The sequence below is a fragment of the Capricornis sumatraensis genome, chromosome 1 (assembly GCF_032405125.1).
Source record: "Capricornis sumatraensis isolate serow.1 chromosome 1, serow.2, whole genome shotgun sequence".
NCBI classification, from domain to species: domain Eukaryota; kingdom Metazoa; phylum Chordata; class Mammalia; order Artiodactyla; family Bovidae; genus Capricornis; species Capricornis sumatraensis.
Genome location: NC_091069.1, coordinates 148,629,633 through 148,698,123, shown reverse-complemented (window position 1 = coordinate 148,698,123; position 68,491 = coordinate 148,629,633). Strand labels below are relative to the sequence as shown.

General features: G+C 37.1%; 2 protein-coding genes across 3 annotated transcripts in view; both read right to left on the bottom strand.

Moving 5' to 3' along the window:
• Positions 1–362, bottom strand: part of CRYBG3 (crystallin beta-gamma domain containing 3) — a 124,785-nt gene extending 124,423 nt beyond the window's left edge. Inside the window, exon 1 of the mRNA XM_068983619.1 lies at positions 214–362. Coding sequence (XP_068839720.1) covers positions 214–362 — 149 coding nt within the window. The remainder of the gene's footprint in view (positions 1–213) is intronic.
• Positions 363–23,105: 22,743 nt separating this feature from the next.
• ARL6 (ARF like GTPase 6) lies at positions 23,106–53,524 on the bottom strand. 2 transcript variants are annotated; one of them, XM_068977463.1, is made up of 8 exons: positions 53,455–53,524; positions 52,770–52,919; positions 44,860–44,921; positions 43,576–43,644; positions 39,701–39,795; positions 32,799–32,928; positions 28,844–28,899; positions 23,106–23,533 (listed from the first exon to the last, which is right to left on the bottom strand). In XM_068977463.1, the coding sequence occupies exons 1-8, from the start codon at positions 53,455–53,457 to the stop codon at positions 23,508–23,510; spliced, it is 591 nt and encodes a 196-aa protein (XP_068833564.1). In that variant the 5' UTR covers positions 53,458–53,524; the 3' UTR covers positions 23,106–23,507. The 2 variants fall into 2 exon arrangements, with proteins under 2 accessions (XP_068833564.1, XP_068833571.1); XM_068977470.1 differs by lacking the exon at positions 28,844–28,899 and having other exon boundaries at positions 23,498–23,533.
• Between the last annotated feature and the right edge of the window lie 14,967 nt (positions 53,525–68,491).

Sequence of the window (68,491 nt, the reverse complement as noted above, 5' to 3'; positions counted from 1 at the left end):
GAGCGCCCCGCGGGCTGGCCCGGTCGCTGGCCACGGACTTCACCCGGATTTACAGACCAAGTGATGCGGCGCGGGAACTGAGAGAGAAGGAAAAAACTTGAGCAATGGAAGAAGGAGAACAGAAAGTGGGGAGCGCAGCCTGGCCGACAGCGGGGCCAGGAACCCTCCCGTCCTGAGTCGGCGCGGGGCCCCAGACGACCCAGCGGCTCCCACCTGGCAGCGTCCCGGCCCGGCGCGGGCGGCTGGCTTGTCCCCGGCCTCTCCTCCTCTTCCTCTTCCTTGTCCCGGGAAGGGCTTCGGGGAGCAAAGAATCGGGAAAAGCTATGCCAGGGGGCGCCGCCCCTCCTCCGGCCGCCGGACATCTCCCTGGGGCGGCAGCCGGTCCGAGGCCGTCGGCGGGGAACGCGTGAGGCGGTGTCGGGAGCCCGGCCCGGGGCCGTGGGACCCGGCGAGGGCAAGAGCGACTCGGCGCGGGCCGCCGGCGCGGCTCAGTCCATCCCGGGCGGTAGAAGCGCGGGCGCGACCGGCTTCCCGCACTACTCCTTCTCGTGCTCTGAGGCGGCTCCTCCCTCCACGCCCGGGCCGCCCGCCCCCAGGAGGAGCCAGAGGCCGCGGCTCCGCCCCGAGCCCGGGCCCGGCCGCCGCCGCTGGCCGGTCCTCGCGCTCGGCGTGGGCCTGAGATCCGGGGCGGGGGAGACGCGCCACCCCGCAACGCCGGGCTCCAGGCTTCCCGCCCAAAAGAGCTCAGCCTGCCAGCCCATTTGTCTTTTCTCTCAATTTTTTCTATTATTGATTTGTTTTTCTATCGTCCAGTCAGTGCACGGAACGGTTTTCAGACTTTTGAAACAAGTTCATGAATTAAAGTTTGAAAGAAGCTCATGAACTAAACTGCGGTACCAGAGTGCCCTAGGCTGCATTTCAGCTAACGAACAGTAATTCCTTAAACAGTTTCCCGGGGCTGAAAAAGTTGCGGCTACCCCGTGGCCCAGTCTCAGAAGTTGAGGGCGCCATAAGTGCCTGTTCAGGTCTGTCAACAGGTCCTTTCTGGTTCGGCTGGCTTACTATCTGTGGGGTAACTTACCTTAAGCCAGATGTGCTTTGATATTTCTCACACTCCACGGTGCCGAAGGTGCCGTCCAGGTCTGTCAACGACTCTTTTCTGGCTCGACTGGCTTACTATCTGTGGGTAACTGACCCTAACCCAGATGTGCTTTGATATTTCTCATACTCCGTGTTAGTAATACATACTGCTCCCCGGCGAACCCTCTTGCAAAAATGACTCTGATCAAAAACAAGTACAATTCAAACTATGGGGAAACAAATATTTTGTAGTTATTACACAGATATCACTGAAATCTGGAAACCAAAAGGTCCTTAAGATTTAGTTTGAATTATGTCTAAATACAGTCGTTTGACTTTTCTTAGTTTTATTTTTTTATACAAACAAAAAGGTGTAATAATTTACGTATGCAACTTGATGAGACTGAAAATAAACATACACCATGAAACTGTCATCACAATCTATGCTATAAAACCATCCATGACTTCCAGAACTTTCCTCCCACTCTTATTATAAACAATTATGACATAAGATTTGCCCTCTTAGCAAAGTTTTAAGTATGTAATACAGTACTGTGAACTACAGCACTGTGCTGTAAGTAGAACTCAAAGATTTACTCATCGTGCATAACTTCAGCTTTCCCTTTGAATAATACCGTTTATTAATAATGCCCTGTTTCCCCTCCCCCAACCCCTGGCAACTCCCTTTCCACATTGCTTCTATGGATTTGACTGTTTTAGATTCATCAGTATAAGTGAATCCAAATATAGTGAGTATTTGTCCTTCTGTTTCTGACTTATTTCACTAATATAGTAGCATAGATTCTTTTTGTTTTTTTTAGTTTTGTATATCCTGATGGCTAGTAGAGAAAACATCAAGGGGCCCATTCACCCTAGGTGGTTTGTTTTAAAGCCAGCTGCCCCTGAGAGGGTGTAGAAGTCATAAAAGTGATTATCTTATACCTGTTCGCTAAAAATTCTATACAAGTAAATGAGATAAAATGAAATGGCCAAGGCAGTTCCGACTTGAGGGAGGGGGAAGGAAGGTACCCTGAGGTTGGCCTGCTCTGACTGGAGTCCTGGAGAAGGTTGTTTATGGGTAGACAGGATGTCCATAAGCCCCATTTCAGCATCAGCTGAGGGCTATTGAACTTTCCTGCCACAAGGTAGCTGCCTCCTAGAAGCACTCTAACCCCTACCAACTGCAGCAGAGACCAAGGTTACTCACCTTAATTTGTTCTGGCTCAGTTTAACCTACCAAAGTTAAATCAGTACGGATTCCTTCTGCTGGGTTCACCCCAGACTATCCCTCAAGACTGACCAGCGCTTTCTCTTTTGAAAACCTTCTCCTGTGAGGAAAAAGCTAGAAAAATAAACTAGAATAAGACAAGTAAAGTTCCCAATTAAGTCTTACTGTTTTGGGGAGGAATCTTGTTTTGGCCTGCTTGCCAGAAAGCCCAGAGAATATGAAAGCAAAGAGAGTAGGAAGCCAGTTGTTCCCTCCAGCTAGAAGGCCTGGAGAATTAATCTCCCCAAAGGAATCCTGGATGGCTACCAGATGTGTCCAGCCCTTGTACTATGACCAAAGCAGGTCCTACACCCTACTACCTATCCAGAGGGTAGACTGTTCAGGATGTTTCTCTGGGGATAAAATCTTGTTGGGGCCAGTACAGTTTATCACTACTTATGGGTTTATCTAATAATGCTATTTAAGAAAATCATTTTTCTAAAAAAATAGCCCTCAAGGGGAAAGCTGGGCTAGTCATATTTTTTTCAATAATCACTATCCTCAGTGGGAGAAGGCATCAGAATCATGTCAGGTAAAGTCCTTCATTTATCTAGAAACTATTTATCTATAGTATTGGTGGTGATAGTTGAGGTAGTAGAATGTTCATCCAGCTAGAATCCCTCTATTAATAAATAGCTTGCAAAGGTATAAGATAGTATAAATGTTATTAGAGACCCCTAAAATAAACAGTTGGGCCAATACAAACCTATGATATATATGTATTCATGTGGAAAAAAAAGTGTTAGTCGCTCAATGGGGTCAGACTCTTTGTGATCCTCTGGACTATAGCCCACCAGGCTCCTCTGTTAATGGAATTCTCCAGAGAAGAATACTGAGGTGGGTAGCCATTCCATTTTCCAGGGGAACTTCCCAACCCAGGGGTCAAACCTGGGTGTTCTGCACTGCAGGCAGACTCCTTACCATTTGAGCCATTAGGGAAGCCCCATATACCAAGTGATCACATTCCTGAATTCACATTAAAAATGACTATGCCAATGAAGTGCCTTGAAGCTTTGGCTTCATCAGCTTCACAGTAAATATGCTTCTGCCATAGACACTCTTTAAATGTCTTCAAGAAAAACTGAATGACCAAATGAAGATGACTGTGCTAAATTAGAATCTCTAAGATCATTAAAACTCTAAAATTCAACCTTTTTACAGACTTTCTAATGCAATCTTAGAACTCAGTATTCAGAAACTCATTATTATGAGTTCAGAACCTAAGAGCAGATGACACCTAGGAATGGATCAGTACTTGAAAAGTAAATAAATGAAAATTCGGGGGTCATTGATTTATGGCTTTAAGCTAATTTTTCATAAAGTTTGCCTTAATGGAGGCAGGGCACCAGGTACACTTGCATTCATTCAAATGCTTTGCAAACTCTATGAAAAATTAGCTTAAAGCCATAAATCAATGACTCCTGAATTATCATTTATTTACTTTTCAAGAACTGATCAGTTCCTCATTTAATGAGTATGTTAGAAGCATATATACTGTGAGGCTGATGAAATCAAAGCTTCAAGGCACCTCATTGGCATGGTCTCTTCCAAGGTGAGTTCAGGAATGTGATCACTTGGTGGTGTTTATGAAATTTATAAAAGCAAATGTTTAAACTGCACAATTAAGACCACAATCTCTTTCCACTTGGATTTTCCCTCCATCACCTTATTCCTAGAGTCAGCTGGTATTAGAGTTACTGGAGGCCCTTTAGGGCATGCTGCAAAATGTGTGGTGTGGATTTTAGTTTGGATTTAGTGGAATGTATTTATGTGGTTGTCAGTTTCTCCAAAGAATAGCTGTTACTGCTTTAATTTCAGTTTGTTCATTGGGCAACTCACCAGGCATTACACCTAAGATACAGGACCAGAAGCACTATCGCGACATAAACATATCCTAAGTCCTCTAACACTGAAAATGTGTGGGTAGTAGAGGTGAAACAAGATTCAAAATGTACAACAGCAAAAGGTGAGTTGTGGAAAACTATTTCAAGCAACAGAAGATAAAACTTAAAAGAATCACTTCTGATTGATGTAATTTCTCTCAAAACAGTTATATGTTAATGTAGTACATACAATTTTTATAATTGTAAATGCAGCAAACTTTTAAATGAAAATCATGTAAAATAGAACTTATGATAATATCTGTTTGTAGGGCACAGACCTATAGCAATACCACAATGAGTGTGTATATGGGTATATAATGTTGTATGCTTACCTAGCCTTTCTAGCAATAAGTATGCTCATCCAAATTTAAGGAAAGACTTTATCTTTCCACTATATGTATAGAAAATATTAGAAAATGTCATATGAAAGAATACACTAACAAAAATATAAGAAAAAAAATTATAGAAGTATAATAGGCAGATAATGGAAAAAATGCTGTTTTTCTAGACTGTGACATTTATAATATTAATCAATCATTTAAAATTGGTCATTTGTATGATTTATTTTTTATTCACTTTTATATCTAATTTTTATTTTTAATTTTAAATATTTTTCTTTAAAGAGAAATTGCAAAAATCTTCAGGTACCTTAAAACCTGGATTTGTCCTTGAGTGCTGACTATGGATCAGAAACACACTCATTCTTAGAGATACAGTGATAAGACCAAGAGCTTTCCCTCAAGACGCAAGTCTGATGGGGTGAACAGATGAGCAAAGCAGATAGGAAAAGAGAAAGTCCTTCTATGAGCATACGTAGGATGAACCCCAACTTAGTCTCCAGTGCAGGAGACATATAAGACATGGGTTTGATTCCTGGGTTGGGAAGATCTCCTGGAGGAGGAAATGGCAACCCACACCAGTATTCTTGCCTGGGGAATTCCATGGACAGTGGAGCCTGGTGGGCTACAGTACAGGGGGTATCACAGAGTCAGACACAACTGAGGCAACTTACCATGCACACATGCCAACTTAGTCTAGAAATTTCCATGAAGGCTCACTAGAGGAAATAACTGTCAGTTTGTTCTCTTCCTCTGCTTCCTGTGACCATGACTTCTACAAAAAGAGTACAATTCAATAGCTTATTTGATATGTGAGAAAAGCTCAAGTTCATCACACTGTAACTGAACTACCATTTCCAAAGCATAAGCACATTACTCCTCAAAAGTATGAGAACAAAGTGCTGACCCTGAAGCCTTTCAACAAGGATGCAAGCATGGTTTAGAAATGCTTTTTGTTCTAAAAAGTCCACCAGAGGGATACATTTCTGTGTATGCATTACGGCACAGTATTTGCTATGTGGCAGGTGGCCCAGGAATATTAAGACAGCTGTCAACATCAAGGAAAGCACCAGCCCATGAAAAGCAAGCAGATGGATTGAGGCACTTCACTAGCTGCCTCCTGGAATAATAGCTGTGCGAGGCCAAATGAGGCAATGTCATGCTGCCCAGGGCAGCGAAAAGCTATTACTGGGTATAAGCACTCAATTAGGAGATGGGGCGGGGGACATCCTCCCCTTTTCTTTGTATAGCCCAGGTTTTCATTAAGAACCACAACAGTAAATAAGAAAGGATGTGTGGGGGGAATCCTGTTACTGTTTCTCATTCTGTTACATTCTGATCATCATGGCCAGAAAACGCCTCAATCTTGCTGCTTCAGTAAGAGCAGATGGTGAAATTTTAAGTGATTGGTTATTCAGACTTCTATGGGGATGCATGAAGTTCTATTGTATTGTTTGTCTCATTTTTATTTCCAGAACATGAGGAGACTGACATCTTTCAAACACACATCTTTTAATGCTTAAGATGTGTTGGTCTGACCTAAATTACATATCCTCTTTTCTTCCCTTGATATGATGATGATACTTATAAATGAATGCTTTACTAAATTATGACATTAACAATCAAATATTTTCTTCAAAAACTGCAAAATTTGCTTATACCAAACCATTGATTATAAAATGTATTCCAAAAGTTATTCATACTAATTCAGTTTAATGTGTTTTATGTTTGAGTCAAATGCTACCTATAATATAGTCATATGTAGTAGTCGTATTAACTTTTAGAAATGCAGTTTCATAAACATGACACAGATAATGGCTCAGAAGAATAATTTACCATTATATGAAAAACTCAGTTCCTATATTCTGTTTTTCCAAAATGATTGATGAGTACAGAAGTTATGCACTGTATTGGACATATCTGATACATAATTTTAAATGCTTTTGAATTGTGCTAGAGAAGACTCTTAAGAGCCTTGATGACTGCAAGGACATCAAACCAGTCAATCTTAAAGGAAATCAACCCTGAATATTCATTGGAAAGACTGCTGCCAAAGAAGATCCAATACTTTGGCCACCTGATGTGAAAAACTGACTCATTTGAAAAAACCCTGATGCTGGGAAAGATTCAAAGTAAAAGGAAAAGGGGGGATCAGAGGATGAGATGGTTAGATAGCATCACTGACTTAATGGACATGAATTTGAGCAAACCCAGGGTGAAGGACAGAGGAGCCTGGGGTGCTGCAGTCCATGGGGTTGCAAAGAATTGGACATGACTTAGCGACTGAACAACAAAAACAAATTTTGAAAAGAAAATTGTTTATAAATCTCTGGACTTCAGTATACTAGTGTTGATTGTAAATTTTGCTTGTTAGGGCTCATGAAACAAAGCTTTAGAGGAAAAAGACAACCAGTTTGTGAATTGGCATTTCTTTTTTCTTATTTTGAAATTATAGAAAAGACATGTCCCAGAATCCTGAGTTCTCTTACTGTGGACACGCTGTTCCCAGTTTGACTTGCTGCAAATTGTTAAAAACAAGGCAGAGAGGCAGCTGTTATTGCAAGCAAATGTTTTGATTAGAAAGAGAAAGCAGCTGGATATGCTACATGCTGTCATATAAGATGAACCACAGTTTTCACATGGGAATTCTACCTAATCTAAAATTGAGATTACCATTATTTCCTTCACAGGAACTTTCTTTTAGATGCAGTTGACATCTATCCACTTTGTTTATATTCTGGAGTGATAAAGTGCTAATTCTTACCTATGGAAACCTTCCATAGTCTATTAGAAAACAATAATATCATTAACAAGCTTTCATAAAATTTCCTTACAAAATATTGCTAAATGTAGTAACAAAAAATCCAGGGTGGTGGTGTTTTAGTTGCTAAGTCATGTCTGACTCTTGCGAACCCATGGACTATAGCCTGCCAGGCTGCTCTGCCCATGGGATTCTCCAGGCAAGAATACTGGAGTGGGTGGCCATTTCCTTCTCCAGGGCATCTTTCCAACCCAGGAATCAAACCCGGGACTCCTGTATTGTAGGCAGATTCTTTACCGACTGAGCTATGAAGGAAGCCACCCTCCCCCCGCCGCAAAAAAATCCATCAGTTCAGTTCAGTCACTCAGTCGTGTCCAACTCTTTGTGACCCCATGAACTGCAGCACGCCAGGCCTCCCTGTCCATCACTAACTCCTGGAGCCTACCCAAACTCATGTCCATTGAGTCAGTGACGTGTCCCCTTCTCCTACTGCCCTCAATCTTTCCCAGCATCAGGGTCTTTTCAAATGAGTCAGTTCTTTGCATCAGATAGCCAAAGTACTCGAGTTTCAGCTTCAACATCAGTCCTTCCAATGAACACCCAGGACTGATCTCCTTTAGGATGGACTGGTTGGATCTCCTTGCAGTCCAAGGGACTCTCAAGAGTCTTCTTCAACACCACAGTTCAAAAGCATCAATTCTCTGGCGCTCAGTTTTCTTTATAGTCCAACTCTCAAATCCATACATGACTACTGGAAAAACCACAGCCTTTACTAGACGGACCTTTGTTGACAAAGTAATGTTTCTGCTTTTTAATTTGCTGTCTAGGTTGGTCATAACTTTCCTTCCAAGGAGTAAGCGTCTTTTAATTTCATGGCTGCAATCACCACCTGCAGTGATTTTGGAGCCAAAAAAATAAAGTCAGCCACTGTTTGCCCATCTATTTGGCTCTCTGAATTTGCCTATCACTTAAGTGGACTATAGTCCATAGGGTCACAAAGTTGTACATGAGTGAAGCAACTGAGCATGCATGCATGCATAGGTATATTTAGTCTCTGTGGCTTAAATAAAACACAGTCTAGATTAGAAAGAAAATTTTTAGTAAAATTTGGTAAAATCTTTTAATAAAATTTAAGAAGTAGCTACTGGAAAGTCAGAAACTTTTAAACAATATGTATTTACAGAAAAGTTTATTAATCAGTCTATATTTCAGAAAAACAAAAGACAAGAAAATGGAAAATTCTGAAATAAAGATCTAGATAAAGTCTAAATCAAGATCATTGACCTAGTAGTCATTCTTCTAGTACTAGCTGCCTCAAACTGGATTCGAAAAGTTGGTGGGAGGAATATATATTAAAAAAAATTTTTTTAAGCCCCAAACAATATCCCATCTACAGAAGTATTTTATGGCCTTCTACCTGCTCAAAGAACATTTATTGAATACTTCTAGGTCCTGTGTTTGGTGATTAGAATACACAATGTGATCCACCCTCAAGAAACTCAGTCTCAAAGAAAGAAAGAGAAGTGACAGTTACAAACTACAGGACAGTGTGATAAACATGAAAAGTGGGACATACATGGGAAAAAGGAAGAAGAAAGTGCCTAACTGTATCACTTGGGCAGACCATACTTGAGGTCAGGGACAGATTTCACAAATCAAGCTCCACAAACATGGATCAGAAAGTTCTGCACTCATAACCATTTAAAACACCTGCTGAAACAGATTTATATTACAAATGTCACACTTGTCAGAAAGCCATATCAGAGCTCAGCAGGAGCTCAACATCGGGCTACCAATAGACATATACTTGATATTTGGCATCTGATCTGGTGAGGAGATACTATAGTCAGTGGGTACAACTATATTGTGAATGTACAAATATTGTGTGTAACATAGGTATTCAAGGGCTTTGATATGTTAATATGAAAGTACATTTAAATGAACTATTGGCTTTATCTTTTAAAATAATCACAAAATTAAAAACTAGATGACAAAGTATGAGAAATAGGCAAGTAGAGAAACTGCTGCACTGATACTAACTTGACTTACATAATCTGAGTTTACATCTGCCAATTATTGACTGAGACAGGTTAGACCAGTAAATCAGGCAGGGGAAGTCTTACTATAACCAGATATCTAATTTAGGGCCAAAATACAGAGTATACAAGAATCAAACAGTTTGACATTTGTTTGGCATCTTGTATAAATTGCCTTTTTCATGGCTATTACCTTTAATTCACTCTAACTTACAAGGTTGATGTTATGTCTATTGTGAAATCTAAGAAGTCACCTAGTCCATGTTTACGATTAGCGATTTAAGTGATTTTCACCCCTAAAAATGGCAGTAGTGCTGTATTGTCTAATATTATATCTACAAATTTCATATATAATGGATAAACGAGGTTCTACTCTGTAATACAGGGAACTGTATTCAATACCCTGTGATAAACCATAAAAAGGAAAATAATATTAAAAAATGTATATATATGTATTACTGAGTCACTTTGCTGTATAGCAATAATTAATATGGGCTTCCCTAGTGGCTCAGTCCAGAGAAGGCAATGGCACCCCACTCTAGTACTGTCGCCTGGAAAATCCCATGGATGGAGAAGCCTGGTAGGCTTCAGTCCATGCGGTTGCTAAGATTTGGAAATGACTGAGCGATTTCACTTTCACTTTCATGCATTGGAGAAGGAAATGGCAACCCACTCCAGTGTTCTTGCCTGGAGAATCCCAGGGACGGGGGAGCCTGGTGGGCTGCCGTCTATGGGATTGCAGAGTGGGACATGACTGAAGCGACTTAGCAGCAGCAGTAGCTCAGCTGGTAAAGAAATCTGCCTGCAATGCAGGGAACCTGGGTTTGATCCCTGGGTTGAGAAAATCCCCTGGGGAAGGAAATGACAACCCGCTCCAGTACTCTTGCCTGGAGAATTCCATGGACAGAGGAGCCTGGCAGGCTATAGTCCATGGGATCACAGAGTCGAACACGACTGTACGGCTAACTTTCACTTTCAGTCATTAATACATCACTGCATTTCAACTACTTCAATAAAAGTTAATTTTAAAAAACAAGTAATTTTAGATTGTCTCAGCTATTTGGAATGTTATATGTTGTGGAGATTGTGGATTCTGTTAAATAATTTCAAAAAGTGTTGCAATTTTCATTTTGTAGAAACATTAAATTGGTTAAACTCCAACTTCAAACTTGACTTTGCTCATTGAGGACACCAGATAAAATCTGTTTAGCTGAAAACTCCGGGAGTTGGTGATGGAAAGGTAAGTCTGGCATGCTGTAGCCCATGGGGTTGCAGAGTCAGACATGACTGAGCGACTGAATTGAACTGAACTGAAAGCTGCTTTGAATTTGCCATTTGTTCATGCGTTGAGGACTAGCTGGAGACTTGGGAAAGTTTATGCTCAGAATTTTAGACCCCCATTGTCTGGATCGCTCCTTTACTGAATGTCCCTCCCTTCATTTTGCAGTGGCTTCAGTTGTCTCATGGTCTGTACTCTCTCTCAGGCCAAAAACATGGCCAGTTTTGTCTGTTTAGCCACCCCACGCTGTGACTGTGGCCTGTCCTCAGGCTAAAAGGCTCAAAAAGTGAAATTCACCCCATACCAGTGCCTTGTTCTAAGTTTCAACTCCTCTCTGAAACATGCCTACTTCTGTTCATTCTCTATAACTTTTTTAGTTGGAATTTTTGTTGTTGGCCAGAATTTATAGTTAACTGTAGGAAGGCTGGTCTACTAGGAACCTAAATGATCACTTACTGCTGGCCCAGGACCTCATGGTTAGAAGCTTAAGAATATCTTTAGGAATAGAAGTTGAATGAACTTATGTGTGTGTGCTCACATACCACCTGGGAAGCCTGAATAAACATATAAAAATAGTTAATCACTGAATAATTTAATATTTTATTTAGATTAACATAATTAAAATTAACCTTCATTAACATTCCAAATTTAATATGCCCCCAAAATCTGTGGACCAAGATAAAAATTACATATAATGTTGGCTTACATGGGGCTTCCCAGGTGGCACAGAGGTAAAGAATCCATCTGCCAATGCAGGAGATGCAGGTTTGATCCTTTGGTCAGGAAGATCCCCTGGAGGAGGGCATGGCAACCCATTCCAGTATTCTTGCCTGGAAAATTCCATGGACAGAGAAGTCTGGCAGGCTATAGTTCATGGGGTTGCAAAGAGTCGGATACAACTGAGTGACTGAACACAGCACATTGGCTTACATATCCATCCTTTCAAGAAATGTGGACACAATATATACCATGCAGGGTGTAAATAAATTCCCTGCACTTATTTGCAGAGATGTGGATGGACCTAGAGACTGTCATACAGAGTGCAGTGAACAAGAAAGAGAACAACAAATATCATATAATATTGCTTATATGTGGAATCCTGAAAAATTATACCAATGAACTTTCCTGCAAAGCAGAAATAGAAACATAGATGTAGAGAATGTATGCATGGATACTTGGGGTGTGTGGGATGAATTGGGAGAATGGGATAACATATATACACTACTATGTATAAAACAGATAACTAATGAGAACCTACTGTATAGCACAGGGAATTCTACTCAATGTTCTGTAGTAACCTAAATGGGAAGAATCCAAAAAAGAGGAGATATAGGTATACATATACCTAATTCACTTTGCTGTACAGTAGCAACTAACACATCAATGTAAAGCAATTATACTCCAATAAAAATAAATTTTAAAACTTCATGAGGGCAGAAATAATTTCTGCATCAAAAAGTCTACAAACAATAAATGTTGTAGAAAGTATGGAGAAAAGAGAATTATCTTATCCTGTTGGTGGGAATGTAAATTGGTACAACCACTACGAGAATAGAATGGAGGTCTCTTTAAAAAACTAAAAGTAGAGCTACTATGTGGCTCAGCAATCCCACTCCTGGGCATGTATCTGGAGAAAAACATGGTTTGAAAGGATATGTGCACCCCAATATTAAACTGCAGTGCTGTTTACAATGGCCAAGACTTTGAAAACAACCTACTTGTCCATTGACAAATGACTGGATAAAGATGTAGTCCAATTTAAAATGAAAGCAACAGAAGTAATCAAGTTAAAAATAAAGAAAGACAGATAAAATTTGGGTAAAGTCTGGAGATAAAACTTGGGGAAGGCTGGAAAGATGTCAAAACTAGGCCTATCTCCTTTCAAACGGTTTATTAGGGTGAATGCAGAACAGCAACCGATTTTTAGCACAGAGTGTTGGGGAGAAGGAAACTCATATTTCATATATATCCTAAAGAAACTCGACTAAAAATGATTGGAAGGCTTGTAAATCATTTCCTCTACCATGTACAAGAACCATGTTTAATGTGAAAGTAAAAAAAGACTGAAAAGAGACAGAAAAAAAGATGCGGTCTGTATATATATTGGGATATTACTCAGCCATTAAAAGGAATGAAATAATGCCATCTGCAGCAACATGGATGGAACTGGAGATTGTCATACTAAGTGAAGTCAGTTAGAGAAAAATGAGTATCATGACATTGGTTATATGCAGAATCTAAAAAAAAATGATACAAATGAACTTATTTACAAAACAGAAAAGATTCACAGACTTAAAGAACACACTTATGGTTACCACAGGGGAAGGGAGTGGGGGAGAGATAGATTATGAGTTTGGGACTGACCTGTATACACTGCTATATTTAAAATAGACAACCAACAAGGACCTATCATTACACAGGGAACTCTGCTCAATATTCTGTAATAACCTAAAGGGGAAAGAATTTGAAAAAGAATAGATACTTATACAACTGCATCACTTTGCTTTACACCTGACACTAACACAACATTATTAATCAATTATCTTCCAGTATAAAAGAAAAAAGAAAAAAGTCCTAGAGGAATAATTCTCAAGCTTCAGCATGTATTTTATCATAGGTGACTGATGAAAATTTGAGAACATTGTTGGATATAGCCTGGGTTCCTCAGAAGGCACTGCTGAAGTAAAGAGATTTTACGTTATTTTATTAGGAAGTAGAGTTATGGGAAAGGAGGATTAAGCCAGTTAGGGGAGTGGCAATACAAAGAGTTATTACTGAGCTGGATGCTATTAAATATGATTAATTGTTAGAGTCAGAGGACTCATCCCAGAAGCTATATATAGTGAGACTCAAGACAGTCCAAGATTAAAGGGAAAAACAAAAAAAGGGAAGAATTTATCCACTAGTTCTGTCTCCCACTTGTCAATGGTTCCCCTACTGGGCTATATATGTTTTAGAATGGTAGTGGTGGGGACATGGGAACAAAAATAGGCCCTCTGCACCTACATATAGCTGGTTAGCCCCTATAAGCAGTGGCAGCTAAAATGAGATGGTGAGTCTGAGAGAATCTGAAATGGCTCATAAAATGTGTCTGAAGTGATATATCTTAAAAGGCATCTCTGATTACTGGCTTGGTTTGAGGCATAAAACTATGAAGTACTATGGCTGTATGTTTAACCATAGGTCCCTTTCGGGCCAGGCTAGGTTGTGTCTGCTTTGACACTTAGTAAAGAATTAAGTCACTTAGAAGTTTCCAGGTGACCTTCGGTTAAGGCTAAGCTTTCATTCAGCTGCTCTGGGCCGACAAAATGGCAATGCCATATGGTTCAATAAAATAGAAAATGTTAAGACTTTCCATAGAGAACCCTAGAAACTTCTATACTTGCTCAGAAAACACTTTAGAAAACAGTAGAGAAAAGGATCTTAGATAGTGAGTAGATATTCAAAACAAGAGTGACTAGGAAGTATAAAAAAGGGAAGATGAAATACATCAGCTTCCTCAAAAAAGGATTACAGAATAAAGACTCAAATATTCAAACACAATTTTTGTCTTTGAAATCAAGCTCATGCACACGTTTCTAAAATAAGTACTGAGTCAAATTCTAGAATAATTTTGAGGAAAATGAAACAACTTTTCTAAACATAACAGTCTGATTTACATTATTAGGCAGTTCAGTTCAATTCAGTCGCTCAGTCGTATCCGACTCTTTGTGACGCCATGAATCGCAGCACACCAGGCCTCCCTGTCCATCACCAACTCCCGGAGTTCACTCAGAAGCACGTCCATCGGGTCCGTGATGCCATTCAGCCATCTCATCCTCTCTTGTTCCCTTCTCCTCCTGCCCCCAATCCCTCCCAGCATCACAGTCTTTTCCAATGAGTCAACCCTTCGCATGAGGTGGCCAAAGTACTGGAGTTTCAGCTATAGCATCATTCATTCCAAAGAAATCCCAGGGCTGATCTTCAGAATGGACTGGTTGGATCTCCTTGTAGTCCAAGGGACTCTCAAGAGTCTTCTCCAACACCACAGTTCAAAAGCATCCATTATTTGGCGCTCAGCTTTCTTCACAGTCCAACTCTCACATCCATACACGACCACTGGAAAAACCATAGCCTTGACTAGATGGACCCTATTTGGCAAAATAATGTCTCTGCTCTTCAACATGCTATCTGGGTTGGTCATAACTTTTCTTCCAAGAAGTAAGCGTCTTTTAATTTCATGGCTGCAGTCACCATCTGCAGTGATTTTGGAGCCCCCCAAAATAAAGTCTGACACTGTTTCCACTGTTTCCCCATCTATTTCCCATGAACTGATGGGACCAGATGCCATGATCTTAGTTTTCTGAATGTTGAGCTTTAAGCCAACTTTTTCACTCTCCACTTTCACTTTCATCAAGAGGCTTTTTAGTTCCTTTTCACTTTCTGCCATAAGGGTGGTGTCATCTGCATATCTGAGGTTATTGATATTTCTCCCGGCAATCTTAATTCCAGCTTGTGCTTCTTCCAGCTCAGCGTTTCTCATGATGTACTCTGCATAGAAGTTAAATAAGCAGGGTGACAATATATAGCCTTGACGTACTCCTGTTCCTATTTGGAACCAGTCTGTTAGTCCATGTCCAGTTCTAACTGTTGCTTCCTGACCTGCATATAGGTTTCTCAAGAGGCAGGTCAGATGCTCTGGTATTTCCATCTCTTTTGGAATTTCCCACAGTTTACTGTGATCTACACAGTCAAAGGCTTTGGCATAGTCAAGAAAGCAGAAATAGATGTTTTTCTGGAACTCTCTTGCTTTTTCCATGATCCAGCGGATGTTGGCAATTTGATCTCTGGTTCCTCTGCCTTTTCTAAAACCAGCTTGAACATCTGGAAGTTCACGGTTCACATATTGCTGAAGCCTGGCTTGGAGAATTTTGAGCATTACTTTACTAGCGTGTGAGATGAGTGCAATTGTGCGGTAGTTTGAACATTCCTTGGCATTGCCTTTCTTTGGAATTGGAATGAAAATTGACCTTTTCCAGTCCTGTGGCTACTGCTGAGTTTTCCAAATTTGCTGGCATATTGAGTGCAGTATCATCACAGCATCATCTTTCAGGATTTGAAAGAGCTCAACTGGAATTCCATCACCTCCACTAGTTTTGTTCGTAGTGGTGCTTCCTAAAGCCCACTTGACTTCACATTCCAGGATGTCTGGTTCTAGGTGAGTGATCACACCATCATGATTATCTGGGTCATGAAGATCTTTTTTGTACAGTTCTTCTGTGTATTCTTGCCACCCCTTCTTAATATCTTCTGCTTCTGTTAGGTCCATAGCATTTCTGTCCTTTATTGAGCCCATCTTTGCATGAAATATTCCCTTGGTATCTCTAATTTTCTTGAAGAGATCTCTAGTCTTTCCCATTCTGTTCTTTTCCTCTATTTCTTTGCATTGATTGCTGAAGAAGGCTTTCTTATCTCTTCTTGCTATTCTTTGGAACTCTGCATTCAGATGCTTATATCTTTCCTTTTCTCTTTGGCTTTTCGCTTCTCTTCTTTTCACAACTATTTGTAAGGCCTCCTCAGATAGCCATTTTGCTTTTTTGCATTTCTTTTCCATTGGGATGGTCTTGATCCCTGTCTCCTGTACAATGTCATGAACCTCCGTCCATAATTCATCAGGCACTCTATCAGATCTAGTCCCTTAAATCTATTTCTCACTTCCACTGTATATTCATAAGGGATTTGATTTAGGTCATACCTGAATGGTCGAGTGGCTTTCCCTACTTTCTTCAATTAAGTCTGAATTTGGCAATAAGGAGCTCATGATCTTAGCCACAGTCATCTCCTGGTCTTGTTTTTGTTGACTGTATAGAGCTTCTCCATGTTTGGCTGCAAAGAATATAATCAATCTGATTTCAGTGTTGACCATCTGGTGATGTCCATGTGTAGAGTCTTCTCTTGTGTTGTTGGAAGAGGGTGTTTGCTATGACCAGTGCATTTTCTTGGCAAAAGTCGATTAGTCTTTGCCCTGCTTCATTCCATATTCTAAGGCCAAATTTGCCTGTTACTCCAGGTGTTTCTTGACTTCCTGCTTTTACATTCCAGTCCCCTATAATGAAAAGGATATCTTTTTGGGGTGTGAGTTCTAAAAGGTCTTGTAGGTCTTCATAAAACCATTGAACTTCAGCTTCTTCAGCGTTACTGGTTGGGGCATAGACTTGGATTACCGTGATATTGAATGGTTTGCCTTGGAAATGAACAGAGATCATTCTGTCGTTTTAGAGATTGCATCCAAGTACCACATTTCGGACTCTCTTGTTGACCATGATGGCTACTCCATTTCTTCTAAGGGATTCCTGCCCACAGTAGTAGATATAATGGTCATCTGAGTTAAATTCATCCACTCCGGTCCATTTTAGTTTGCCAATTCCTAGAATGTCGACGTTCACTCTTGTCATTTCCTGTTTGACCACTTCCAATTTGCCTTGATTCATGGACCTGACCTTCCAGGTTCCTATACAATATTGCTCTTTACAGCATCAGACCTTGCTTCTATCACCAGTCACATCCACAGCTGGGTATTGTTTTTGCTTTGGCTCCATCCCTTCATTCTTTCTGGAGTTATTTCTCCACTGATCTCCAGTAGCATACTGGGCACCTACTGACCTGGGTATGTGTGTCTGAAAAGACATTATTAGGCAGAACCATGTCAATCCCTAATGTGTTCACATTCTGGCTTCCAGAGTGTGACCCTGGTTTACTGAAATCAGCAAATGTACTATTAGAGAGCTATCTATTCCATGATAGCTACAAGGACTTTGAAGCAATCTGAAATCATGATTTTCCTGAGAGTTAGCCCAGATCTAAGTTTTAACGAGGGCACCACTGCCACCTCCAATACCATACAATATTCTGTAAGGAGGAAGGACAGGTATGAATTTGGATTCCTCCTTTATAATTAGAGAGTTTACACTTGCAGTTACACTATTTTTTTCTGATTGTAGTTGATTAGAGGATTATCTTAATAAATACATATATATCAATATTAACTTAAGCTTTCTGAAGAACAACTCGAAGCAAAGCTAAAGGAAAAAAGATGGGAAAAAACCTTGAGTTAACTGCATAATTTCAAGGTTTCCTTAGAAAAAGACCTTCTTAGCATTTTGGTTTTTCATTTTCTTATGAAGTGATCATAGGATGTAGAAACTCTTCCTCAGTTTGCTTCTGGAAGGTAGGATACATAAGACAGATATTTAAATAAATCTAATGGATCTATTAAGTTAAATGCAGAGTACTATAAAATGTTTAAATGTAAATAAAGTGTTCTTTGTGGCGCTAGTAATTCTCTTACATTAAAAGGAAATACCAGACTTCCTTGTAGTCCAGTGCTAAGAATCTGCCTGCCAATGCAGGGGACATGGGTTCAATCCCTGGTCCAGGAAGATTCCACATGTCACAGGGCAACTAAGACCATGCAGCACAACTACTGAAGCCCATGCCCTCTAGAGTCCATGCTCCACAACAAGTGAAGCCACTGCAATGCGAAGCCCATGCATTGTAACCAGAGAGTAGCCCCCACTTGCTACAACTAGAGAGAGCCTGCATGCAACACTGAAGACCCAGCACAGCCAATAAATAAATTAATGAATAAATAACTTTAAAAATACACTTGTAGACTTCTTAGACATAGTTGTTCCTTGAATCCTATTCTACTGTAGAGCAAACCCTATTCACAAAATAGACTTAATGCCTGCTTGCTATGGAGGGGATGCCTCAGAACTGTCCTGATTTAAGAAAGAACTGCAGTCTATTTCTTAAGTTTATACCCACTTCCCACACAGACACATTTTGTGATAACTATTGATGGCTCTGCTTGTTATATTTGAAAGTCTGATTGATAGAAAAATATTGCCTCTTACCTTTATAGAGACACACACAGGGTTTTAGTCAGCAAACATAGCATTAATATTAAAAAAAAAATTCTGTGCTAAGATACATTTCAAATAGAAAACCAGATTTTAACATTAACAAGACACCATGCTGACACAGGGTCTTGAAAACTATTTATTCTCTAAAAATTTTGTCCTCCTATGCATAAATGAAATAAAATTATTTACAGTATGAGGGTTTAACAATGTAAAAAGGGATAATCAGAGATATTATGTGAATCTAGAAATTAAACTCACTGAATGAGTGGACAGTATTCGAGATACTTACAATCCAGGAACTAAAAAAATGCAGTAAAAGTTTCCAGAAATGGCAAGAGCTGGTGTATCAAATTTAACAGTATCAAAAAACAACAAAGAAAAAAACACACACACAAACCCACAACACAGAAAGGATAACATATCTGTAAGATGTTAAACCTGCCCCAGAAAGCCTTGGGGAAAAAGTTAATGATCACTACTGTGAGTGAACTGAGAGCTTCCTATGACCTTTAGATATGCATTCTGATACAGACACATGCACACACACTACACTGAGCCTAAGAAAATAGAGCTTAAATGTGAAATTGGCTTTAACTCCAACATTAATGATTACCCTTAATTGGAAACATAACTCTATCTCATTAATATTTTAATACATGGAATGAAAGTTGTTTAGTAGTATCCAACTCTGTGACCCCATGGACTGTAACTTGCCAGGTTCCACTAGTTATCATTTACCTCAAAATGTTGGTAAACTTGAGAAATCTAGAAGTCCAAATCAGATGCTTGGGGATAATCTGTGTTAATAAACTTTGCAACTTTAACATGCCTGATATTTCAGAATTTGCCCCATCTGTTTGACACCCTTTTAAAGAAAAGGAAGGAAAAAAGACTTCAGAGGATCGGGACATCAGTATAACTGGTAGGGGGGCCACGGAGGGGTTTCAAAGAGCATCACTTTCAGAACTTCTCTGGTGGTCCAGTGTAAAGAATCTGCCTGCTAATAAACAACAAATAATTAACTTAAAAATTTAAAAAGGGCATTACTTTTCAGCCATTTGCATCTAATTGTTCACCTTTAGTATAATTATTTAAGAAGGAGGACTTCCCTGATGGTCCAGTGGTTGAGAATATGCCTGCCAAGGCAGAGAACACGTGGGGCAACTAAGCACAAGCCTCACAATCACTGAAGCCAGCAAGGTCTACAGCCCATGCTCGGCAACAAGTAAAGCCACTGTAGTAAGAAGCACACACACCACAACTAGAGAAAGCCCAAGCGCAGCGCCCAGCATACCCAAAAATAATTCTTTTAAAAAAGAAGTAATTTTAAGTTGCTTCATTTCATTTTAGAATGATTTTTAGCTTTCTGAGAAGGCTTGCAGAGATTAAGAACACAAATTATGGGGACAATTTAGTCTAGACTCAAAATCTGGAGCCCTCTGTTTATTTGCACTGGGATCATAGGCAAGCTACTTAACTTCCTCTGCCTCACCTTCGTCATCTACAATCACGGTCGGCAAAGATCTTATGCAAAGCCCCAGACAGTAAATAATTTTATGTTTTGCGGGTCACAAAACATAAAATTTTGCTTCTTAAATAAAAAATATGTTGCTCCTTAAATAAAAAACAACTCTTTAAAAATGTAAGTGTAAAACTTATATTTAAAAAATATTTAAAACCATTATTAGCTCAAGAGCCATACAAAAATAGAACAGTAGTTTGTTCATCTGTGATCAACATAATAGAAGTAAATGCATTTACCTTACAGAGTTGTTACGAGGATTAAATATGAATTAATATGTATATGTAAAGTGCTTAGTGCCTGGCACACATATAAAATATTGAAAGACATATACAATGTTTATTATTACTACTATAGTTCTAACCTGCTGTTCCTCTATGACTTCTAGCATCACATGCTAAATTGAAATTTGGAAAAGAATTTAATTTGTTCTTTGTGGTTTATTCCAAATCATCAGAAAAAAAGCTTAACACTCTGTGTCCATGAAGCAGCCAAGTGTGGCATTAAAATCGAATGACCGCCTGATGCGAGGAGCTTACTCATTAGAAAAGAACCTGATGCTAGGAAAGACTGAGGGCAAGAAAAAAAGGGGGTGGTAGAGGATGAGACAGTTAGATGGCATCTCCGACTCTATGGACATAAGTTTGAGCAAATTCCAGGAGACAGTGAAGGACAGGGAAGCCTGGCATGCTGCAGTCCATGGGGTTGAAAAGAGTCAGGCACCACTTAGTGACTGAACAACAACAAAGAAGGAATAATCAGAAAGCAGAAAATATGCACTGAGTCAGTTAAAATGCACAGTATTTTAATTTACCAGAGTTACGTGCAGGATGTATTTGCCTTAAGTTTTCTCAAGGGTAACTGCATATATTTATAGAAATTACAACATGGTGGGCTGAAAATTTCAAAGGAAAAAAAATAATCAGAACTCATAATTTTTAGCAGACAACCTACAAATGAAAAATATACACAACGCAGCTCTTTTGTGATTTATAAGGCACAGGCTGAATAGGGCCACATTACAAACATTTAAATGCAAAATATACAATAGGCTAACTTTTCAACATTTTATGAGGTGTCATATTGAAATGTAGAGCATAATGAATTAATTTTTGTAACACAATGATGTCTAAACATAAAAAAAACCTTGCTTTAGCCTAAATACATTTTAATTGCATAATATGTTAAATACAAATGCAATACCCTCAGTGTATATACACTTATATGGCATGCTGTGACCACTAAAGCCCAATAGAGTACGAAAGGATGAAAACAGAGTACGAAAGGATGCTTATAAACTAGATTTGGAGATTACGGAAACAAAGGAAACAGTCAGTACCCTCTTCTATGTATTTGTATAGGTATGAACTACTGTAGTTTGTGGAATACTAATTAGCTCAGTATTAACATAGTTTTAAGAATTATTCTTATCATAGTCATTTCTGCCCAGTTTAAAATTTGAAGTGTTAAACAGACTTGAAACAAACAAAAAGCAAAAATAAATAAATAAAGCAGTAGTCCCTTGTCCATGACCTCCTCCACACCCATCCTATTCTCCCACCCCAGCAAAGACTTTCCTATCCTTTGAGCTATTCTTCTGACAGATATCTCTATATTTCTAAAATCAGTGTTACTCTTAGCTCTTGAATCATCTATTTTAAACAGATTGTTTTGTTCTGAATCCCAGAACCACCATTTAGCTCTGTGATCTTAAACAAGTAACATTTTTAGGTCCTTTCCTTGTCTATAAAACAAATACTAGAATCTACTACATAAGGTTATTATCAGGATTATATGACGCAAAATACCATACGTGTAATAATATTTTGCTCAAAATACAATGATAGTTATTATTATTGTTACCTTATGGTAGGTAAGGATTTGAATTCTCTTGCACCACCACTTTTTCCATCCTCCTAAAATAGTTATAGCGTATCAGTTTTTTTGTTGAGTTGCAGTGTTTTCACCTTCACATCTTTTTTATATTTGAAGCAACTCTAGATTAATGAAACTCACCTTGTATCCTCATCAAAACCATTTATGAGAAGTTGGCAAGCTAGCTAAAATGCTGGCTTTCCAAAGGGAATAGTTTGGGTAATTTTCAATTTGCCAAATTTCAAATCACTGGGACTTCTGGACTAAGAGAAACTGGATTATAGAATTTTTACTATAGTTTTAAAATTATTATATTCAAATCTCTGTGAAACATGCCACTACTGTAGTCACTGTAATATACCTTTATTATTCACTTACCTTTTGCCTTCTGTTTCTTTCATTTTCACAGCTAAGGATATTTAAGATGCTACATACTGTATATTACAGTTTTCCTTTATATGGAATATTTTTCAGGATTTACACTACTGCTCTATCCACAGTTCCCCAGTGATTGATTAAAAACAAATGCTTCTATTTAGTGTTTACAATTTCAAGTAGTCTCTAAGTTGTGAGAAGCAACACAATTTGCAAACAGAAGATGGCAGAAGTATGTTTAAAATTCTAAAGAATATTTTTGCAGCAGTTCATGCACAAGAAAATCATAGTTTATGAGTCACAGTCTATTTTAACAAAGTACCATAGTAAACTGGACACAATTTAAAGGAAGAAAGAAAAAAAATCAACTGCAATAATTAATCTTAATAAGCAATATTTTCATTCAGCCAATGAAATAAATTAGACACTATGTATGAAAAGATTCTCAAATTTCCCCTCATTATCTTTTAAGTTCTCTGAGGATAAGCAACATGTTTTATTTACCTTATATCACCATTGCCTAGGACAATGCCAAACTAGTACAGATACAGAGATATTTCACATGTATTCACTGAATAAATGAATTCTGTTTAACTTGGTCTCAGATAATTTGCAAATGTTTGACAGTAAAACACCAAATGCCATATTAACACAGCATTATTCTTTTTGGCATACAAAGCACACTAGTTGATACATTACATTTTAGGTTATGTTGATGGTGACATATAGTAAAGCTTTAATATATATTAATTTACCCAAGGACCCTTATAAATAAAGTTCTTTTTCACAAGCACATCATACTACAAAGTCATATCATAAACTATACTTTGGGACAATTAAAAAATAAAATGCATTAAAGATATCATTAATCATGATGGGGTACTGAGATAACTCTGACTTTATAAACATTCTAATTACAATCAAATGTAGACCTTTACCAAGAAGTTGATAAATCTAGGGAGGGAGCTCTTTGGGGGGAAGATTTAGTTTTGATATAATTAATGGCCAGATTAGCATACCTGAAGTCCTATCTTCTTAAAAACCTCATTAAGAGTCCATAAATGCAAGTAGAAGATTATAAAGTATTCTTAGGTGTAAAGACACCTTTAAAAAACGTAAAGTATTCAGTTTGCCTTAATATATATTTCTTCAATTGAAAACTGTTGAGGTTTCCAAATACTATTTTTTCATGTCTTCACAGCCTGGATCTGATCTGATAACAAAAACCAAACAAAAAATTATTAGTCTCTATAGGGCAAAATCTACTTTCTAAAGTAATCAAAGACAAATCCATAACAATAGGTATAAACCCATGCATACAACTGCTTTTTTTAAAAGCACAATTTGTATTATAGTTTTTGTCACTGTACATGCACCCAATTAGACTCAACTAGTTCTACGAGGCTTGTATTAAAAAATCAGTCCCTTGCCTCTTCCCTTCTTTCTCCCTTCACAGGCAACTACTTCCAACTCCTTTTTAGGTGATTACCTCTGTATCTCTAAATAATATGCTTTTATCATTACTTCTTGAATTCAATGTAACACAGGGCTTCAGCTCTCACACATTTGTACACCATCTTCTGCCACCCTCATGCTTCCAATACTCCCATTTTCCTAAAACAGTAATGTTTTATGTGAATGCTACTCACAGCTGGGACAAGGGATACACTTCAGTTACTTTTCCTTTCTTCTACTATATTTTGTTTTCCCTGCAGTGAATAATTGCTTTTCATCCCCAACTCTGCCTTTTTAAAAATGTAACTAACATTATCTTCAATCCACTACTTTCACACCGTTTCAGGCTTTACTAGTATGAGGCATAAAACTGGTCTATCATCTTCACTTTCTTGAAGAACTCTCCATTATAGTCTTGTGCAGACTCTTTAATCTGACCAGCTGTTCTCCATGCTCGTCCAGGTATTTTCATATGGGATCTTTCATTATAACTCTAGGATCTCTATTATCAACTTAGGGGTTCCTTCCCAACTTTCTTATGCAGACTTCCCTATCTCATGGTACCTTATTTTTCCTGCTTTATTCCTTTGTTTTTGACAAGTATACCTCTGTGGCTACTTTAGAATTAATAAACTGTATAGAAAGTGAACTCTTGGGACTTTACATGGCTGAAGATGTCTTAATTCTCTACAGTTACAATACACTGATACTGCCTGAGAATATTATTTTCTCCTTAGATTTTTCCAGGCACTGCTTCCAAGTGTTGCTGGTGAGAAGTCTGATGCTACTTAGTTTCCTTATCTAAGGAAATCTTCTGATGAAATCCCTTATTTTCCTCTCAGGAAATATGGTGAATTTTCTACCATCTTCAGTGTTGATTTTAATGATGCACTTGGGTGTGGGAATATTTTCATCCACCACCTTGGGCTCTAAAGGGGTCTTATAACTAAAAACTCATCATTCAGTTCTGGAAAATAATGTTTTATGATTTGATGACTTTCCACTATTTTCTCTGTTCTCTTTCAGAAATTCCTACTAGGATTTTGGGCCTCATAAATGACTCCTTACTTTATCTTTTCTCCCCCCATTGTCTTTTTCGTACTTTCTTAGAGAATGTCTCTATTTTATCTTCTTTTGATTGAGTTTTCCATTTCTACTTGTTGTTCAGTCACTCAGTCGTGTTCGACTTTTTGCGACCCCATGGACTGCAGCATGCCAGGTTTCCCTGTCCTTTACCATCTCCTAGAGCTTGCTCAAACTCATGTCCATCGAGTTGGTGATGTCATCCAACCATTTCTACTATTCTATTATTTTCCAAGAACTCATATTCTTTTTCAATTAGTATTCTTGTCATATTCATGAAAGTAATATTCTTTTATCTCTTTGAGGCTACTTGAATAGTGTTTTGAAATGTTCTCCCTAAATAGTCTTTTTGTAAACTTTTTCTTTTGCTCCATAATTTCTAATGTTTTGTCTTCAAATACTTGGCAATACTTTGCTATCTTCTCATATGTATAAGTGAACACTATAAAGTTGACTGGAATTTCATTACATGTGTGAGGCTTGTCAAAAGTAATCTTCATCCTAGTGTACAGCTAGGCCATTTCCTTGAGAATTTCTAATGTTTAACACCTTTAGAACTTTTCTCTTAGCTGGTCTGACTCCTCAAAGCTGGCTTTCTATCTTCTACCTATTGCCAGTGTCTTCTAGGAGAATCAGGAGAAAGCAGAACATGGTTATAATCTTCAATATGAAACTTCCATTTACTCATTTTCAGTTTAGCATTCCAACACACAGTTGTGCTCAGTGTTCTCCACTCCAGACATACTATGCGACTCTCTGCAAAGAATGAACCTTCAATCTTCTTCTGGGGCAAGGAGGTATACCTGTGCATCTCCTTTCAGTCTCACCTCATCCTTATTTCTAATTTCCATCAATTCCTGAGCCTTTGAAGAGATCTGCAGTGTAAATTAGGACGGTTTCCAGCTTTCTCCAGTGCTAGCTTTGGGGAAGGCAATGGCAACCTACTCCAGTACTCTTGCCTGGAAAATCCCATGGACGCAGGAGCCTGGTAGGCTGCAGTCTGTGGGGTCGCTAAGAGTCGGACATGACTGAGCGACTTTCTTTTCACTTTTCACTTTCATGCATTGGAGAAGGAAATGGCAACCCACTCCAGTGTTCTTGTCTGGAGAATCACAGGGATGGGGGAGCCTGGTGGGCTGCTGTCTGTGGGATCGCTCAGAGTCGGACACGATTGAAGTGACTTAGCAGCAGCAGCAGCCAGTGCTGGCTTAGAATTCCACTCTCTCAAGTCTGTTAAGTTATTCAATATTCATCACATATTTGGCTTCAAAATTTGGTTACCATCTTTGTCACTCCCATTCTTTTTGTCCTCAGTCTCTTCACTCTTAGTGAGATTTGAAGAGGGGATGAAACTAAGTGTGTGTCCAATCCTTGGCTTTTCAATGGAAATGTCCCTATACATAGTTTATAAAATTCTTATATAAAAACTGGAAGCATTATAAACTTTTCCCATAAGATAAAGTGACTCAGTGAATAAGTTTCATGAGTCATGTGGAATGATGTTTTGTTTTTTCATAAATATTTAAGTTTCAGAGCTAGAAAACAACTTACACTTCTGCGATAGTTTCTATATATCCTCTGGTGGTTTTTAAAAATACTTAATAGTCTATTTATGGAATCTTGTCTTTGGGCCGTAACTGACAATCCCTCCAAAAGAGAACAGAATCATGGCACAAAATGTGTCATTTAATACTTTATCCTCAGTTTTTCAACCTTAAATTTAAAATAATAAAATTAAATTGGTCCAAAATGAACCAGAGCCTTCTTGTTTATGATGTTAGGAAATTTCAGAATTTTGCAAGGAAAATGAAGAGATTTAAGTTCAGAACATCTTTCAAAGATTTACAGAAAAACTTCTTGATAGTAAGTTAACAAGAAGAGGCACAGACTAGTTTCCTAAATTTACTGCTACTTATTTTGCAAAGTAGATTTTTACCTGTTTTCAAGTCCAAAGACAGGAGCATCAAAAATATAAACTATTTACTATAACATAGAAATTATGAACAAAGGATCTCCTACTCAAAACTAAACTGATATAGTTTTAAATCTGCATTCTAAGTTTCCTCTTCTGTTAAACAGAGAAGTTACATAAAAGGATAAACTGAACATTTTTTGAGTGCTTTCTTAAGCTAGGCACTTTAATACATAGAGCATTTCATTTAATCTGTATGGCAATTTTGGATATTTTATTTTTTAATTTTATAGATGAGGAAAATTATCTGTATAATATAAAGACACTAGTTAATAATTAACAAGTAGTGGCCTATATCTGACAGACTCAGAAGTCCAAGTGTTTTTTACTTCTACATCCTGCTGCCCACATAAAATGGGGCTACTACTACTTACCTTGCAGAGAATTGTAAAGTTTACATAAAATACTATGGCAACACAAGGGCACAACTTTTTTTTTCAATAATGTATCCTTCTTATAAAAATTTGGGAGTTATGATACAAAGAAATATCAATGACAAAATTAGATTAGAGTTGGCAAGTGGCATTGTGATGTTGGATCACTACTGACACCTAGTGGCCTTATTGTTACAGACAAAATAAAAAGATGTACAATTTAAAATCCGGATGACCATCACTTATTTTCAGTTAAGTACTGTGCTTTGTATTTTTTATTATGAACAATTGTGGGTTTCCATTCACACTATATCTCTGCTGTGAGCAATAATAAGTACTTAAAATTAAGAAATAAAGGTTGAAAATATGTTTCTAGTGTCTTCTCTAGAATGTTCCTTTGTAATCTATTTGTTTTATGTGGAATCAGTCCCATAAAATGGTCACTTTGATCACTTCTTTACACAGTCTGAAAAACTAAATTGTTGTGTTCAAAGAAAAATCCTACTAGTGATTCTGAGAACTTTTACAGGTTCTCAGTTAAGTTTCACTTAATTGTAAAATGTAACTAGAAGGTTCTTTACAGTGTAATGGTAAATGGCATGATGACTATATAAACACAAAAGAGGGAAACAAAAATACAAGTCTGTGTAGTTAACTAGAACACCACATTTTACTAATAACACAAATATTTATTAGATATACATTTAGTACATTGAACTAAAATATTATGTCTCTTTATGTATGGTAAGCAGGCTACTCTTAGATCCACCATGACATACAGTAGAGAAAAAAAATCACATATACCTGGAATAAAAAGGATGTGTAGAAGAAATTAAATTTATAGCTACAAGACCACAGCTCATGGATTAACAAGTTAATCTCATTATTCACCCTTATTCAGGGCAGGGAGGTTCCTAAAAGAAATCATCCCCTGTCCTGCTCAAAAATGGAAATTTTTTTGCTTGACCTTCAGGGTCCTATAATAAGAAGGACTTATAGAACTTGGTTTCATGCACATTCACGTTTTATTTCTCTGTGTGGGTCACAGTGCTTCAGGCCATTCCTGTGTCTTTTGGACAATGTAACCTTAGGGAAAATCATAGATCTGGTATAGTAAGTCTGTACCAACTGTGATGGCTATTTTGATGAATAACATATAGAACTGTGATATACAGAAACACTAATAGAATACCAGTATATACAGTACTAATATGAGTAATAAAATCTGTAGAAACATGCCATGTATAAATGGAGCTATATGTGGAGTACAGCATGACTCTTGAAAGACACATGCCACAAAGAATTTATTGACAGGAGGTCTAAAATTTATCCCCAAATTCAAATGTGCTTCTATTACTAGATCTGACAGAAACTTAATGCTATAAATTAAAATTATATTCTAGAGTTGTCATGTATATTGATATAAGTACTTTTTATTTAAATAAATCCTTTATAAAAATGTAATTGAAGTAAATGGAGCAAGGTATTGGATACTTACTGTATTGTATTTTCTGATAGCAGAAATAGATGGAAACAAGAGGGAAAAAGGCAGTGATATAATAAAAATAAAATTTAAAAAAGGACAGAAATGTAACTGGAAAGAAAATAAAGGCTGAAGATGCAGTTTTTTATGATGTACCTTGAAGCCAGTCTACACCTTCTTGTAATCCTTCTCCTTTTATGGCATCACTAGCACTGAAATAAAACCAATAGAAAAATATCCATTTCATCAAAAAACTGTAAGAATAAATAATTACAATTTTGCCATATGGCAAATTAATATATTTAGTAACATATCTGAGCAAAACTGGTTAAGCACTGAAACTGAATATACATAGGATATAAAAGTCTGAGTGTTTAGGATCAAGACATGAGAAAACTAGTCATTAATTTATATGGACATTTATAAAAATGTATCATTAAATCTTACTATTCTAGGAATATTACTTGGACTGGCATTAACAAAACATACTTTGAGCTATTCTCTCAGTAATGGGATTGTAGAGCACACCATCCTACTTTCCCCTACCAGCCTCAATGATTCAATAACATTTATTTATTAGAAATGCTTTACTTGGGTTGTAATTTAACCACAGGATGGAGTGACTTTATTTGAAATGAAAATTGATATCTAAAAGGTATAAATCTGTAACTGTAAGTCTGGTAAACTGGCAAAATAAAAAAATCCCAGTAGACTTCAACCATAGTTTTATATTTATTGGTTTTACAAACCTCGATAGGTTGTTTAACTCTTTGGCCTTCAGTTTTCGCTTCTGGAAAATGGGGAAATATTACCACTGGCCTCATGTGATTATTATAAGAATTAAATATTTGAGATATGCATATAAAACACTGAATACAGAGTCTTTTCACTGTCGTTCCATTCTTGAAAGTAAGTAAGCCTAAATCCTTATTGTGACATTATTTTATAAACAATAAAAATTAAATTATATAAACTAAAACAATAAAATGTAGAGGATTTTTTGAGTATGAAATAAGCTTTTTCTAAGACTCACATTGACAGTTTCTCATAACATGTTACTGATATAATTACCTAATAACAATTAGTATACATAATTAGATTTTCTGTATGATTAAGATTGCTTTTAGTGTGCTGAAGCATGATTTTAAAATGTACTAAATTATCTTAAAACAGTTAATTTGATTTTAATCAAAAGAGAAATTACTTTCAAGGAATTATTTATTGGACCAAGAAAATGACTCATCATAGAATTATTTTAAAATAGGAAGACAGAAATAAATAGCATGAGATATGAATTATTCAAAGCAAACTATGGATTACCTTTATTAATAGCAAAACATCACTAACTGAAATACTTCTATCAAGAATAATCAACGTATTGACTTTTATCACAAACTTCTAGTCCCATATAAGAGCACAGGGCCATGAAGAAACCCTTCTCCTTTGGTGGAGGTGTCACTACATTTCTAAAAATCTTGCATCTTTCCTAATAATTCCCAAATACTTAAATTCTACCTTTCATTTCAAATAAATCATAAGAGTCATAACTGGAATAAAAGACAGAGTCTTCACCATTTTCTGCAAGGCACTATGTGACATAGCCCCTGGTTATTTCTCAGGGGCCTCATCTACAATTTCCCCCTGCCTCTCTGTTCCAGCCAGCAAGGACTTCTTGCTGTTTCCAGACAACATCAGGCACATTCTTATCCAAGAGCCTTTTCACTTGCTGGCCTCTCTATCTGGAAAAGTTATTCCTTCAAACCTTTGTGTGAATTGCTTCTTGACTTCAACTGTATCTCAGAGGAAGAGCACATTCATTATTCTTTCTCTTACTATTCTACTTTTTTTTCCACCCTCGCAACTGATGTTTTTATTATCTGTCCCCCTCTCAAGATAGTAAAAATGCAAAGGCAAACATGTATCATTCCAGGGACTTAGTCAAAGAACACATGGGAAGAATTAAAACAGGATCAGACTTGAAAATCAGAGTTGACTATCTGTTTAGTAAAATGGTCAAAAATAAACCAAAAAAAATTTCCAGACTATACTTCTCTATAATCTCTCCTTTACTATCCAAATTTATTTGTACCTAAAGCAAGAGAGATGCAATATTTTATCTCTGCATCACTCAGCATTAAATTTTTTCTCCAAAATTAAAGGAGGAATTTATTTTTAGTTCAAATAAAAACCTTAACAAGTGAAACACTAATTGGAACTTAGTGAGATGTCCAGTTTGAATTAAGAAGTCAAAATTTTAGACAAACTTAAAAGAAAAACTTTGCCTTATTCTACAAGTTGTACAGAAAATAAAGAAACTGGCAATATGCTCTAAGTCCATATCCTTATAGCATCAGATATTATTTTTTTCTCTTATTAAAAAAGGTTAAGGTGTCACAATTAAATAAATAAAACTAACAGAATTCAATAGCTAATTATTAAGGAGAAAGACATTTTCCATTTGCAAAATTAATTTCTACTTCAAAATTAAGAGGAAAACTACATCTTTTACTAATTAGAATTGACCCGTATTTTGAATGTTGTACTTTCCATTAATGTAGTCAGCACACTTAGGGCAAAAATTAAATTATTCTACTTTAGATATTATCATTTTAAGTATGATTTACAAAAATAGAAAGGTTCTATCTTAAGACAGTTCTCTACAGCAAATCCCTCCTTGCTTTACCAACAAAATACCATAGAACCTCAAATTCCAACTAAAGAATAATTTAGTAAACACTAATTTTTCCTCTGATTTCCAAAGTAAGGAGGGTTTTACTCATGATATGTTGCCTTAGGTACTGAAAAATTTCAAGGGATTTCTCAAGTGCTATAGTATTACTCTTTCAGCACCATGGTTAGCTCTCAAGGTTTTCCTCTGAGTTCTACCACTTCCTTCTTTCCTTGCTGTCTTTGCCTCTGTGTTCAGCCTTTCTCTATAGAGGAGAAGGTGGGGGCCAGGGACAGGTTGGGGCGGGGGTGAACAGAAAGAAGCTTAATGTAACATAAGGTGGTGGTGTAGTCGCTAAGTCGTATCCGACTCTTGTGACCCCATGGACTGTAGCCTGATAGGCTCCCCTGCCCATGGGATTCTCCAGGCAAGAATACTGGAGTGGGTTGCCATTTCCTTCTCCAGGGGATCTTTCTTACCCATGAATCAAACCCGGGTCTCCTGCACTGCAGGCAGATTCTTTACCAACTGAGCTATGAGGGGAGCCCTCATAGGGTAACATAAGGTAGCAGTAGGCATTAAAATACTATCTAATATATAACTTCTGGTTATCCTCATCAGAATATTTTGGCAGAAAAACACACTGAAATTAAATACATTAGTAAGAAACTGCTTTCCAAATAAAAATGTATGATAATATCAGACTCTAATTATTTAAGAGTTCAGTTTTACAGTATGTCCAAATAAGATAGATTTTTACATTTCTGTTTATTCATATCAACAAGTATTTATTGTGTATCTCCTAAGTACCTATGACTAGGTACCTAGTAAACAGGCATTGTTACTATTCTGGGGGTTACAGAGTGAAAAAAATCAATGAAATTCCAGGTCTCATGGTACTAATGGACTAGTATAGGAACACAGACTATAAAAGAGAAAAGAAAAAAAAGAAGAGGTCATATGGCAATAGACGAATAAAGTAAAGTAAGGGAAAAAAACACAAGAGATGGGGGTAATATGTGTAATATTTCAGAGAATTATCAAGAGAGGTCTCTTTCTTAAAGAAAGTGCAATAGTAAGCAGGAAAATTATTTTAAAATATAATTCAGACAAAGGGAAAGTGCAAATGCCTTGAGATGGAACTGTGGTTGGTTGATTCAATGTGCAGAAAAGAAATTAGTGTGGTTGAAGCTGGTTAAGTAAGCAGATTGGTTAAGTTAATTCTTTTAAAGAGTTGTTTTAGTTTTTCTATCCCTGAAAAGATTTGAAAAGGTTTTAACAATAATATATTACTGAATACCTGCAACACTACAATTTTATAAAACATAATCTTTACCTTTCATCCTACCATGTTAAGTCACTTATATAGTGAGCTTGTAAAAAAACCCTGAAGGTGGAGATTTTTTCAGAATGATAAAATGAAATGTAAATAAAAGACTTTACCAAATATGCCATGGTTTATCTTTTATGTCCTCTAAACACAGCAACTGAGATACTTTTACAGATGTCAGTGCATCTCTAAGATCCATTTTGTTTGCAAAGAATAAGATTGGTATTCGACGGTGCTTAATATCTAAAAGAGAAAATAAGACTATCATCACACTTCTAGCTTTTTGAGTTATCTTCTCCAAAATCCTTAAAACTGAAATCCACTAAAATTGTCTTCCAATCACTTCTTCCCATATCACACATACATAAACATTTAAAGGCATATACTGTCAAGCATATATTTAAGTGATAACAGAATTTAAAATACACTTCTTCCTAAGGTTATCTGCAAAGTCCATGGAATTCTACAGGCCAGAATACTGGAGTGGATAGCCTTTCCGTTCTCCAGGGGATCTTCTCAGCCCAGGGATTGAACCCAGGTTTCCCTCATTGCAGGCGGAGTATTTACCAGATGAGCTACAAGTGAAGTAAGATTATCTGCCCTCTTGTTGGAACTGTAAACCAAAGATGGATGAGGGTGGCAGTGGAGGGCTCATTAAACAGTTACTGAACAGCACCTAGCAAAGAGTCAAACATTTTGTTTCATTTTTACTGTCAACACAAAGGAAGAAAACTTTAAACAGAAATATTATAGAAGGAAGATAAGAACGTAAATGGACATACATAAGTTGCCTATAAGAGATTCACTTCAAATACAAAGAAACAAACTGAAAGTGAAAGGATGGAAAAAGATATTTCATGCAAACGGAAATGAAAAAGATGGTGGGGCAGCAATGCGTGTATCAGACAAAAGAGACTTTAAAACAAAAATATAAAAAGAGGCAAAGAAGGACATTAAAGGACAGTGCTCACAGGATCAATTCAAGCAGATAAAGACAGTTGTAAATATGTATGTACCCAACATAGGAGAGGTTAAATATATAAGGCAAATATTAACAGATGTAGAAATTGACAGCAACACAATAATAGTAAGGGGTCTTTAACTTCCCCCTTCCATCAATGGACAGATCATTCACATAGAAAGTCAATAAGGAAACAGTAGCCTTAAAAGACACATTCAGTTCAGTTCAGTTGCTCAGTCAGTCTGACTCTTTGCGACCCCATGAACAGCACGCCAGGCCTCCCTGTCCATCACCAACTCCTGGAGTTTACCCAAACTCATATCCATCGAGTCCGTGATGCCATCCAGCCATCTCATCCTCTGTCATCCCCTTCTCCTTCTGCCCCTAATCTCTCCCAGCATCACAGTCTTTTCCAATGAGTCAACTCTTCACATGAGGTGGCCAAAGTACTGGAGTTTCAGCTTCAGCATCAGTCCTTCCAATGAACACCCAGGACTGATCTCCTTTAGGATGGACTGGTTGGATCTCCTTGCAGTCCAAGGGACTCTCAAGAGTCTTCTCCAACACCACAGTTCAAAAGCATTAATTCTTCGGCACTCAGCTTTCTTCACAGTCCAACTCTCACATCCATACATGACCTCTGGAAAAACCATAGCCTTGACTAGATGGACCTTATTTGGCAAAGTAATGTCTCTGCTTTTCAACATGCTATCTAGGTTGGTCATAACTTTTCTTCCAAGGAGTAAGCGTCTTTTAATTTCATGGCTGCAGTCACCATCTGCAGTGATTTTGGAGCCTAAAAAAATAAAGTCTGACACTGTTTCCACTGTTTCCCCATCTATTTCCCATGAAGTGATGGGACCGGATGCCATGATCTTTGTTTTCTGAATGTTGAGCTTTAAGCCAACTTTTTCACTCTCCTCTTTCACTTTCATCAAGAGGCTTTTTAGTTCCTCTTCACTTTCTGCCCTAAGGGTGGTGTCATCTGCCTATCTGAGGTTATTAATATTTCTCCCGGCAATCTTGATTCCAGCTTGTGTTTCTTCCAGTCCAGCATTTCTCATGATGTACTCTGTATATAAGTTAAATAAGCAGGGTGACAAAATACAGCGTTGACATACTCCTTTTCCTATTTGTAACCAGTCTGTTGTTCTGTGTCCAATTCTAACTGTTGCTTCCTGGCCTGCATACAGATTTCTCAAGAGGCAGGTCAGGTGGTCTGGTATTCCCATCTCTTTCAGAATTTTCCAGTTTATTGTGATCCACACAGTCAAAGGCTTTGGCATAGTCAAGAAAGCAGAAATAGATGTTTTTCTGGAACTCTCTTGATTTTCCATGATCCAGTGGATGTTGGCAATTTGATCTCTGGTTCCTCTGCCTTTTCTAAAACCAGCTTGAACATCTGGAAGTTCACGGTTCATGTATTGCTGAAGCCTGGCTTGGAGAATTTTGAGCATTACTTTACTAGCATGTGAAATGAGTGCAATATCATACAGGTCTTAAAGACATTAAAAGGATAATGAGAGGATGATACAATTTTATGCCAATAAATTTCACAACTTATATAAATTAACAAATAAACAGATTTGGTTATATATTATTAGAAGTGACCCAAGAAGAAATACAGAACTTTAATAGCCCTACCTCATTTAAAGAAATTGAATTTACAGTTCATGCCCCCAACATACACACAAAATCCTGAACCAGATGGCTTCATTAGTAGATTTTATTTAATGCTTAAGAAATAATACCAATTCTAAACAAATCCAAAACATAAAAAGAAAAAAAAGAGGAGGAGTAACTGCTCTTCAAGTCATTTTACGAGGTCTCTACAGCCCTAATACAAAATCAGAAGAGGCCATTACAAGATAGAAAATGACAAAATGAAATCCATTATGCTAACTGAAATAAGTCAGAAAAAGACAAATACCATATGATCTCACATGTGAAAGCTGAAGAAGACAAAAAATATCTAAAGAAAACAAACTGATGGATGCAGAGAAGAAATTGGTTGTTGCCAGAGGTGGTTGGAGTGGAGAGAGCCTGAAATGGATGAAAGGGGTCAAAAAGTACAAACTTCGAGTCATGAAATAATTTATGAGATGTAATAATGTACACCATGGTGACTACAGATAGTAATACTGTATTGGGTATTTGAAAGTTGATAAGAGTATATCTTAAAAGTTCTCATCACATGAAAAAAAAAATTTCTATGTGTCCTGATGGATGTTACCTAGACTTGTGGTGATCATTTCACATTACAGTTGACCTTTGCACAATGTGGGGTTGGAGTTCTGACCTCTGCACATTCAAAAATCTGTGAAGAACTTCATGGCTGGCCCTCTGTATCTGCAGTTTCACATTTGTGGATTCAGTTAACTTTGGATCATATAGCACTACTGTGGCATTATTTGAAAAAAATCCACACGTAAGTAGACCTGTGCAGCTCAAATCCCAGTGTTCAAAGGCTAACTGTATATACAAATATCAAATCACTATGCTGAATACCTGAAACTGATATAAAATTATATGTCAATTATATTTCAAAAAATGTTCACACCAACTTTATTCATAATTGCCCTAAACTAGGAACAGTTCAGGTATCAATTACTAAACACTGGATAAACAAACTGTGTTACAGTCATATAATAAAATACTACAAAGCAAATAAAAGGAGTAAACAAGTGATACATACAACAACATGGGCGACTCCCCAAAACATTACACTGAATGTAAAAACCTAGGCACAAAAATGTATGTACCTTTTCCCACCATTTATATGAAATTGTAAAAAAGGCAACATTTTGGAGATTGAAATCAGATTAGTAGCTCTTCTGGCCCCTTGTAGGGGTGCTGATTGGAAAGGGGCATGAAAGAACTTACAGGGTGATGAAAATGTTCTGTTTCTTGTCTGGGAGCGTATAGACAAGAACAGTTACATGAATATATGCATATGTCAAAATTACAGAACTGTATACTTAAGATTGGAGCATTTCTCTGTAATACATATTATATATAAATTTTTTTTAAAGTTCAATATATATTTCAGCTGAGAAATCCCTTTTTTGGGAATTTAACCTATAAAATAAATGCATAAGTATATATAGATACATGGACAAGGCTTTAGTTGAGGAAATTAAGGTTCCCATTGTATTTATTTAAAGCAGATGTTGTAAGACATATTTCATGTTTTGGTCATGTCATGACTTTTTTGGGGGAGAAAGGGGAAAGATTAACAAAAAGGGGATGTGGAATCAAAAATGCCTTCTCAAAGCAGATAAAAGATAAGTTTTTAAAAGTGAAAAAGTCACAGAAAAAGCACAGGTTGTATAGTTTTCCCTCCACATATTTGAATAAACTTGAGGTTGTCCAATAAAAATACCAAAGATATTGTGGTTAAGCAGAAAGAATTCTTAGAAGGCCACATACTATTTCTGTTTTTATTCTAACAAATCCACATTTCTTTTAAACCATTTTCTAAAAGTCCTCTTCTAAAAGTACTGGTACTAAGCTCACTTAAATCTTTCTGCATGAGCAAGGATAGAAATGCAGAATTCCACAGCAGTACTGAGAATTCCTGGTGGGTGGGAGGGAAGGAATAGCTAGCAACAAGACTGAATAAACCACGATACATTCATAGTATGGCATGTTAGTCAGTCAGTTCAGTCGCTCAGTCGTGTCCGACTCTTTGCGACCCCATTAACCGCAGCACGCAAGGCCTCCCTGTCCATCACCAACTCCTGAAGTCTACTCAAACTCCTGTCCATCGAGTCGGTGATGCCATCCAGCCATCTCATCCTCTGTTGTCCCCTTCTCCTCCTGCCCCCAATCCCTCCCAGCATCAGACTCTTTTCCAATGAGTTAACTCCTTGCATGAGGTGGCCAAAGTATTGGAGTTTCAGCTTCAGCATCAGTCCTTCCAATGAACACCCAGGACTGGTCTCATTTGGGATGGACTGGTTGGATCTCCTTCAGTCAAGGGACTCTCAAGAGTCTTCTCTAACACCATTGTTCAAAAGCATCAATTCTTTGGCACTCAGCTTTCTTCACAGTCCAACTCTCACATCCATACATGACCACCAGAAAAACCATAGCCTTGACTAGAAGGACCTTTGTTGGCAAAGTAATGTCTCTGCTTTTTAATATGCTATCTAGGTTGGTCGTAACTTTCCTTCCAAGGAGTAAGCGTCTTTCAATTTCATGGCTGTGGTCACCATCTGCAGTGATTTTGGGGCCCAGAAAAATAAAGTCTGACACTGCTTCCACTGTTTCCCCATCTACTTCCCACGAAGTGATGGGACCAGATGACATAATCTTAGTTTTCTGAATGTTGAGCTTTAAGCCAACATTTTTACTCTCTTCTTTCACTTTCATCAAGAGTCTTCACTTTCTCCCCTAAGGGTGGTGTCATCTGCATATCTGAGGTTATTGATATTTCTCCCAGCAATCTTGATTCCAGCTTGTGCTTTTTCCAGCTCAGCGTTTCTCATGATGTACTCTGCATAGAAGTTAAATTAGCAGGGTGACAATATACAGCCTTGACGTACTCCTTTTCCTATTTGGAACCAGTCTGTTGTTCCATGTCCAGTTCTAACTGTTGTTTCCTGACCTGCATACAGATTTCTCAAGAGGCAGGTCAGGTGGTCTGGTATGCATGTTGCTGCTGCTAAGTCGCTTCAGTTGTGTTCAACTCTGTGCAACCCCACAGACAGCAGCCCACCAGGCTCCCCTGTTCCTGGGATTCTCCAGGCAAGAATATTGGAGTGGGTTGCCATTACCTTCTCCAATGCATGAAAGTGAAAAGTGAAAGTGAAGTTGCTCAGTCATATCCAACTCTTAGAGACCCCATGGACTAGGCATCATTAAAAGAATAATTGTATACATGCAATTTGACTTGAAAGGATTTCCACCATGCAGTGATATTTGAGAATAGGAAGATGCAGAAGAGTATACAGAATATGATCCTGTTCTAGTAAGTAATGATGACAGTCCTCATAGCCCCCAACCCTATATGGTTGGTTTTCTGTATCTGCGGACTCCACACCCACAGATTCAACCAACCGTGGATGGAAAACACTCAGGGAAAAAAATTACATAAAGTTCCTGAAAACAAAACTTGAATTTACCGTGTGTTGGCATTGTATTAGTTGCTCAGTCATGTCTGACTTTTTGTGACCCCATGGACTGCAGACCCCTTCTCCAGGGGATCTTCCAAACCCAGGGATCAAACCCGAGTCTGCTGCGTTGCAGGCAGATTCTTTACCATCTGAGCCACAGTATTTACATTTTGTTAAGTATTATAAGCAATCTAGAGATGGTTTAAAATACATGGGAGGATGTGCATAGCTTCTATGCAAATACTACTATTTTATATAAGGGACTTGAGCAACTACAGCTTTTGGTATCCTTAGGGATCCTAGAACAAATCCCCCATAGACACCAAGGGATAACTGTATATATCTTTGGTACCTGTATATGCTGGTGCGTGTGTATATATGTTGGTATATCTGTGCATATATATATATGATATGAAATTATAAGCAAAGGTACAAAAGATAAAGTACCAAATTGTTAATACTGTTATCTTAAAAGGGAACTGGAGGGCTGGCAGTAATTTAAAAATAGAAAAGATCTGTTTTAAAAGAATTCTCACAATAAATATGTCAGAAATACTGTGATTACACATTCACATCTACGTAAAGATGGCAACCAAAATATTTTTAAAGTGTTGAAACATCAATTTTTAATTTCACTCTTATTCTTTTTCTGTTCATCTACTTTGCTACTGATACATTATTTACATGATCAGGAAAAAAGGGCACTTTTAATTTCAGGAAATAAAGATCAAACACCTGGAAAACACTGCAAATGGCTTTGAAATTTAAAAAAATATATATGGTATTACAAATTCCACATAATTAATATGCTTTAAAATAAAACAATTTTAAATAAGTTTATACAGAGTAAACAACATGTTTTGCTGAATCAAAGAACAAAACATCATACATGACCCCAAAACATAGACATCACAGACTGAAAGACACACACATGTACCTGGATGATTCAGAAGAGTACGAAGTTCTTCTTTGGCCACAACCATTCTTAATTTATCACTACTATCAATGACAAAAATAATGGCTTGTCCTTCTCTGTGTAATACAAAGAATGAGAAAAATTAATGATAAACAAACATTTTTCTACATTAATTATTCATTTGCATATCTTAAACCATTTATTACATCTTCATGTCCTATGATGATTTATCATTACAGGCATTGTTGCTGTTCCTTATTAGTTTATATGAATAATTAATATTGCCATATTTTGGTTAATATATTAACCAAATTAGTCACATTTCACATAAAGTAATTTTTATTCATTTGGATCATAATGTGGTAAATTTAATGACTCATTTCATAATTTTAAAAAATAACAAGTTGGGCTTTCCTGGTGGTTAAGAATCCACCTGCCAATGCAGGGGACACGGGTTCAATTCCCTGATCCAGGAAGATCCCACATTATGCAGAGTAACTAAGCCCATGCGCTACAATTCCTGAACCCACACTCTAGAGCCTGTGAATCACAACTACTGAGCCAAAGCGACTCAACTTCTGAAACCTAGAACCCATGCTCTGCAATAAGAGAAGCCACCACAATGAGAAGCCTCCATACTGCAACTAGAAAGCAGCCCCCGATCACTGCAACTAGAGAAAGCCCGTGTGCAGCAACGAACTCAGCATGGTCATAAATTAAATTTTTAAAAAAAGGTAAAAACATAATCCTATTACACAGGCACAATTGTTAATATTTGCAAATAAATCGTTTTCAGCATTTTCTTTGTACATGTGTGTATGCATGTGCACTCAGTCCTGTCCAACTCTTTGCAACCCCATGGACAGCAGCCTGCCAGGCTCCTCTGTACGTGGAATTTTCCAAGCAAGACTATTCATACATGAATATCTACATTTGTATTTAAATGGAATCTTGTGCTTTATTCTGCCTTTCTGATATATATGTACACTTCCTTGATCTTTTTTTATAGTTTGAACTACTTTTATATGAAGCATTAAAGCATAAAGCAGCTTTCAATAAAGGTTTTTTGAAAGACGTCTTTCAGTAACATCTTTCATTATACTGTAAAGTATAATGAGTATGTCATTAAATAGTGTATCAAACTTCTATTGTTGGGCTTCATAGAATACTTCCAATTTTCATTACTATGGAAAACTTTGGGATAAACATCCTCCCAAATACATTTAAAAAATTTCTTGATACTTTAAGACCTCTTCTTAGGAACAGAATGCCTAGGGATACATACATGAAGTTTTAGATAAACACTGACAAATTAGAAATGCTATATCAATTTTATAATACTATCAGCACTTTTCCCACCGCCTGGCCAGCATGGCTCTTATTCTTTTCAATTTTTTACCATCCTAACAGCATATTCGGAGAAGGCAGTGGCAACCCACTCCAGTACTCTTGCTTGGAAAATCCCATGGGCAGAGAAGCCTGGTAGGCTGCAGCCCATGGGATCGCTAAGAGTCGGACACGACCAAGCGACTTCACTTTCACTTTTCACTTTCATGCATTGGAGAAGGCAATAGCAACCCACTCCAGTGTTCTTGCCTGGAGAATCCCAGGGACAGGGGAGCCTGGTGGGCTGCCGTCCATGGGGTCACACAGAGTCGGACACGACTGAAGTGACTTAGCAGCAGCAGCAACAGCATATTATTTTACTTTGCATTTTATTAATTTCTTGTTAAGTTCAATATATTTTCATATATTTATTAGACATTTATATATTTTTTTGTGACTCACTTATTCCAGTCATAAATCAAGATTTTTAAAGTTCAATGTCATTAGTACTCACAAGCATAAAAAAAATAAAACAACTTTTTAATACTACTGTCTGTTATCATTTAAAAAGATGAATGCATTTTATTACAGTCATACATTACCAGTGGATATAGAAACAGATACAATTGAAAATATATATCAAGGGCTTTAAAAACATTCAGTCACTTTGAGCCAGTAATTTCATTTCTGAAATTTATACTAAGGAAACATGAAGTATGACAAAGATTTATACAGTAATATGTTAACTGAAGAATTGTTTATAACCTTTCAAAACTGAGAATAATCTTTATGCCCAAAAACAGAGAAATGATTAAGCAAATTTTGGCATAGGAAGGAATATAAGAAAATATTAGGTTGCCATGAGAGTTACATTCTTTTTATGTTTTCATGACTTATCAGAGAATGTTAAATGAAAACTATACAGCACATGGTGCATGCTTTAGAAGGCTCCTTTCTCAGTTATGTTAAATGCTATTTCAAAACAGAAGAAACATACTCAAAAGATATATTTTCTAAACATTAACTCCTTTCCCAGTATGCACTCTTTATATCTTAGGCTTCATTACCTTTTTATATTCAAAGAGAAATATGCAAGAACTATACAATAATTAACATTACAGAATCAAATAAATGACAAAGGAAATTTCCTTTATTATCTCATTAGTACCCAAACAAATGCTATTAATGACGCATTACATATTACACTAAGAATTTTCTTCTCTCTCAGTGTATACTAAACATACATTTTTATTAAGAGTAATTTTCTTTATATAACTGAGATATGACAAAAATATCATCATAAATAATTCTCAGCACACATTCTTTTATGTATATGTTTGCCCAGCAGTCCCAGTCATCTGTTCTTTTCTGAAAGCAAAAATTATGGCTGGAGGGTATGAACATTTTCCATTTTAACAGATATTGAAAAATTACTCTAAAAAAGATGTTACATTATCTGTAAGAGTAGCTTGTTTTGCCAACAGTAGACTTAATCTTTTAAACCTTTTTTCAGCCTAATAGATTAAAATGCACTTGTTCTTTCACAGTCAGAAAAATATGCCTACAGGAAATTTACTATTATTGTAGATTTCTGAACAGTAACCATATTCAGCATTCCATCTACAGTGTATGTAAAATATTCCTGAATTCACTAACTTCTTCCAAAAAGATTTTAAAGAAAAAGAATGTTAAAATCAGAAAAAAATTTCCTTTAAGTACTATTTTTATGTAGTATTACATTTTCTGTAATAAAATTTTTTTAAAGTATTAAATACATTTTTTAAAAAAGTTGTTTACCAAATAATTGGAAGAGGAATTTTAGAAACCCTATACTGAAAACTCAAGTTGCCTTAATAACAAAAATACCTCACATTTCCCCCAGAGAATTTAATGCAGGATACCACAAACATAGCATATTTGGATCCTAGCAACTTGATAGCTGTTAATCTGAAGTAACTGGTGAGCACCTGACTTGCACACGCAGTAAAACATCTTGTTTATAACTGCTTGTTGAACGAATGGATCAACTGTTGGTGCTGCTATTTTAACTAAATTTATTCAGTAATTATTTACTGATCTGTGTGCCCAGAATCATACTTGATCTTGAAGAAATACTTTGAATAGGAAACAAATCCAACCCCCTTGATTATATGGTTATAAGATTAGAGAAATATGAATGGTTAAGTGCTGTGTCAACACTGGGGCCAGAATAATTGGGCATCTCCACAATAAATGGAATCTCCACAATAAATGGAATCTCCACAGAGGAGGTGACTTTTGAGCTAGTCCTTAAAGAATGAGTATATCAACCTTAAGCTGCAGAGAAGTAGAGTAGAACAGGACATTAAAAACAGAGACAACAGAACATGCAAGGCCCAAGGTTATGAAGAATCTGAAGCATTTGACAAATAATGTCAAGTATGATTATATTTTTTTAAAAAACTTAGAATCTATACTTAAATTACAGAAAAATAAACATTGCAATCTAGCCCATGTAATCATTTGGATTTCTAATCACTACTTGTTAAAATATAGCCATCTAGTTAACCAACATTTGCAAACATACTTACTTATAATAGTGTTCCCAGAGATTTCTGTATCTTCCTTGACCTGACATGTCAAACACTGTAAAAGACAAACTATAAAACAAACAACAAAAAATTATTACATTATAAGCTACTAAAACTTTAAATTATTATCAATCAAAGAAACCACCCTTGAGTATACAGTGTTCCAACTTGTGCCAGCTTTCAAGTACAAGTGCCACAGAATAAATTTTTTTAATATAAAGATGATTTTATAATAGTAACATATAAAAATATTTTTTTCTTTGCTAGTGAAATTATAATAGTCAGAACATGGAATAAACCTAGATGTCCATCAGCAGAGAAATGGATAAGAAAGCTGTGGTACATATACACAATGGAGTATTAGCCATTAAAAAGAATACATTTGAATCAGTTCTAATGAGGTGGATGAAACTGGAACCTATTATACAGAGTGAAGTAAGCCAGAAAGAAAAACACCAATACAGTATAATAACGCATATATATGGAATTTAGAAAGATGAAACTCCAATACTTTGGCTACCTCATGCGAAGAGTTGACTCATTGGAAAAGACTGTGATGCTGGGAGGGATTGGGGGCAGGAGGAGAAGGGGATGACAGAGGATGAGATGGCTGGATGGGCATCACTGACTCAATGGACATGAGTTTGAGTAAACTCCGGGAGTTGGTGATGGACAGGGAGGCCTGGCGTGCTGCAATTCATGGGGTTGCAAAGAGTCGGACATGACTGAGCGACTGAACTGAACTGAACGATAACCCTGTATGCGAGACAGCAAAAGAGACACAGATGTATAGAACAGTCTTTTGAACTCTGTGGGAGAGGGTGAAGGTGGGATGATTTGGGAGAATGGCATTGAAACATGTATATTATCATATGTGAAATGAATCGCCAGTCCAGGTTTGATGCATGAGACGGGGGCTCGGGGCTGGTGCACTGGGATGACCCAGAGGGATGGGATGGGGAGGGATGTGGGAGCGGGGTTCAGGATGGGGAACACATGTACACTCGTGGCGGATTCATGTCAATGTATGGCAAAACCAATACAATATTGTAACTAGCCTCCAATTAAAATAAATAAATTTATATTAAAAACAATTAAAAAAAGAATTTATCTAAACTCTAAATTCTGAAGAATAATCCAGAGATAGTAGTACAAATATTTTAATGTCAGTGGGCTTCTGAAACAACAGATTCCTTTTTCTAAGAATAGCAGGAATAACTAGATAGATCTAATACCATTTTTCACCCCCAACTTCTTAATCACAAGTTTAATAAAATGAATTACCTAGACGATTTGAATTTCTGTATGCTGAATCCTATTGTTGGAACTATATCTTGAGACTGAGCCTTTAAGAAAAGAGACAAAGTTTAGAAATTTGCAATTACCGAAGATGCATTTTTCCTCAGGTTAAAAGCACCCAGTTTTTCCAATTCTAAAATATGCCACTAAGAAAACGAAAGGATTAAACAAAATCATAAGTTTTGCAAGGAGATCATTATGTGTGAATTCTTTATAGAAGTTTAAGGTTTACTAATTATAAATCTGCATAATGTGTGTCTTAATTCACATTTTGAGGCTTGCTGAAAGTTACCACCAACTTAAAATAGTTTCACAAGTCTCTTTTAGCTCACATATAGGACTTCCTAATCTTCCATACTTATTGAGTTTGCAAATGCTACAGAGGGGCTTCCCAGGTGGCACTACTGGTAAAGAACCTGTCTGCCAATGTAGGAGACGTAAGAGAGGTGGGTTCGATCCCTGGGTTGGGAAGATCCCCTGGAGGCGGGCATGGCAATCCACTCCAGTATTCTTGCCTGGAGAATCCCATGGATAGAGGAGTCTGGCAGGATACTGTCCATGGGGTTGCAGAGAGTCAGACATGACTGAAACGACTTAGCAAGCAGGACACGTGCTACAGAGGATTGTTTTCATGTCTAGATGGTGACTATACATGGTCTCTGCTTTCATGGAATTTATAATCTAGAGAAGGTAAACAATAAACAACTAAGATACCAATTTTGAACAGTGCTAAGTGCAACGAAAGGTGATTGAGGGTGGGAGGCAATGGGGTAGAGGAGGGTTAGTTTAGCAATAAGTCTGTCTGAGAGAGATGACATCTCACCCAGTAAATGTTAAGAAGGAAAAAAGCTATGACAAGATCTGGGCAAAGAACAATCCAGTCAAAGGAAATAGCCAGGGCAATGACTGCAAGGAAGGAAGAACTCACCACTCAGGTAAAGTTGAAGGCCTGTATGTCTAAAATATATTTATTAAGGGAAAGACTGTATGTAACCAAGTGAGAGGTGGGGCCATGGTGGAGACTGAGTGGAAAAGAGACTGCAAGAGGGCAAGAGTATAATGGGAGACCTGCTGACATGATCCACAGGCAAGTAAAAGACCTTAAATTGACAAGTTAACTTGCCAATTAAGTTAACTTAATTTTACCATCAAAACTTTCTCCTTTGGAATAGAAGTCCACTCACTTTCTGACCCAGATGCCTAAGAGTTATTCTTGACTCCTTCTTTATTTTACATCCCCTGTACAACAATTCTCTAAGCTTTATTGATTCTGCCTCACTAACTTAGCTTAGGTCCTCATCATTTCTTGCTTCAAATTACTACAACAGCCTCCTGATTACTCCTAACTGCTAATACAACATCTAAACAAGTTACTTCTCTAAGCCTGAGTTTTCTTAAATGTAAAATATATCATTACTATCCTTAACTCTTAATGTTTTCATGAGAATTAAGTAAGCCAATCGATGCAAAATACCAGTGTCTGGTCCATAGTAAACACTCAACAAATGGTTGTTATCGTTAAGAATTACTCTCTTACTGATTTTAGTTTCATACCCCAGTCTTCTTCATACTGCCGAAAGTGTAACCTAAAAAATAATTCCCTTGAGTTCATCATGTTGCTTTTATGTAAAAAGAGGAGGAGTAGAGGGAAAATTGCTGCCTCACATCAGTATGTTCACTTTGGTAGTTTACTCCTGAAAATTTAAAATTCAAATGGAAAGACATAAGGTGAAAGGTCCCTGGAGCTTGGTCACCTTAACAGTAATGTGCTAGTGAAAAGACTTCCCAGAGCTGCCCTAATTTTGGCTTTCTGAAATTTGTTTACTCAGCTTTCCCTTCTAGTCTGTGAGCTGCCTAGTATTCTTCCAAAAATCTCTCTCTTTATGTTAGACAGAATTTATTTCCTGATAAAACCATCAGCTATTATTATTAGGAAAAAATAACAATAATAAAACCCACTCCAGTGTTCTTGCCTGGAGAATCTCAGGGACGGGGGAGCCTGGTGGGCTGCCGTCTGTGGGGCCACACAGAGTCGGACATGACTGAAGCGACTTAGCAGCAGCAGCAATAATAATACATAGTTGAACGTTTAAAGAAATCTCAGAAAATATAGCTCAAATGAGTAGCCTTGAACTATAATTCTAATCACCGAACTGTAATTAGAAATTGGCTAGCCTGTCCATAACCACCCAGTTTCTTTACAAACTCTTTGTGTTTCCAGAGAAGCTACCCTTTAATTTTCTGTTTTAACAGGGATAAAATTAATCAACTTTCTTTTCTTTTCTTCACTTCTAAAGTTCTAGTGGAAGATAATTAGAAAGAAGAAACTCCACTAATTAATTAGGACAGGACATGATATGTGAGCTGGTACTTTCAGATTCAAGTGTGATTCATTTTCCTCTAAAGAATCCTGAAATAGTCTTCACTGATTAATTTCCCCCTGCTCTATTCAGGAACAAATACATTTGATGATTCTCTAAGTTGGACAGGGGATGTTTACAAACCAAGGGAAGAGCGCAGGAATTAATACCTAAGTGGATTAGGCCATCTGAGACAACCCAGTAATAGACCAGTATCAGTAAGACTAGAACAAGGTTTCCAAGAGAGGCCCTATTTGGTAAGTTTTACTAAATCTGTTGAAAATGATATCCTTGATATGACTAATAATCATTCCCTGCCCAAAAATGAAAATTAAAAAATCACCCATCAGTCCATTTGTACAAAATTACATTTAACTACTAAGAAATATTCTAGGTATTTGGGAAATCCCACGGAGAGGAGCCTGGCAGTCTACAGTCCATAGGGCTGCTAAGAGTCAGACTTGCCTTAGTGACTAAAACAACATTATTGAACAATGTAAGATCTATGCTCTTATGAATTTAATTTTATAATGAAGAAAATGTAATAACTGATCAACTGAATATATGAAGCAATTTCAGATTGTTTTAAATGTTAAGAATATAAAACTGGATGACAAGATAGAATGAGAGCGTTTATGTTAGGGAATGGGGCAAAAGTTAGAATTTTAGAAGAAAGGTGTTAATAGAGCACATCTCTTAGTATGATACTAAGACTAGATTCTTGAAAAGTTATCAGGTTAAAATTACCTCTTTTCTCTCCTTATCAGTTTAGAAAAGATCAGCAACCTTAACATATTAACAACAAATGAACATTAAGAGAGCTTAATGTTAAAAACCAGTTTGGGCTCAGGAAGTATCTAGTTATCTAGAAACTGACTTTATCCCTCTGCAAAAACATATAAGAGACTATTTTACTATAAAATGAGACTTGTAATTTCTTTTAAGACATTTCCTAATAGAGGATCATATATTTCTATTCAGTTCAGTTTAGTCACTCACTGGCATCTGACTCTGCGACCCCATGGACTGCAGCACACCAGGTCTCCCTGTCCATCACCAACTCCCAGAGTTTACCCAAACTCATGTCCATTGAGTCGGTGATGCCATCCAGCCATCTCATCCTCTGTCGTCCCCTTTTCCTCCTGCCTTCGATCTTTCCCAGCATCACAGTCTTTTCCAATGAGTCAGTTCTTTGCATGATGGGGCCAAAGTATTGGAATTTCAGCTTCAGCATCAGTCCTTCCAATGAACGCTCAGGACTGATCTCCTTTAGGATGGACTAGTTGGATCTCCTTGCAGTCCAAGGGACTCTCAAGAGTCTTCTTCAACACCACAATTCAAAAGCATCACTTCTTTGGCGCTATACTTTCTTTATAGTCCAACTCACATCCATACGTGACTACTAGAAAAACCGTAGCCTTGACTAGACAGACCTTTGTTGGCAAAGTAATGTCTCTGCTTTTTGATTTCTATTACTCACCTCAATTCATTAAAAATAATATTTCTCATAGTGGATATAAGCTCACAAGAGACTGTTCTTGGGTTCAAAGGTACGGAAGAAGCAAGTGTTTTATCTGTGCCTGGGTGACAGGTTTTAGGGCTTTTAAGAAGTCCCATTTCAAGTGTCCTCTTGGCTATAATCATGAAGTTGTTGTTGTTGTTTTTAAGTAAAACAACTTACTCTGCTCTCAGAAGGTAGAGGTCAATTGCTCTGAGGAGACAGGATAGTTGCCTAAAGACTAACGCTCAGAAAGTGGTGTCAGAAATTAGACGATCCCCTTAAAAATAGCCCTGGAGTTAGTCTAGGCTAGTTCCATAATTCACCAGTGGTAGCAGAGAGATGCATATGCTGGAAAACAAAAGATTAGTTAAAAAGCCTCAGTAATTGGCTGCATGCCCAGATGTTCCTGAGGGCTCTCCCTGACTAGTATAATGTGTTAGGCAGGGTCAGCAGGTCTTGCACAGGACTAGTCTGAAATTGGGATATTAGATATTTTAAGATGGTAGACTGAGCTCAAGATGCCTCCTTCCCCTGCTGCCCCAAATGATCAATAATGTTTAGAGAAGAAAGCTGTTCCCATCCATATCAAAGATTATTCCTACAGTAATAACCATGTCTTGGGACAGAAGATCACTATACTGTTGGGGATGATGGAAAGAGAGAACATAATTTCCATTTTGTTCTTTGAATGTCATTTCTGCCAATCTGAGTACAGTAGGCACCAGGGGGCTGACACACTTTTTGGTACTATTAACTGTGGCTCTGGTTTCAATAATTTTGTACTTATTTGACACAACTTTTACAAAAAAATTTCTTTTGAAGATATTCCTTGATGTAGAAAAAAATGGAAATCTCTCTTATAGAATAGGACCTTACCTGAAGAACTTCCTTATAATTTTGCTCCCTTATGCTACTAGGCTTACCTGCAGAAGTGCTGCACATCACCAGCCACTAAGTTTCTTAATATTAGCCCAGGTTGATCCACTGACAGCCAAACCATCCGTGGAACTAATTATGGACCCAACCACAGCTGGGTATGGTTCTCTAAATTCAATCTGGACTCCATTCAAGTGGGTAGGGGAGAAGGCAATGGCACCCCACTCCAGTACTCTTGCCTGGAAAATCCTATGGCTGGAGGAGCATGGTGGGCTGCAGTCCATGGGGTTGCTAAGGGTCGGACACGACTGAGAGACTTCACTTTCACTTTTCACTTTCATGCATTGGAGAAGGAAATGGCAACCCACTCCAGTGTTCTTGCCTGGAGAATCTCAGGGATGGGGGAGCGTGGTGGGCTTCCGTCTATGGGGTTGCACAGAGTCGGACACGACAGTAGCAGTAGCAGCAAACCTAGACAAGCAGGATATCTCCCTGAGGAGGAAAGCTTGAATTCTGGGACATGAATCATAACTCAAGAGAGTGTTAGCAAGTCCTCTGGCCAGAACTAAACCTTGCCCTCCAAAATTAGTATTTCAATAAAACTGGAATTTTTTTTTAATCTCTGATTTTAGCGCATCTATTTCAGCTGATTTCCAACTTGATTGGACAGCCCCTTAAAACACCTAAATTACCTTCTAACTCCATTTTCAACTTTTTATCCCAGCTGCCTCAAACTAACTGCCATTTGAAAATACACCAGTAGTTAGTTTTTTCACATGGCAAACTCTCTCACGTGGAAGAAGGGAATGATGACCGCAAGAAAAGAAATGATGGCATTTTTGTAATTTGAGAGCAATCTCAAACTAAACAGAAGTAAAAATGAAGCTGTTGGGGAAAAGGTGGTGGGGGACAGTAGGAGTTCTTATTCTGTCCAACCTGAAGCACTATTTGGAGGCAATGAAGTCCACTTTCAATTACCATATTTAGGAGAAATGCTTCCTACTATCCAGCCTGTCAGTCACTAAGAGCACTAGTTTCCTAATTTTGAACCATCTGCTCGATTTATGGTGGGCTGCTGTTTATGGGGTCACACAGAGTTGGACATGACTGAAGTGACTTAGCAGCAGCAGCAGCTCAATTTATATGCAGGCTATATATTTTTTCATCAACATTTTCCATTGATTGACTAATGGCTTTTATCTAGATAAAAGTATTTACAACTGTCAATGTTAACTGTTTACCTCTATCTACTCTCCTATTCTTTCATACTTTGTTGTTGTTTAGTCACTAAGTCAAGTCAAACTCTTTGCAACCCTATGAACTGTAGTCTGCCAGGCTCCTCTGTCCAGGGGATTTCCCAGGCAAAAATACTGGAGTGGGTTGCCATTTCCTTCTCCATAGAACCTTTACAACCCAGGGATCAAATTCACTTCTCCTGCACTGGCAGGTGGGTTCTTTACCAGTGAGCCACCAGGGAAGTCCCTCTTTCGTACTTACAGGACCCCTATTACTTATGGAAGCAGCAATATGTCCTGCTTTAAAAAAAAAAAAAAATCCAGCCTCATTTACAGATAGGGTAGCCAGTGAGGTGAAAGAGTAGTTAGTTGAGGCTTCTGAGTAAGCTCTTTAAAGAGGACTTATTTGGCAGGAAGACTTATTCTTTTGCTTGTTCTTTTCCCATCCCTGCAACTTAGGATATAGACAGCATATTAAAAAGCAGAGACATTATTTTGCCAACAAAGGTCCGTCTAGTCAAGGCTATGGTTTTTCCAGTAGTCACGTATGGATGTGAGAGCTGGACTGTGAAGAAAGCTGAGTGCTGAAGAATTGATGCTTTTGAACTGTGGTGTTGGAAAAGATTCTAGAGAGTCCCTTGGACTGCAAGGAGATCCAACCAGTCCATCCTAAAGGAAATCAGTCCTGAGTGTTCCTTGGAAGGACTGATGCTAAAGCTGAAACTCCAATACTTGGCCACCTGATGCAAAGAACTGACTCACTGGAAAAGACCCTGATGCTGGGAAAGATTGAAGGCAGGAGGAAAAGGGGACGACAGAGGATGAGATGGTTGGATGGCATCACCAACTCAATGGACATAAGTTTGGGTAGGCTCCAGGAGTTGGTGATGGACAGGGAGGCCTGGCATCCTGCAGTACATGGGGTCGCAGAGAGTCAGACACAACTGAGCAACTGAACTGAACTGAGGATAGTTAACTAAGATGGCCATGTGGAGATTCCGAAGACCCTGAAGAAAATCAGGCACTAAGGATAGCAGAGAGGAAAGATGGAAGGTGCCTGGACCATGCAGCTGCCACACCAGCCCTGGAATATTTCTTCTGGACTCACTGAGATGACAGAAAAAGAACCCTCCATCTTCAGTCCACTATTATGTGGGTTTTCTTTATATACAGCAGAACCTAATTGTAGCTTATACTTCCCAGATGGCACAGTAGTAAAGAATCAGCCTTCCAATGCAGGAGGTACAAGACGTTTGATCCCTGGGTGGGGAAGATCCCCTGGAGTAGGAAATGGCAACCAACTCCAGTATTCTTGCTTGGAAAATTCCATGGACAGAGGATTCTGTCAGGCTATACTCCATGGGGTTGCAAAGAGTTAAACAAGACTGGGCACACAGCACAACTGGGCACACAGCACAACATAACTCATACATTATGTGGTGAATGTGCTAGCTTATATATATATTTCACTTATTTAAATAATGCATTCATGTACTTATGACTTACATGACTTAAAGTCATCTTGCTTGCTGCTACCGATATGCACGTAACACTCTTGGGAAACTGGCTAATTATCCACAGAATCTGTAAAAATGATCCACCTTTCCCTCTGTTTTGCTCCTCTTGTAAAGAGAAAGTCAAAACGAAGGCAATGCTACCTGAACGTAAACTCCACAAATTTTTGAAGAGCTTTTGAGAAGAAAAGGCATTTGGAGAATATTCCAGTTTAAATAGTCAAGATTTACCTACATATCAGCATAAAATACACTTCATGTTATGGCTGGCTGATACTTATTACTTTACTAAAGGTATCACAAATTTAATAAGATTTCATAATGTGACAATGATGTTACAATGACAGACAAAATAATCCTCCATTAGCTTTAGAAGAAAATACATAATGTATCTAATAAATATACTTACATTTGTAGGTTTAAGTTTATTAATGATTGTTGTTTTGCCACTATTATCCAGCCCAAGGCACAAAACATGAACTTCCTTCTTTTTGAGGCCAAGCAAGCCTGAAAGTCTGTCTAGCAATCCCATAATGTGAGGCAAGGATTCACAAATCAACTGCAAGTCAGGGGGAAAAAAAATTAACACAGGCATCTTAAATATGGAGAATATAAGCATATGTACCCCAAATTTTTAGAATTTAAAGTCAGTGATATTGTGAAAACCATGTCAATGTAGCTTTGCATTTAGTAAACAGAGTTTAAGCTGATTACCAGAAAGGAGTCTTAACTGAAATGCAGATTGGCAGCTAATAACCCCCAGCAACACAGAATAATGCCCTTGAAATAACTGTACATTTCTTATTGTAACTTATAATACTTAAGAACAAAATGTGATTTATTTAGTATCCTATGGAGTCTACCATTTGTGATACTTGAGAATATCTGCAGCCTTTTCTGGAAATCTGGAAATATATGGGTAGTGATGTTCATATGGAGCCTGCTGCTCAAATAGAAAGTAGAAGGCAGACCAGAATAACAAAAAAACTGAAATTTTAGGCTGCCTCATTTGAGTTCACTGGTTAAATCTTTTTCTAAAGCTAATCCCATTGTTGCATTTTGCAATAATATGAGGTAATAAATATTAAATTCACCATTTTTGTTTGCTGACTATATTCAATTCAGACAGAAACAAAAAATCCTGATTTATCTTCATCTTAACTTTTCCTTTGTCCTCACGTATCTTGGTAGTTTTGTAAGTCAACACAAATCCATTTGGGAAGGTTATGTATAAAACACATACACACAAACTGAGTACTGTAAAGTAAAATAAAGTAAAAATAAAAATTAAAAAATAAAACACATGCACACAAACTGAATCTTAATACATCTTTGTTTCTTTGAAATTATAACATATGAAATTATCTGTTAAGTATTTTTTAAAAGAATTTTAACTAGTGTACTAGTGAAGAATATGAGCGTAAATACCCATCTTACATTTTAATCTCCTTTTCTCAAATACTATAAAGATTTCCTTGTTAATCTGTTCCTGAAGTCCCTATTCATTTATTAATTCTTTCTTTGAAAAAAATCCTTCAAATGCAAACTTTCAAAAAAACTCCATCAGCAATGCAAATATGTAAGTATTTTGATGTCAAGTAAAATTACTGATGACATATGGCTGGCTATGTGATAACTTTATGGCTATTCATACCCTTCCAAGGTACTGTTAGATTTAGACTTCAAATCTCCAAATGAAAATTCCCAAAGGTACTTCCTTTGGGGAAACCACCATCCCAGTCCCTCAAAACATTAAACTGTGGTGGGAGAAGAGAGATACATACCCCTTTTGGCAGCCCTCAACTATGACAGGGACTGCTACAGCAGTAACCACTATATACCTGTATTCTAAACATTTCCTATTACTCTCCAAACCACCATTTTCAAAGTTCTCTAAATACTAGTCTCATCTCTATCTGGAAACTTGCCATCTTACAGCTCCTTCAGTATTGTTTATTCCATATCAAAAAGGCAAGACCATACCTTGAAGGATGTGAGGATGCAGCAACTTGAAATAAGAAGTTTCCAAGACAACTACATCTGAAAGGAGGCTGCATCATCAGTTTCGGTTAGGCCCCTTCACGGATCATTATGAACAGAAATTTCAAAACTGAAATTGGAAAATGATGTGCAGAAGGGAAGTTGCAGTGCCCTAACCAAACACAGGGCCATGGTTGTCTTACCCAAGGGATGGGTTTCATTTGAGATACTCTGCTTGTGCTGCTTGAATCGACTTTGCTCCTTGTGGTAGAGATTCAAATCTCACTCAATCCATTCCTTTAAATCTCAGCTTAAGGACAGGCATTTGTAGAATCTACTTTAAGTTAGCCTTTTGATATCATGAAACAATTCATACAGATCATTTTAATTTAAATTTGCCATTACTCACTTTGCTATTAATTATACTAAGCATATTGATACAGTCTTGTGTCTTGTTTTTCATTTCTGATAGGATTTTGACAATTTAAAAAATATGACCACTTCTTGTATCATCCCCCTCTGAGCAGGGCATTGATTGTTAAAAGCCTGATATCTGAATATTTGTTTTTTCACAGAACCTTGGATTTTCCGTTCCCTTTTCCTGGATTATCAAACACCTGATGCTTGCCACTGAAACGCTTTGGGACACACAATTGAAAACAGAAGTCAGCTGTTCTAAAAGATATAATTACATTTATTGAAGTTGCTTTGTAAACAAGTATCACATCGCCTTATATATGCTTCTATTTTTTAGTAATTATACATTTTTATAAATTTACTTTTTGCATGTATGAAACAAGGAAATAAAAGATAACAGTTTAAGTCACTCAATATTCATTACCCATGTCCTGGGTGCACAGGAGGAGATGCAATTAAAATCCTATAGCCACGATTCTCAATCCTGGTTGCACACTGGAGTCAGCTAATTGGATTAGTATTTCTGAAGATGGAATCAGGGCATCTGTATTTTAAAGAAACACTGTTTCTGACGTAGAGTCACTATTGAGAATTTGAGACTTTTAGAATAAAGTCTAAAATTTCATGCATAACTTTTAAACTTGTACACAACTTGGCGCCAATCCACCTTTCCAGTTTCTTATCTTACTGTTTCCTCTCTCTGCACACCAGACAATCAAATTCCCTTAGCTGTTATCTGAGAAACCGCTTCTTTTTTTTTTTGGTCGCGCGCGGGGCATGTGACGATATTAGCTCCCCAACCAGGGATGGAAGCTGTGCCCCCTGCAGTGGAAGCGCGGAGGCTCAACTACTGAACCGCCAGGCAAGCCACAGAAAATGCTTTCTAAAGAGCCTTTTAAACTTGTTTTCAGAAAATCCTGAAGAATTTGGAAGTTATCCACAGTTAAGAGCTTGGAAGGTAAGGCTACAGGGAGAAAGGAGTCGAGCAGAGGAAACACCATAAGAGGTACTTTGTAACTCTATAAAAATGTTTTCAGGGAGAATTACAGAACACTCTTCCTACCCCCAATAAACATTTTTATTCAGCTTTCAGTTTTTGATGGTGAAATTTCAATTACACTTTCTACACAGCAAACGAAAAGGCCCCAGTTGGACAGTGTTAAAACCATCCAATAAAACAAAAATTCACCCAAAGCGGTTCAATGAGTTTTCTGAGCCACCAGCCCACTTTTTTTTTAGTCCTCACACATTAGAAACAACTACACGGAGTGAAAAACATGAGGAGGAGCAATTCTAAAACTGGTGGCGGCGGGGGCTCCGGGCGGCTCTGGATACAAACATTGGGGTTGAGGAGATACCTGCTCTTTGCGGTTAGTCCTGTGGGCCCGGGAGCTGCTGAAGAACAGGAATGAACGCACTCGCTCGTCTCCGCCTCGGAGATGGGAATGTGGTGCGGGCGTTCTGGGTACCTTTCTCTCTAGGCCTCCACAGAAAGGATGCCTGGACCAGAGCAAAGCCGCCTCCACAAGTTGGGTAAAGGGGTAGTAGTCTCTTCCTCAGCCCAATTATCAGCGGCTGGGCAGGCGCCTCGGTGCGTGGCGTTCCCCCGGCAACCGGAGGTTCTTCCGGTCCGGGGCCACGCCTCCTCAGAGGTCTTAGCGCGTCTACCGCCTTGCTCCTGTTAAAGCGATTGACGAGCTTCCCAAAATGCCTGAGGAACAGTGAGGAGTATTAAAGAAGTGTGAGCAAGGGTGACGGGTTGAACTGCCGCCTCCTAGCCAGGAACCGCGCAGCCCCGCTGTGGAGCATGATGGGAGTTGTAGGCGCGCGCATAGCCTGCTGGGAGGTGCTTGGCGTCCGCGTGGGCCAAGGGCTTTTCTCTCCGTGCGCTCTCCCCACCCTTTCGGGAATGTCAGTCTCAGGGATCAGCGCTCCCTGCCGCGTCGGGGGCACAGAGGAGTGTGATTTTCCGTCGAGCACAGGCGCAGTGTGGTGGCTACAACTACAGGACCGACTGTGCGCTCTAGGGCGAGGAGTGCGGGGGAATTGCCTCGTTGCCTATCGCATCCACCCTCTTCCAGGCTCTGCGAGGCCTCAGGTCCAAGAGTCCTGGGGAAGCAAAACTGTTCGTGTAAGCAGGGAGAGGAGATAAACTCACAGGCATTTTTCGGCAAAGGAAGTCTGCCTGTAACCGGGCTACTGAGCTGTCTGATCTCTAGAGATTTCCACGAGGCATAATCTCTTATGATTAGATTACAGTCCCCAGAAGCAAATCGGCAGCTGGTCCGGAAGGGAATCAGTAGTTTGAATGCTTCAAGTTAGCTACCCTCTTAAGATGCTCTGGGGTTTTATAGTAATGGACTTCCCTTGTGGCTCAACTGGTAAAGAATCTACCTGGGTAAAGAATCTACCTGCAATGTGATAGACCTGGGTTTGATCCCTGGGTTGGGAAGATCCCTGGAGAAGGGAAAGGCTACCCACTCCAGTATTCTGGCCTGAAGAATTCCATAGATCCATTTGGGTCGCAAAGAGTCGGACACGACTGAGAGTCTTTCACTTTCACTTTAGCAAACGGATTCATCTCCTTTGTTAGCCATGAATATGAGATTATTTACCCCCTCCAACTACCTCGTGTTATGTTTACTACCCGACCCGTTCTTTCGCTTTTCAATATTTTGGCCTATTAAGTGGATTGCGTGCGTGTGTATGTGCTAAGTCACTTCAGTCGTGTCCCACTCTGAGACCCTATGGACCAAAACCTGCCAGGCTTCTCTGTCCATGGGATTCTCCAGGCAGGAATACTGGAGTGGGTTGCCATTTCCTTCTCCAATTAAGTGGATTAAGAGAGTGAAAAAGAGACTAGAAGGAATTATATATTAATAAAAGTAATAATGGGAGAAAGGTTGTATTTGCATGATCATGAGGTGCTTTTTCTTTTTTTCCAAATTTTCAAATGTGACTCTATTATTTTTTACAATGGAAAAAAAATGTGGTTCTGGGCTAGCGACTCTGTTGAAAGACAAAAACTAGTAAAGCACAAAACCCCGAAAACCTATAGCTGCATATCCAAAAGAACTTATTAACCAAGTCTTTGGAAAAAATGGAATATGGAAATAAATTCTTCCTTACTGTGTGGCCTTAGGCCAAATAACCCTGCTCTATTGTTCAGCTTCCTCACCTTCAAAAACATTATATAGCTCATTTGGTGGTTTTGAGGAATAAACAGGTAACAGAAGTATGTATGTTTGACACATAGTAGGTGTTCAATAAATAATTTCCTGTCCACCTTTGTCCTGAAATTTTTATTATATGGATAAGATTTTAAAATGTGGTCCTTTAACTTCTGACTAAATAAATTTTACAGCAAGGTGTTGATTATTTTTCTGTGTGTCTGGATTTTGCAACTCACTTTGAAAAAAGTTGGAAGTGAAGTGCTTACCTTTTTTTTTTTCCTTAGAGCTAAGCAGAAATCTTATGTTTCAGGAAACTATAGTGGACAGACTTAATTTTCTTGTTTGGAATTGATATTTTCTGGCTCTGGATTGAGTTCTGTTTTTGATTAGTACAAAACATTTCGTGAAAACTGGAAACAAAATGGAGAGATAGGATATCCAACTTTTCAGTCAATTTAAGCAGATGATATAATTCATCTGAAAAATTAGCTAAGTGAATTTTTAGGGTACATAATTCTCACAGAAATTTAGCTAGGTAAATAGTTATCTTAGATATTTGTAGTTGCTGTGTTGGCTTATTATTAGAGTTGAAACAGTGGTATAAAACCCACAGTCTAGTCAATAATCTGGAAAATGCCAGTTTTGAAACTAACAACCTTAAAAAAAGTAAATATTCCATATGGTAGAATCTGCCGTTTTGGGGCTTTGCCAACCCAAACAGATCTCAACAATACACTCACAGTTCAGCATACAAATTGGTTTCACTTGATTTAAAAAGTTAGTTTGGCTCTCCTCATTATGAGAATGAGACGCTTTAATAGTCATATTTAATTTTATGAGGGCTACTTAAGATACCTGTTTAAGGAAAGAATATTTCAAGTACTCTATTACCAGATAAATTTCATACTGGCTTTTGGAACTATATAGAATTCTAAATGAGAGAAGAGTGAGATATGATGAATACAGCTCTATTCTGACTAATTCATGATACTTTTAATGTCTTTTCTTACGAAGAATTTTAAAAAAACTACAGAAAATCCATGATTTGTAATATACTGGAAGTTCTTGGAATGAAATGTTGGTGGTCTAAAGCTGAACAGTTGTACATTATTTGTATCTTTTGGTCATCTGCAATTTGTGTACAGTATTACCTATGCAATGAGCATTTAATTTATTTGAATCTCACAAAATATTTTGCTGATATAAAATCACTACAAAAATATGTACTAATTATTTATAGTGATTTATGTCACCCTGCTTATTTAACTTATATGCAGAGTACATCATGAGAAACGCTGGACTGGAAGAAACAAAAGCTGGAATCAAGATTGCTGGGAGAAATATCAATAACCTCAGATATGCAGATGATACCACCCTTATGGCAGAAAGTGAAGAGGAACTAAAAAGCCTCTTGATGAAAGTGAAAGAGGAGAGTGAAAAAGTTGGCTTAAAGCTCAACATTCAGAAAACGAAGATCATAGCATCCGGTCCCATCAGTACTTTGGCCACCTCATGTGAAGAGTTGACTCATTGGAAAAGACTCTGATGCTGGGAGGGATTGGGAGCGGGAGGAGAATGGGACGACAGAGGATGAGATGGCTGGATGGCATCACTGACTCGATGGACATGAATCTGAGTGAACTCCGGGAGTTGGTGATGGACAGGGAGGCCTGGTGTTCTGTGATTCATGGGGTCGCAAAGAGTTGGACACGACTGAGCAACTGAACTGAACTGATGTGATGTGATTTTCTTCCCTGGTGGCTCAGATGGTAAAGAATCCACCTGCAATGCATTAGACCCAGGTTCAATCCCTGGGTTGGGAAGATAACCTGGAGAAGGGAAATGGCAACCCACTCCAGTATTCTTGCTTGGGAAATCCTAAGACAGAGGAGCCTGGTAGGCTATACAGTCCATGGGGTTGCAAAGGGTAGACACAACTGAGCAACTAACACACACACATGTGAATTTATGTCTTGATCTTAATATTATTTTGAAAGATTACAGCTGTGATTTTGTCTTCAAAATTACTAATATATCTAAAGAGCATCTAGATTTAATAGACTAAAAGATAAGTTATATTAAATAATGATGAATACAATAATACAAAAGCCACAAAGTCAACCACCAGAACTGTAACTTTTATTTGCTAATAGATATTTTAATAAACAGGCTTACTCCATCTGTAAGGCCCTGATAATGCCTCTTAGGAAATCATAGAAAAATAAAATACAGTAATTAGCAACTTGTACTTTGTACAAAAATCTTATTATGTTGCTCAGCAGATAGGTTTGCTAAACACCATATTCTTTCAGCAAATGGACAGATGACATATGTAATGCAGCTCACCACAAACAATCCCTCATTGAGAGCTGAGCATTCTAAAACACTATAACTTGTAAGCATGCCAGCACATGAAAATTTACATGAAACATCATATTACAGTAGATTTTTATAAGATGAAAACAATACCACCTTCAAGTAAGTTTGGATTTCTTCACTGTCATAGTGAAGTGGATAATAGGTAGGATCGAAGTTCTATAGTTAACTCCCTCTCACTGTGTTTATCTTTCTACCATGTTGTGATGCAACCAGTAAAGAGAACCTGAGTGGAAGGCATATACTGAAGCTCTAAATCGTGATATAATACCAAGGAGAAAAAATGATGCAGTGGTGCTGCACTTCCTTATTCCCACAAACAGATCTTTTCTCCTTTTTGCAAGAGTAGATGGGTACAGTCCCAAATCCACAATTAATGATAGATAACTTTATGACAAGTTACAAAGAAATACATTTTAAAAATCATTCATGCTTACAGGAAGGAAAAATGTTTTCAGCTGCAGTTTTTCATAGTCAAATACTACTCTAGGAGGGATTAAATGTCTCAACCTAGACAGATGTTATCTAGGCATTTAATATAAATGTACTATTTAGTATTTAATAAACTTTTTAGGATTTTTGTTACAAACATTTTTATAACTTAAAATTTTGAATTTACTGCAACTGTCAAATCTACCATTTAATATTGGACATGGCCATTTAAATATTACCTGTTTAATCAAATACATATTTGTAAGTACGCATATATATTTTTGGCTATGCTAAAAGAGAAAAAAATAGATAATCTTATTCCATTATTCACAATCTAATTTTACATAAAATCCAAAGAATTATTACACACGTATAAGTTCCAACACACTGAATCACATAAGGTCTATCCAGAAATACAGCTGCAAGCATAATGAAAAAAAATCACACCCCTGCTATAGGATCAGAGAGAGGGCACAATGAAAAGATAACCATATAGCCCATGTGTTTCTCCTAAATGGTAGATGTTTTTATGTGAAAACAACAAAATAAAAGTATTGTTTCACCAAAAGATTAGAGCCTAACTACCTTTTTTAAAAAAGAAATTCAGATGGTATGTCAAACCATCTCAAAATAGTGTTTTGAGAAAATTAACTGTGTGAATGTACAATACACATTGTTTAGGATTAAACTAATTTTGTAGACTTTAAATTAGAATAGCTACATGATGTTTCTGTCTTTTACTGTAATAAAAATAAATCATGAAAAGTGTCTATGACATTGACAAGTCCTCAATTTCTACATTATGGAAAAAGGATTCTGTTATCAGCTTCTTTGGAAAACTCAGAATTCAGTTTCAAGTCTTCCAAGTAATATGTCTCAAAAATATTTAGTAAAAATGGCTTTAAAATATTTTATTCAATAGGTCTTTTTCCTTTGGTGTATTATGTACAAATACCCATCGCCTATGTTTATATATGCCTGTATATAGGTATATAGATGGGTGTGTGCATTTCCCCTTTAGAACTACTAACACATCGCTCCTTCAGCCTTTACTCCTTTCCCACTCCCCATACTGAATTTTATTTCCTCTTGGTAAAATGCAAACACTCACATAGCAACATACTTACCTTTCTATCACAAATCTACCAATCTCTCTGCAGATCACACAGTCTTCCCTCCCATTTTAGTTCTCTGTGGCTCCTCGTGTCAAAAACTAACCTTCCTACTTATGCCACGAATCCTAATCTACCTCTCAAAGCCAGTTCTAATTAAATTCTCTCTTGCATAATCAGTTTTCCCCTTTCCACCAGATCACTTATTAGTGTATAAATATGCATTCCTTCTCTAAACAAACACACACACACACTACTCTTGACCCTACATCTACTTCCAGTTACTCAGCTACTGCCTATTTCTGTTGCTTTCTTATGGTAAAATTCCTTGAAAGAGTTGTTTATAGATATTGACTCCACCTTCTTTCCTAAAGTATCTTCTAATCCACTTCAATCAGGCTTTAATTTCACTACTTCAAAGAGACTGTCCTTGTCAAAATCATTAGTAACTTCCATGTTCCTAAGCCCCATGGCCATTTCTTTATTGTAAACTTGACTTCTTAAAGCATTTAATCCATATGGCCAGTTGGAGTTTTTGTTCTCTACCTTACCTTACACTCCTCAGGGTCCTCTAAGAAGTGTTAGTAAGTGTTAGTCGCTCAGTCGTGCCGACTCTTTGCGACCCCATGGACTGCAGCCCTCTGTCCATGAGATTTTCCAGGCAAGGATACTGGAGTGGGTTGCCATTTCCTCTGCTGGTTTTTAATTCTCCACTTAACTTTTACATTGATACTACCAGGATCTCAATCAAGGCCTACCTGTCTATTTTACAGGCTTTTCTTAGGTGATTTAAAAACCTTAAATACTGTGTATATACTGAAAGTGAAAGTGAAGTTGCTCAGTCGTGTCTGACTCTTTGCGACCCCATGGACTGTAGCCTACCAGGCTCCTCAGTCCATGGAATTTTCCAGGCAAGAGTACTGGAGTGGGTGCCATTTCCTTCTCCAGGGGATCTTCCCAACCCAGGGATTGAACCTGGGTCTTCCGCACTGTAGGCAGATGCTTTACTGTCTAAGCCACAGGGAAGCCCATGACTGATGACTATTAGATCTTGATGTCGAGCCCTGATTGCTCCTTAGAACTCTTATGTACAACTGTCTGCTTGATATCTCCATTTGAATACTTAACAGACATCTCAGGCATTACATGGCTAAAACTAAACTCCTGATTTTTTCCCTCCAAACCTGCTTCTCTTGCACCACCACTGACTATGTTTCTTATTTTCCAAATGTAGAGTTTATCTTTGATTTTTCTCTCTTCATCTCTCGGTCCAGTCTATTAGCATGCTCTGTCTTTAAAATACCAATATCCATCTGCCTCTCTCCATATTCACTGCTGCTGCTGCTGCTAAGTTGCTTCAATCATGTCCGACTCTGTGTGACCCCATATTCACTACTTCAACTCTACAAAAGTTACCATTTTTCTTTTCTTTTTTTTGCTTAAACTATTTCAGTAGCCTCATAAATGTTCTTTGACCTCCATCTTGTTTTTGCATCTCTTTGGCTCATAAACTGTACCAAGCACACCGTTCTCTCTACCCTCAAACATTCCAAACTCATATTAAATTGTTCCTTCTACTTGGAATTTCCCCAAATTTTTTCACGACTTGTTTCTTCATGATTTTCAGATATTGGTTTAAATATCACATCCACATTCAGAGAAGATTTCCCTTACCTCTTAATAGAAGAAGCCACAGTCATGCTATGTAACAATATTAATTTAATTTTCAGCACAGCACTTATCAGTACTTCTTCACTGTATATCTTTACCACTAGGTCAACCCCATGAGACAGGGGCTTTTGCTTGTCTTGGTCACTTTGTGTCCTCTATGTTTAGAAGGACACTGGTACAAGATAGTGTTTAATAAATGTTAATGAATGAATGGACTTATGGATAAATATATATTTAAATTACATCAGTATATATACTATTTTTAAAATTAAGAATTATAGAGTTTTGGACTAGCAAACAGACATGATTTACTTTAATTTTATTTGTTTGTTATATCTGTTCCCCATGGTATAAATAGCTTTAATTGGACAAATCATTATTTTTTGCTATTCTTTATATTACACTGCTGCTGCTGCTAAGTCGCTTCAGTCATGTCCGACTCTGTGCAACCCCACAGACGGCAGCCCACCAGGCTCCCTCCCTGGGATTCTCCAGGCAAGAACACTGGAGTGGGTTGCCATTTCCTTCTCCAATGCATGAAAGTGAAAAGTGAAAAGTGAATGTGAAGTTGCTCAGTTGTGTCCGGCTCTTAGCAACCTCATGGACTGCAGCCTACCAGGCTCCTCCGCTCATGGGATTTTCCAGGCGAGTACTGGAATGGGCTGCCATTGCCTTTTCCTTATATTACACTACAGATATCTATTTCATTTAATGGTAGATTGATCAAGATTGTAAGGTGAGGAATGAAATGTTTTGCTTTCTCAAAGGAATTTTTGGAGGCTCTGAAGAAAATAAGCAATTGATGCAAAATTGGAAGGGTTTTACCTTTTTTTTTTTGAAGTATTCCATTTAGTGAAATTTTAAAAATTGAATAAAAGTAAACAGTGGAAAATAACTATAAAAATATATGCTCACTATTTTGAATATATAAAGTCTAATGGAAGATTTTCTTTTTGTATTTCCATTCATGAGAAAATAAAAGTGTTTGCTTTCTTCAGCAGATTTTATGGAATATATGACCAAATTTATAAAAAAGAAGAGTAGAATTTAAAAATAATGACTTCTAGCCACTATCTTGGAGAAGGCAATGGCAACCCACTCCAGTACTCTTGCCTGGAAAATCCCATGGACGCAGGAGCCTGGTGGGCTGCAGTCCATGGGGTCACTAAGAGTTGGACACGACTGAGCAACTTCACTTTCACTTTTCACTTTCATGCATTGGAGAAGGAAATGGCAACCCACTCCTGTGTTCTTGCCTGGAGAATCCCAGGGATGGGGGAGCCTGGTGGGCTGCTCTCTATGGGGTCGCACAGAGTCGGACACGACTGAAGTGACTTAGCAGTAGCAGCCAATATGTTATGTTTTTTGACTTCAACTTCTCTGAGAATTGGGAAATTAAAATCAATATTAGAGAGATTGAATGGAAATATACAAAGCAGTTCTTTAATACTTAAAATAACTGAAAAGAGAAGGCAATCTCCTTGAAAGAATATAAGCATTTAGAGGTCATAAGATATAATGTACAACTAATACATAAGTATCATATTTTTAAACATTTAAGACTATGTGTAAAAAGTACTTATTTACATTTTACACATAATCTTATACATTTATATGTATCTGTATAAAGGTATAAATTGATTCTAAAAGGCTACCCTTTCAACTCAGTTATTTCTACCTGCATCTTATATACGTTGTTTTACGTTTAATAAAGCATAAGAAAAATCTCATCATTATTAATAGGAGTGAATCATTAATAACTATAAAGTATTTTGACAGTCTGATATTCAATTTTGCAGGGTAAATTCTTTAATTATATATGAAATAGTTCTTTAGAAATCAAAAGAACTATTAATATGGAAATGCTAATAATTGTGATCATTTGTTCTATTAATAAACAAACATAAATTTAAATTTTTGATATTTTGGGAAGATTTCTAACTGTATATAGCATTATATATTTTTACAATTATCAGTGAACATATTTATATTAGAGTCTCATCCTCAAAAGGTATTTTAGTTTCAAAATTACCAGTAAGAGTAACATGACAATACTTTTCATTCACTGTTTTGTATTAATTTTTTGTTTGCTTTTAAAATGGGATAATTAATAGTTATATCACAAACTCCTCTTTGTATTGCCTTTTTGTCTTTTCCTCAGTTTTAATGGAATTTGGTCCATTTTCATATTCAGAATGCATGCTGTCTCTGATTTTTAAAAAATCAAGGTTATTATAGAAGGTATAACTAACATTTTAGGAAACATGGACTGTTAATTAACAATTATTCCATCAAAAATCAAAATTAAGCTGTCAAAGCTTATACTGCATATAAAATTAAACCTAAGTATAGTTTGTGAAAAATGTGCAAAGCTATTCAAGTTTCCAATAATACACTCTAAAGGAAAAGTATGATTAACAAAATGATTAATAATATATCATAAATAAAGCACATATAGTTATCTTTAAAATCTACTGTCATTCATATTCATGTTAGGAATGCTCAGGTATTGTGCCTTTCCAAAAAACAAATGCTCCCATTTCACATTTAGATTTTTTTTCCCTTGGAGACCTAAAACACTTAAAATTATGTCAAAACACCATTTCTGTAAGAAGAAAATGAGATTTTTGCATTGTATAAATATATTAATACAATTTCTTTAAATACATATATATGGCATAGGAAGAACAACATCAAATTAAAGCAAATTAAACACTCAATAATGAACATTTATGCATGTTAAACCTTATTTTCCAAGCAGTACATCTTAAAACGCCTCAGTCTTTATTTCTATATTGTCCATGAAAATTCAGTGCTTTTTTAAAGATACTTTTGAATATACTGTAATAGTAACTATAGATAAAATACCAATGGATTTTCAAACAAATTGGTTTTAACAATGCTCACATCAGTCACACTGACAAAAAATAGCTTGTTAAGTTACAAGTCTGTTAGCAAAAGAGTGGTCATTGATTTTGTCATAGAGCTTCTAAAGACCACACGTTTAAGCAGATTTATTTGAGTAGTATAATGTGGCAATAAATAAAACATGTACAGTTAAATAAAAACTTCATTACAACTTTAATAATAATACTGAGTAAATAATTCTAAAGAGTGCAAAAGTTATACTTTATATGACAAATAAAGTGATGGTAATTAATTCTGGCTTCTCTCTGACTGAGTGAAAATGTGTTTAAGTGAAAATTTAAGAAAGGCAATTTCTATTTAAATGCATATATTTCATTCTACAAATTACTAAATATGGAAGAGAGACCTAAATTATTATAAAGGCAACAGAAGATGACATTCTAAGTTAGGTAAAAACCTTAAAAGTGTATTGTTTATTTATTTTTATGATTTAGCACTATTCACTCCATCTATCATGATTTCAAAAAATTAAATGATATTTGGTCTTTCTAGAACAAAGGTAAATTAAGACTGTTCCAAGGACAATAATCTATAAACGTAGAAAAACTAGTTTAGAAATGTTTACATCGATACTGCTTGTCATATTTAACTCATGAAAACAATGACATCTATCTACAAAGTTAATAATGCCTAAACATGAAATTTGATTTAGATACATGAAAAATGAAGACTCTCATGTCCTTGGAGTTTTCTTTATAATAAGGTATTATTTTGGAATATGGACAGTTCTCTCTTCAGTGAGGGCTAATGCCATGGAGATTCTGATGCTAACTAAATGAGAATCCCGAAGTAGGGTTGTCCTCATTTTATTATTTTGTTGAACACCTTAAAGTCATATCTCAGTTGTTCTGATTTACAGTTTGAGTTGTTATCTTAACCAAAAGTAAGTTTATCATGAAAAATTAAAGATAAGCCTGAGGTTACAAATAGTGAAGAAATATGGATGAAAACAAAGCTTTACTTGAGAGAAAAATTTCAATAATTCTGATGCTTTTCTAATTTACAACTCCCAGGAAATTGTGTTAATCTGTATTTTATTTTCTAATTGAAAGTAGACACCACATCTTTATATATAATACATTTAAAAGCGATCTTTCATCCTAATCTGTTAGGTAATTTTCCTTTAATGCTTTTGTATTCTTAAGGATTAATTAGCTCTAAAAGATAGTTGAATTCTTCTTTGAGACTTTCCTCTTTAAAAGAAACAAATCAAAATTTCTTTTAAGAATATAAAGATTTGGTAATTCTAATAAACCAGTGTGGAAATTCAAGCAAAAACCTTCTTTATTTTGTTTAGAAAGAAACTTTGCTTTCAATGCACAAGTGCAAAAATATAACAAAATGGAGGTGACTTGGTACTATTAAGATAAACCCAACACTGTGTTTTTAAAAGATGAAATTTATTTTTCTTTTCTAAAAGATGAAATTTATTTTTCTTTTCTAAAAGATGAAATTTATTTTTCTTTTCTAAAAGATGAAATTTATTTTTTAGTAGTGCTTTGCTGCCTGTAGTAATTGTAGCTTACTTTTCATTTTTTGTTTCACTTTTAAAGTAATTTTGAATCAACATTGATAGGCTAAAATTAACCTTCAAATCTATTCATGTACTGTTAAATAAAAACTTCATTACAACTTAAAAAATATTACTGAGTAAATAATTTTAAAGAGAGCAACAATTATACTTTATATGAAAAGTGAAGTAATATAATTAATTCTGGCTTCTAAGTTGCCAATGTCAACAGGATTTTGTTGCCTCTTTTGAATTAAGAGCAAATAACCTAAGTCTTCCAATGTAAATATCCTTTTATAAATCCATCATTAATTTGAAATTCTAATTATTAATCAGAAGAAAGAGGCTTCGTTAAAACTACATTCTGATGACCCGCATCTTCCTCTGGATCTTTTGTCTTTTCTCTCAGGATACAGGTATATCATGCCACATCCTCTTATAACATACAAAAAATATATTTTATCCTAAGAAATCTTGGAAACACTTGCCTAATACTTGTCTTTTTAAGGGAACAGTAAGAGAAAGATGGGGC

Coding starts and splice junctions, on each gene's coding strand:
- ARL6 (XM_068977463.1), bottom strand. Junction 43,645..44,859: donor CAGAAATTCAAATCGTCTAG/GTAATTCATTTT, acceptor TTTGTTTTATAG/TTTGTCTTTTACAGTGTTTG. Junction 23,534..28,843: donor AGGTGTAGACTGGCTTCAAG/GTACATCATAAA, acceptor TTTTGTTATCAG/ATCAGATCCAGGCTGTGAAG.